This window comes from Phacochoerus africanus, chromosome 3, assembly GCF_016906955.1.
Source record: "Phacochoerus africanus isolate WHEZ1 chromosome 3, ROS_Pafr_v1, whole genome shotgun sequence".
NCBI lineage: Eukaryota > Metazoa > Chordata > Mammalia > Artiodactyla > Suidae > Phacochoerus > Phacochoerus africanus.
In genome coordinates this window covers 128011550-128083638 of record NC_062546.1, presented here as the reverse complement: position 1 = coordinate 128083638, position 72089 = coordinate 128011550, and positions in this window count along the sequence as shown.

Below are 72089 nucleotides of genomic sequence, written 5' to 3'. Positions count from 1 at the left end.
TGAGCTATTCATAGATTTGCCTAATTTATTTCCAAACTCACTGCAGTTTAAAGAAATCTCCAAGACATAGTTTTCTTATCATCCAAACTAAGTACAGGGCTTATATTTTACTCTCATAACATCACATATATTTCTTCATCATGATAATGCTTCTGCTTATATCTTTATTCGCATGACTTTGACCGTCTACCCCCTCCTCCACACTGGGTAATTGGACTACACCTGTGTGACCTTGAGGTAGTTTCATTTACCCTTAGACTAATGTGAACAATTAACAAAATCAAAAACTTTAAAAATTTTCAGAATACACACACGCACACACAGTAAAATGTCCTAAAATTTGCCAGTTCCTCTCAACATAATTTCTTCTCTTGGTCTGGGTCAGTCTTAAAACATCATATTGGAGTTATCACTCTTTTTATAATTACCATACATCTACTTTTCTCTCTGTTTATCTCCCTCCTCTCTTCACAAATAGTAAAGCACTTTTGTCATATTCACTTCCAAGTACTACCCTAACTTGAAGTCAGTGTACAAGTCAGGGTAGTACTGACCTGTACTACCACAAATGTACAGCCACCAAGCAAATTGCAGGAAAGATACTTCCTCAAAGAGGAATGTTTCTGCCACTACTGTAAATTCCTCAATGGCAGGAGTCATATTTATTTTCCTCCTTTACCTAACACAGTGCCACACAATAAACATCTCTTGCCCTTTAATGAATGAAAGGGTAAAAAGAAATCAACTGATATTGAAGAGGCCCAGTTTTGTTGGAAGAATGTCACCATTTGCTTTTTGCTTCATTTTTTTTCTTTTGCGATTGAATATTAAAAAACTAAAAATTAAAGGACTGAAGGGGAAAGAAAGCAGTTATGAAGTCTCCTTTTGAGATTTAACCTCTCCTCTGGAGAGATACAGAGCCAGGATCATTTTAAATAATAGTAATTATTAATCCTGGACCTAAAGCCTTTACATTTCCTACAAAAAGTGCTTGAAACACCTTGAAAGAATAATAAACTGTGACAGAATTAGTGTACTGCCTCTCAGCTCTAAATTCATGTTTTAATACCTGCTCTGTAGTCATGAAAGAATTCTGTAAAGCATTTCTTGTTTTGAGTGAGCGTGACGCTAAACCTTCTCAGGTCTTCTCTTGGTATGTTGTGCAGTTTCATTTATTTTCACTTACTGACTACTGTCCTTTCATTTCAGCTTAAAAAATTCCTTGCAGCATTCCTTGTCAGGCAGATCTAGGGCTGATAAACTCCCTCAGCTTTTGTTTTTTAGAAAAACTCTTTATCTATCTCTCTTTTCTGAAAGATAGCTTTGTTGGATAGAGTAATTTTGGGTTGGCAGGTTTTTTCTTTAGCAGTTTGAATATATTATCCCACTCTATCCTGACCTGTAGCATATCTGCTAAGAAATTCACTGATAACCTTATGGAGGTTCCCCTGTAGGTCGCACACTTTTTTTTTTTCCCCTCTATTCCTGCTTTTAAGGTTCTCTCTTTGCTTTTCATTTTCACAGCTTTATTGTATTGGCATACCACATTTTACTGCATTTTATTGCACTTCACATATAAGTTTTTTTTACAGTTTGAAAGTTTGTGGCAACCCTGTGTTGTTTGCATTTTTAGCAAAAAAATATTTCTTAATTAAGGTATGCACATCACCATCTTTAGACATAAAGCTACTGCATACTTAATAGGTCTTATATGCACTTGGAAGCTAAAAGTTTGTGTGAATCACTTTATTTTGGTATTTATCACTTTATTATGGTAGTCTGGAACTGAACCCTCAATATTTCCAGGGTGTGCCAGTAATGCGTTTGGAGAAAAATCTCTTTACATTGAATTTGTTGGAGACTTATGAGCTTTACAAACTTGGGTGTCAAAAATCTTTCCTCATATGTAAGAACTTCTCAGCCATTATTTCTTTATATAAATATTCTGCCCCCTCTCCTCCCTCTCTTTTCCTTCTAGGACTGTAATTTGCAGATTGAGCTAGATCACCTCTGTTCTCTTCACTATTTTTCATTCTCTCTTCTTTGTTCTACTCCGAATGGATAATTTCAAAGTTCTTGTCTTCTAATTCAGATTTTTTATTCTGCTTGATATACTCTTCTGTAGATCTCTAGAGATCATTTTTAAAATTTCAGTCATTTTATTTTTCCGCTCTAGAATTTCCTTTTGATTTTGTATAATTTTTTTAATCTTTGTTAAACTTCTCATTTTGTTCATGTATTGTTTTCCTGATTTCACTGAATTGTCTTTCTGTACTTTTTTTTTTTGATAGCTCAATGAGTTTCCTAATTACAGACAGTTTGAGTTCTTTATCAGATAAATGACAGCTGTCCATATCTTTGGGGTTGGTTATTGGAAGATTTCTGTGATCTTTCTGTGAGGCCATATTTCCTTTATTTTCCATTTTCCTCTTCAAGTTTTTACTAACTGTGAGAAATACCTCTTTGGGGGAAATATCTCCTAGGGAAAGAAATACCTTCCTTCAGCCCTATTAATTATTCTAAGGCTTTCTCAGACTCTTCTCCACACTTACTCCTCTTTCTCTGTGATAGAATTCTTAAGCTTGTTAGCTTTGGTTCGATCCTGCACAGACAGGCCATGTGCTGACAACCTCTCTTTTACCTTCTCAATAGCATTCTCTCCCAGGCCTACAGATTCAGGCGAGCTTCTGCATATGCCCAATAGCGATCTGCAAATACTGCTCATGCCACGTCGAGAGTATGCACAGGGAATCAGTCAGGGAGTGGGGAGTAGGAGTGGGTGAGGTTCGTGGAACACTGGGGATGTCCCAGGCCAGCTAGGGAAATCAAGTGGCTATTGGGTGGGCCTCCTGCTGGGTACTCACATGCTCTCACTTTCATCCCTGCAGGAGAAATCACATGTTGGGAAAGGCTCTTTCAGCACTGAAATGTTGTTTAAGGAGAGGGTAATACAGGTAAAGTCAAACTGCTCCTCTTAGCTTCTCCACTGCATCCAAGTTGGCAGTTTTTTCCCCAATGGTATGTTAAAATTTCTTGTTGAACTCCTTGATTTCCACAAAGGTGCTCTCATCTATGAGTGATTGTCTAATTTAGTTTTATCCAGCAGCTTCCAGACAGTGGCTGAGAGAGACTGAAGTCTGTTCATGGGCACGTAATGGTCCTGCATCATGTCTAAGGCAGGTATGCCTATTACATGGCACATTGGTGGGTTCTTTTGTGTATGCTGCTTATGACAGAACCAAAGCTTAAAGGGCTTGCAGAGTCCTCAGGGTTATGGAGTTGTTCCTGGATTGATTTTGGAGATCTTAGTGAGTGAATTAGCTATCTGGGTGCAGGTCTGTCTTCTCAAACTGGCTGTCCTCATTTTTAGATGGCCCTAAGGATTCACAGTCTCCTTCCTGGATCCCACAGGTCCCACAGATTACTTTTGTTTGTGTATGGATGACAAACTGTTGTTTTAGAGGGGGAGGGGAATACAAACAAGAACATCTTATCTACCCATCTTGTTGATGTCACACTGGTTGTTCTATTTTAAAAGGTGTTAACATTCATGCACCTTTACGTGTCAAAGTGCTTCAGAGTGCATTTTTTTCCTTTTTATCTGGCTTGCCTTTGATGTCTATTGGAGATGGGTATTCTCTGCAGTGCTAAGCAGACTGAATTTGCATTTAGCCCCCATGTGGGGGAGTCTGCAACTGTTAGGATTTTCCTTCCTTCCACAGCCTCATTAACAGTGCAGTATCTTTGAAGAAAGTTTGAATGAGTTGTCCCTATTAGAATGGGATGCTCCAGATCTTTAGAACTTTGATCATTCTGTTTTACATGGTGTTTTCCCATCAGACATAGGGTACTGCCAGAGTTGCAATGACTTAATCTTTCAATAAATGCAGTCAGTGTAGCTTAATTTGAAGTAAAAATAGTTGATGTTAATAAGCTTAACTTTCCAGCAACCTAGCTTACTTAATGCAATCCCTCTGGGAATGTACATTAGACTGCTTGCAAACTGCAAATTTAGCAAGTCATAACTTTATAAAAAAGTTATGAATATGTTGCTTAGTATTGTGAGTTTATTATGAATACAGTAGCTTAAATTCTTATCAAATAAATGAATATTATTTATGAATAAAACTGTGAATTACCAGATGGACAAATTAAGGATCAATATTAGTATCCTTTACTCATTTTTTTTTTTTTTTGCATTTTAGGGCTGCACCCACAGCATATGGAAGTTCCAGGCCAGCATCTGAATCAGGGCTACAGCTGCCAGCCTAGCCACAGCCACAGCAATGTAGGATCTGGGCCGCATCTGCAACCAACACCACAACTCAAGGCAATGCCAGATCCCCGACCTACTGAACAAGGCCAGGGATTGAACCAACATCCTCATGGATACTAGTCAGATTTGTTTCTGCTGCACCACAAGGGGAACTCCCTTTACACATTTTTATTAAATCTGAACAATTATTGAATCTGTCTCTAAAAATTAAAATACAGATTATATAAGCAGAAAAGAAAAATTTCCAATTTACTTAAATTTATATCAGTTATTTGTGGTAAGCTTCTGATATATAGATAAACACAGTCATGGGTATGTATTGCAGACTAGGAAACTATGTACCACAAATGTAAGTATTAAATCAATTTTGTCAATTTTTTTAATAGTTTGGTTAAATGTACAAGCTATGTCCTTGAAATATGCCAAAGTCCACATTTTGCATACAATTTTATATACTCATCATCCAACTAGAGTCTCTAAATGGACTTTTTAAGTCCTATGATCTTCAAGTTAAAATATTGCATACCTACGCAAATTATCTTATACTGTCTTATGAAAATCTATAGAATTCCAGTGATACCTTAAATCATCTTGCATATACTCTTAGTACAAATAAAGCTGTTAATCAGAAGAACTTATTCTTGCAGTCTTTATATTCTTTGTTTATTGACTAATATATTTGGGGGAAAACATGACTAATGTTTGAGAAAAAAACATATCCCTTGTCATAAAAAAATTGAAGCTACAGTGTAAGTATTGCCAATCAGACAAACATTACAACAGCTATTTCATAGCAACAAATCCTACTTCAAATGAAGAGAACCAAATAACTATTATGCTTTTGCACTTTTATAAACTCAGGGCTAGAAATACAACACATTGTCACATTTTAATAGGAGGTTTCAAAAAAAAAAATTCCTGAGCCTCAAATCACTTTCATTTGAAGTATCTTTATTAAAACATGAAGTAGGCCACTATTTATTGCTTCTCATTTCACTCTTTTTTATTTTTTGAGAGTGAAATTGAAAACATGGCATATTCCCCCTTGATTATTAAGTACCAGCTGTGTTATAGAACTAACCTATCACAAATGATTAAGGTCAAATAATATGTTTTTTTTTCTTTTTATGGATGCACCTGCAGCATAATAGAAGTCCCAGGCCAGGAGTTGAACTGGAGCTGCAGCTGCTGGCCTATGCCGCACCACAGCAACATGGGATCTGAGCCACATTTGTGATCTATGCTGCAGCTTGCAATAACATAGCATCCTTAGCAGACTGAGTGAGGCCAGGGATAGAACCTGCATCCTCACAGACTCTTATGTCAGATTCCTAACATGCTGAGTCACAACAGAAACTCCATATATGATTTCTAATCCACTAATGAAAGACTTAATCAGCTAAGCACATTTATTAAAATATTGAGATATTAAAACTAAAAATTAATAATAAAAATAATAATAAAGTAATTTTAACCTCCTCTATACTGCACATTATGTTAAGCTCACTAAATGTATTTGTCCTCATGTCTAAAAATAACTCTTCAAAGGAACATAGATTCTAAAGGTGAGGAAATTGAGAAATAGTCATAACAGATGACTTTTCCAGGTGTCAAAAAATAACTCCTAACAAATTATATCTGGTTTCAAGATTTCTCTTTCTAATAGGCAATGTGGCATCTCTTAAAGATAAATAAAACTTGATCAATTTGCATTGCCTGGAGTTTATCTTCTTTGGGTTAATGTGTGTAATTTTGAGCTTAAATTTCATTTTTTCTCATTCAATTTTGAAAATAAATGTTAAGATTATAAAATAATAAATTATTTTAAAGCCTTTTCTCAACTTTAAATTTAGATAGAATTCGCATATCATAAAATTCAAACTTCAAAGTGTAAAATTCAGAGATTTGTAGTATATTTACAAAGTTGTACAACAATCATTTTATATAATTACAGATTATTTTTGTTAATCCAAAAGTAAATTTTGTACCTAATTAATAGACAGTACAAATCCCACCTTCCCCTACACTTTGGCCACTATTAATCTGCTTACTGGCTCTATTGATTTGCCTATTCTGGCTACTTTGTAAATAGAATTTATATTATATATAGTCTTTTATGTCTGGCTTCCTTTAGTAAGCATAAAGCTTCCAAAGTTCATCCACCCTCTGGCATGTATTGGAGTTCATTCCTTTCATGGCTAAAAATATTTCATTGCATAGATACACCACATGTTTTTCCATTCATCAGTTGAATTTGAATTGTTCCCACTTTGGCTTTTGTGAATAATGATGCTATAAACATTAAAACATGCATTTTTTCCTGAGTGGATTTATGTTCTCACTTCTTTTAGGTATACACCTAGGAATGGATTCGTCTGAATCATGTGGCAAATCTGTTTATCATGGAACAACAAAACTATATATTTTTCTTCTTTTTCTTTTGGTGCTACCTTTAAGAAACTATTGGCTAATCCAATGTCTCCAAGTTTTACACTTGTGTTTTTTCTAGGTGTTCTATGGTTTTACATTTAGTTCTTGGATCTATTTGGGGTTATTTTTTGTATGTGGTATGAGATAGTAGTCAATCTTCATTTTTTTTTTTTGCATGTAGATTGTGGATATATAGTTTCTCAGTTTCATTTATTTAAGAGATTATTATATCAACATTCAATTGTCATGGAACCTTTTCCAAAATCAGTTGACTACAAATGTTTCTGTTTACTTAGGAACTCTCAATTCTACTATTTTTTTTTTCATTATTGCTTTCTATTATCTGTTTCACTAATTTCCACTCTAATCTTATTTCCTTACTTCTATCTGGTAAGTTTAGTTTGATCTTCTAATTCTAATATCTTAAAGTGGAAAGTTATGCTATTGATTTACAAACTTCCCTTATTATTATTAATTTTCTTTTTTGGCCATGTCACACCATATGGAATTCTTGGGCCAAGGATCAGATCTGAGCTGCAGTTGCAACATAATTCATTGTCCTGGCTGGGGATCAAAACCGCATCCTAGTGTTCCCATGATGCTGCCGATCCCATTGTGCCATAGCAGGAACTCCCAAACTTGCCTTTTTAAAAATATAAATATTCATAATTTTAGATTTCCTAACAAGCACTACTTTAGATGCATCCCATATGTTTTAATACGCCATGTCTTTATTCCATTCATCTCACAGTATGTTCTAATTTCCTTAGTGATATCTTCATTGACCTATTGATTAATTAGGAGCATGTTGTTTAATATCCACATATTCATGAATTTTCCAATTTTCCTTCTGTTATTGATTTCTATTTTCATTCTACTGTGATTGAAGAAGATACTTTGTATGATTTCCATCTTTTTAAAATCTAAGATTCTTTTTTGTCCTAATATATGGTACATCCTTGATAAAATTTCATGTGCACTTCAGAAGAATATATATTGTGCTGTGTTGAATGGTGTGCTCTTTAAATATGTTAGTTCTTGTCTTATAGTATTGTTAAAAATCTTCTCTTCTCTGTTTATCTTTTGCCTAGTTTTTTAATTCATTATTGAAGATGTGTTATGGAAGTGTACAACTATTATTGTTGAAATGTCTATTTCTCTCTTCAAGTCTGTCCATATGTGCTGCATATTTTTGGGTTCTATTGTTAGATGAATAAAGTTTATAATTATAGCTTCACCATAGATTGACCCTTTTATTATCATAAATTGTTATAAACTGTTTCTGACTTTATTTTATTTTATTTTATTTTGTCTTTTGTTGTTGTTGTTGTTGTTGTTGCTATTTCTTGGGCCGCTCCCGCGGCATATGGAGGTTCCCAGGCTAGGGGTCTAATCGGAGCTGTAGCCACCGGCCTACGCCAGAGCCACAGCAACGCGGGATCCGAGCTGCGTCTGCAACCTTCACCACAGCTCACGGCAACGCCGGATCATTAACCCACTGAGCAAGGGCAGGGACTGAACCCACAACCTCATGGTTCCTAGTCGGATTCGTTAACCACTGCGCCACGACGGGAACTCCTGTTTCTGACTTTAGTATCAGTCTTTGCATTTAGGTGCATTTTGTCTAATATTAGCATATCTACCAATGCCCTTTTTTAGTTATTTTAGTTTTTGTTGACATGGTATGTATTTAGCAAATCTCTGCCTTTTGATCAAAATGCTTCCTCTTGTTACAGTTAATACTTACTGATAAAATAAGATTTTGTTTTTCATTTTACCGCTTGTGTTTTAAGTCTTCTTTTCTGTTTGCTTACTGATTATTCCCTACTATCTTCCTTTGTATTAAGTAGATATTCTCTAGTACACCATTTTAATTTCATTGTAATTTCTTTTACTACAAAATTTAATTATTTTCTTACTGGTTGTCCCAAGTTTTATGAATTAAATCATAATTGTAACAATCCATTTCAGATAATACAAACTTAATTGAAATAGTTTACAGAAACTTTACTCCATTATAGCTTTATTTTCCCTTCCTTTTTTCATACTTATTATTCTCAATCTTTATACTTTGTATAGTCTTCAAGACAGATTTATAGTTATTGCTTTATACAGTCATTACAGTATAAAGTACTATATTTTTGAATCAGATATGTGGAAAAAAGTGTTACAGGCAGGAACTATATTTATTCATACTATTTTTTGTATTTACCTATGCTACTATTTTTACTGGTGTTCTTTATTTCTTCATCTTAATTCCAATGGCCCTTCATTACAGGTTGAAGTACTTATTTAATACTTATTTTAGGGTAGGTTTTCTGCCATTGGATTTTCTCAGTTTTTGTTTATCTCGCAACAGCTTAGTACTCTTCATTTTTTGAAAGATGGTTTTGCTGGATATAGAATCCTTAGTTGAGACAGCATGTTCCACCAGTACATGGAGAATATAATCCTCATATCTTCAGTATTCCATTGTTACTGATGAAAATTTAATGTCAACCTTTTCAAGGATTTCATACATAATGAGTCATTTCTCTCTTGTGGCTTTCAAGATTTTCTCTTAACTTCAGCTTTTAATTGTTTGACTCTAATGTGTCTGGATATAGATTTCTATGAGTGTATCTAAGTTGGCTAAGTTTCTTGGATGTGTAGATTAATATTTTCATGAATTTTTGGATTCTTTTAGTATTACTATCCTCAAATACTTTTTCTGTCCCTTTCTCACACTCCTCTCCTTCTGAGAATCCCATTATATAAATACTGATTTCATTATGTCATCCCACAATCTCTGAAGTTCTGTTTCTTTTCCTTCATTTTTTTTCCTTTTTGTTCCATAGATTGGATTGTCTCAATTGACCCAATTCAAGTTTACTAATTTTTTATTATGACAGATAAAATACATTCTTGAACCCATTTAGTGAATTTTTCATTTCAGTTCTGTGTCTTATTACCTACAGAATTGCCACTTGTTCTTTTTTTATTGTTCTTTTTATTGATATTCTCTATGTGGTAAAATGTTATCACATCTTCCTTTAGGACTTTAGACATAGTTTCCTTTAGTTCTTTGAAGATTTTTAAAATGCCAGATTTAAAGTCTTTGTCTAACATGCACATACACTAAAGGACAGTTTTAGTTGACTGTTGTTTTTTTTAATGGGCCTTAGATTTTTTTTTTCTAACTTCTTAGCTTTTTGACTGAAAACTGGACATCTTTAATAGTATAAAGTAACAATTTTAGGAACCAGATTTCTCCCTCCCTACAGTTTCCTTGTTGCTGTTGCCATTTGTTATTTTTGTTGTTGCTGCTGCTATTTGTTTAGTGACTTTCATGAACAACTTTTGTGGATTGAATATTCTGCAGTGACTGAAATCTCTGATCTGTCAGCTTAGTGGTCATCTAATGATTGGACAAGATTTTCTTAAAATTCTAGAATCAGTAAGTATTCTAATCTTTGTGAGAGACTATGTACACATGGGGACACGCTTTCAATGCATAGGGAGGCTGCTTACACCTATGTTTGAGCTTTCATTTTTCATTTATGGAAGTTAGCCAGAAGTAAAGCTTAGAGCTTCCTCCAGTCTTAAGAGCATCTGCACAGCCATGTTTATATCCAGCTCTATGCATGTGGGTGTCCTTCTAGATTTCCAAAAATAAGTCAGAATTTTTTAAAGTTTTGTATGATCATCTTATTCTACATATTTTCCTTTTAAGTGTTTTCGTCACATTGTTATTTGCCCCAATTCTTATTGCAACCTACTGGGGTTGTGACATTAAACTATTACTGCTGATTGTTTTCAGCGAACATTCTCAGGGTAGAGGCTGTTTGCTCTGGGCACGCTCTGAGTCAGATCAAATAAAGACAAGCCACAAGTGCAATTTTTTAGGGAACTATCAGACAGGTCAGATAAGGACAGCTATCTGTGAATGGTGCTATGGTGGAGTTCCAGTCTTGTTCTGCCACCTCAACTGACAGATAAATTGTTAGTTTTCATTGTGATTATGGAATAGTTAGTTTTCTAGGCTACTATGGAGGTGGGAGGGAGGTGATGGGAATAGGGCAAGTTAAAACACCATAAATCTCTCTGTTCTTACTGAGATTTACCTGCTCCCCAGATTGCTGCAAGCTTTTGGTTTGTTCCAAAAGTTCTGAAAGAGAAAGTGATTTTTGAAAAAAAAATTGGCAATGTACTCTTTGCTTTTTCAAAAGAGAATTTTCAAAGCTTCTTCTCCACCATTCCTTCTGACATCATTCTTTATCAGATTATTAAGCTATAAAATGGAATGGCTATGGACCATGAGTTTAATTAACAAATATGTTAAATGTTTTTAAATGTGTTTATATTCAAAAGTTTTATGTTTAATTAGTTAACTTATGAACACCTATGTGTTTTATGAAAAATCAAATGGAAAACACAAAATCAAAATGAGCGCATATTTTAAGTGTATATTTAAATTGAATTTGGAAATGAATTTACTACATAGGAATTTAAATCCAATATTTAATTTTAAAGAGATAAGTAGAACTAAATATAAAAATGGTTTCTAGAATTATAAGTAATTTGGTTGTTATGTGATAGTTTCTAAATTGAGATATGTTTCCATTTTAGAAGTAACTGAATAAAGTTGGAAATATCCTAAATCAAGCCAAATGCTAAATCAAGCTTAAGACCTGATTGTTATGCTATCCTTGCCCAAATGCTTATTAACTATACTATGATTTCAGCTTCTTGGCAATATTGGCTGGATAAATTGTAGTTGTTATATCTTAGGTGTTTAGAGTAAATGTTCTGAGTTCTAGCTGCACCAGCTTTGCTTAACGTGTTATAACTAAATACACAAACAAAGGGATTTTAATTGTTCGTTGTTTCTACAAAATAAAGTGCACATAATAATTGTATATGGACCAGGAGTTTTAGAGAAGATGATTACTCTGTGATTTCTCATTTATACTCTTTGAATGAATAGGCCTTTCTTTCAAACATAAAAATGGCAGATTGCAGCTCCCCAGCATCTCTATTTGGAATCCTAGCTATTCTAAAAATGAACACTGCTGATCGGCTTCTATGTAAATTTCTAACATTCGCTATTCTATTTTAATAACTGAATACATTGGAGGACTAGGAAATCACATCATCAGTGTAGGTAAGGAATTTATTGGGCAAAGAAAGAAGCTGAAGATTATCCTCTTTATATAACAAGTGCACAAAGGGAGTTGCAGTGTGTAACTAGCCAGATAAAACCACTTATTGATATAAGCATCTGAATTACATTTGATTATGGCCTTTTTATTTTAATTCCAAACAAATTGTGCATCACAATCTCACTCTTAAGACCAAAGCAGAACTATTATAAGGCTTCTGACTTGAATGAAATACCCAGGGTTGCCAGGATACCATCGTAGGTGGCTGCCAGGGCAGTCTACAGTAGTCTGTTGAGCTCCTGGCTGGCTCCAGTGGTAATCCTGCTCACCCAAAGAGCTGAAAAATCAGCCTTTAAATTCAGTAATAGTGAGATAATGTTTTCTTGCTCAGCACTGAATTATGTTTATTTTCGGTTTTTCCCTAAAAGTCAAACCCTTGTTATTGCTGAAAAAACCTGGTGCTAAAGAGCTAACTGAGTTGCAAAAAGGCTTTTCTTCCTTTTTGTTTCATAAAAGAATTTACACTTTAAACTGCAACAACCATGTTACCTTTATCTCAACTGCATTGCAGCAGGAGGCATTGGATATTAAGATAGAAGTTCGTCTCCTTTTTTGTGAAATGGTTTATTTGATGCACTAGAGTACGGTTATTATCCTTATATTAACATTTATGACCTTGCCTGCATTGTTTGTATATTTATGAGAACTAAAAGATGTTCAATCAACTATGTTTGAAATAAATCCATAGGCATATATTTAATTAACCAAGAGTAGTATAGTATTTTTCAGATATGTGAGTGTAAATGCTTGTGGTGTTGGTGGTGTATATGTATGTGTGCACATTTTTTGTGTATAAATCAGATTCTCTGCATTTATATATTTCATTTCCTGGTATAGTTTATTTATTTTAGAAATGATTAATTATCTACCTTGAGCACATACTTTTCTATACATAATTATATAATGGTAAAAAAGATTTAAGTCTCTAATTTCTGCAAGATTACATTCTGGTGGAGAAGGTAGAAACTAGCTGTATTAATTTCCCATGGCTTCTATAACAAGTTATCACAAATTTAGTGGCTTAAAACAACAGAAATTTATTCTCATATAGTGTAGAAGTCAGAAGTCTAAAATCAAGGTAGAACTGTGTTATTTCAGAATTCTCAGGAAAGAATTTCTTTCCTTGCCTTTTTCAGCTTCCTTAGCCTGCTTACTTTGCTTAGTGCATGACCTCTTCCTCACATTTCTCCAACCTCTTGCTTTCATTATCATAACTTCTATTCTGATCCTCCTGCTTCCATTTTACTTCATTATTATTATTTCTTTGTCTGTACCCTGTGGAAGTTCCCCAGCCAGGCACTGAACTTGAGCCACAACAGTGATAACACCAGATCCTTAATTGCTAGGCCACTAGGGAACTCCCCTCCTGCCTCAACTTTATAGGACCCTTGTGATTCCTTTATCCCACTTGGATAATCTTGTTGATGCTAGAAAGATGTTACTGGAATCCAGGTTCTTGTTCATGCAGCAAAGAATGAACTTAATTTAGTCATTTTTGCCAAATTCCTTTTATGATGTAAAGTAATAGGTTCAGAGATTGGGACAGAGACAACTTCAAGAGGTGGGAGGGTGCCATTATTGAGTCTAACACAGGAAGCAAGTAAAAGTTTTGAAGTACAAAGTAATATAAGATATTAATTAATGCTATGAATGAAAATGAGCCAACTAAGAGGATATTGAGTAATAGCAGCCAGTATAGATAGTATGATCAGAGACATGAGGAGGAGATATTATTGTGTAGACAATTGAATGAAGCAGGGAGAGAAGCTATAGAGGATTTGGCAGAAGCACTTTCAGTAGATGGAATAGTCTATAGAGGGATCCTAAGTGAGGCACAAAATTGACATATGCAGGAATCAGCACAGAGAGCAAACTAAAGCAAAGGCAGAGCTCACTGAGGTAGGTAGGAATCAAAAAAGGAGAGCTTTGTAGGCCAAGGAAAGGACAATTATTCAAGAGTAACTCTGTAACCATGATGTGTGGTAATCTATCATTCTGCTGTGGTGCAGTTCTGAACTCTCTTTCTTTTATATGAGATTTATCTGCTGGAATGAACCACTGGGTTTGTAAGAGTAACTAACAGCACAGCATGGTACCTATTATATTCTGTAGAAAAAGTCTTCCTTGAAGTGAAAAATTCTACTTTTTGTTAGATTAGACACCGTCTACTTATGTGGACAGAAATTGAGAAAGACTGTAATTATGGAACATGAGATGGTTGTTAGGCAGAAAACAGAAATTTTACTTAAACTAATGTTCAGAAGGCTGAATTCAGTAGTGACCCAAATTTATGACTTGTACAAAGTCTTAAATACTCCATATTTTATGAAACTAGTTTCAGCTAAATTTTCCAGACAATGTAAAAATTATTCAGCAAGTGAGAGCTGAAATGTTAGAGAAAGCCGAACATGGGTTAATTCTTAATTCAGAATATGGAAAATGAATGATTTCAGACTTTAGGACTTCCCATGCTATATCAATCAACTTCTACATAGTCTTTTTTGCTAAGTATTTTTGAATTCAAGATTTTTTTTTCTCTAATACCACCACTTGAGTCTGACACTATCATGCCTCCATTGCTTCTACTATACTTCTAATAGCCCAATTTATTTTCCACAGTGTGGATAGAGTGATTTTTTTATTTAAAAAAATACATCATATAATTCCCCACCTTAAAACTTTTTAATGTGTCTTAATGAAGTTAACTTTTATAGGAAGCTGCAGGATCAAACTCTTCTCAACACCTTCTGATTACAATTTCAAGCAAGCCTTGTGTTTTCTTTCTGCCTGCACATGCTGTTATAAAAGTGTTTTTTTCTTCTTCAAGGCTGACTATCTCCCAGTTCCAATTAACAATTGTTAGTCATTCTTCAGATCTCAATTCACATGTTATCTTCTTAAAGAAGACCATTCTAGAAGAGATGTTACTGTAAGGTGTTTGTGTGTCTTTCTCCTTCTTCAATGCTTTATTTCACAACCACTAATTACACAATTTTTAATGACTTGTTTACATCTCTGTCAACCTCAACACTCTATGAAACTTGAATATAATAAAGATTAAGTTTGCCATATTCGCCAGTGTCTCCAAGGCTTTAAATGCCATAGAGCCAGGAAAGACTGTTTATTTTGCTAATAGTGCATTTCCAGCTCCTAACACAGTTTTTTTCCCATGGTGGGTACCTAGAAAATGTTTGTTGAATTGATAAATAATGAATGAAAAGTGAAATAAGGCAGCTTCACCAACCTGTAATATGGTGGGTCATTAAGTCCATTATGTGCCAATTGAAAATGAAGTAAAGGGCTGTTGGCTGTCTTCTAAACATCCTTCCTTATCCCCAGTTTTCAAATGAGGACTGCTTCCAGTTATCACAGCTTCTAGAATGTGAAGATCTGTATGCAAATGATTTCTTGAGATTTTCATTTGTATAGAGATAAGCCTTGTTCTTTGAGAGAGATCATTTATAAAATATATGTTGTAAGGTTGCTAAAAATTAAGTATATATTGAAAACTCATAATAGATATTATCTCACAATTATACCACACAATTTTAAGTTAAAACATGTAAGTAATTTAAAGACTTAAAAAATAAAGAGCTACGTAAGAAGCTTATAAGTACACAAGAGAAATTATGGTTGCTTAATTTGGGTTACCCCTTCAGCTAAAAAAAAAAAATTCTTCCAAGTTAGAATGATATAAACTGAAATATCTGTATCTAATATCAAATTGATCAATAAAAAGAAAATAACACCCCTAAAAACAAATATTCAGATTTTATTAAAATTCTTGGAACATGAATTTTATTTTTTGTATTATTATTTTTTAAAGCAGTGGATATATTTTTATGCACCAAGGACATTCATGAAAATATGTTAGAGAGTATAAAATAACCTTTTATCTTTTATTCTTTGGGCAATTACCTTATAGTTTTAAATGAACAGCTTTTGGTAGGATATTAATGTTTCGTTAAAGCTTTTTGTGGATTTCATGTGACCAAATAATGCATTTTTCTTCATGAATAGAGGTGACTACCTCTATTTTTTGAAATCACCTGAATGTAAATTGGGGGAAATAAGAAGTTATTCTTAAAATGGGATGGTTTAGCTAGACGGTCCATTTATTAGGAATAAATGAGCAAAGTATATCTTTACATAAAGAATCAATAAATCAATACTGAGAAGTGGAAATATCTCCTGTAAAAAGTTATAGTCTTTTGATTTTGGTTTATTTCTACTGAGTGGCTACCACATGCTAGGCACTTTGTGGGCACCTTAAATAGAGTGTTCCTTTTGTTTCCAAAAACAACTAATTAATTTGCAAATTAGGCATAAGTATTCCCTTTGTGGATATAAAGAAGCTGAGGCTCAAAAATTGAGGACTCTTCTTATATATACAGAAGGAGCCACAACAAGGTTATTAATCCGGAATGAATTTTTCCTCCAAAGCTTTGTTTTTATGATTTGCTTAAAATATTCCTATGAATCTATGTATTTGAGAAAGTTAGGTATGCCATCAAAAGTACAAATGGGGTGAGGCCCATCCACTGAATAAGTATTTTTTAAATGCTGTGTGGATGGGTAAGTACTGTTTTGAACAATTTATCACAGGCTCTTTGGAGACAGACCTACAAATAGATCAGATGAAGGAAATTGGAAAGGTACACGACAAAGTGTTGTATCATCAGTGAAAACAGAGCAACCAGCTCTGATAAGACATTCAGGAAGAAGTCTTCACAGAACTGATTCTATGTAAGTTGGTGTTGGTGGCTAACTAAAATTTGCAAGTGGAAGAAAGGGTCACTGAAGACAAGAAATACATTGCTGATAGGGTTTGAGGGTAAAAATTTATCACATCAGTCTACTTGTGTGGGCTCTGCATGTTTAAAGAATAAAGTAATCTGACAAATGTAGAATAATATATCAGCTTTATTAAACTTTCCTACCCTAAACTGCAGGCTCCCATCTAGCAGAATAAGACCCAGCAGGCTGTATACATACATAGTATACAAGTAGCCATTACTCCTTCAAGTTTTCTGAATCTAAGGTGAAAAATTTAGCTTTTATTAAAAGAAGGCTAGGAAATGGGTCCAAATAATTCACTCCAAGACTATACTGCACCCTAAGTCAAAACTTTACTCTCTAATTCATTTCTTTTCTTTCTTTTTTTTTTTTTTGTCTTTTTAGGGCTGCACCCACAGCATATGGAGATTCCCAGGCTATAGGTTGAATTGGAGCTAAATGCCACTGGCCTACACCACAGCCACAGCAATGTAAGATCAGGGCTGTGTCTACAACGTACACCACAGCTCACAGCAATGCTGGATCCCTAACCCCTGAGCAAGGCCAGGGATCGAACCTGCATCCTCATGGATACTAGTCAGATTTGTTTCCACTGAGCCACGATGGGAACTCCTCTAATCCATTTCTCATTCAAAATACACAAGTCACATCCAATACAATTCACTAGAAACCATGCGGTGAGCTCAAAGGACAGCTTAAATATACATCACAAATAAATCAGCCTTGTAACATGTTCCATATAGAAACAATATTTACCCCTTCTGACAATCCAAATCTAAAGAGTAATCAAGGTTGATATAATTGTGTTTTCTTTGAATTTTATAACAAAAAAGGGAAGTTCAAATTCATTAACGTGTAGTTCAAAGGAATCATAAACCAAATATTTTTCTTGCTAATTTGTTATTCTTTTTCATCTCCCACAAATGAAGTTTTACTCAGATGCCTAGGGAGAGTCTGGGTTCCTTCAGCAACTGCAACATCAGCTGCCTTCCACTGAAATAGGTGTTAATTTATTCACGTCCTTTGAGGTTGATCAAATCATCTCTACATTTCCCAAGTGTCCCACTCATAACATTAACACAACACAAAACGCATAAAGTTGAGAAAATACAAACCTATCCCAGCACCTAAAACAGATCTTAAAAGCAAAAGTGTGTTCCCAGAACTTAGGGCTGACTTTTGTAAAATCCAGACATGTTGTTATTTTCCAAGAACAAAGCAGAGACTGAGAGGCAGCTTGAAACAGAAAATGGAGAAAGATAGGAGAAAAAGAGAAATCTTAGATTCAGTTCTTTTGGAAATCTGGCATATTAGAGTTAAGGAGGCAATTGAAATTTCCATATCTGGAAGGAAAAAAAAAATCCGTCTATGCATACAGCATTCCTGCTCAGCCAAGGGAATTAACCACTCTTTACATGGAAGTTTTAAAATTGTGTATAGCATCTGGCAACATTAACACGCATCACTTGCAGCCGACTTTCATCTTCATGTCACACAATGAATGCACTTTGGTTTTTTTTTTGTTTTTTTTTTAATTATTTATTATTATTTTTTTCCCACTGCACAGCAAGGGGGTCAGGTTATCCTTATATGTATACATTACAATTACATTTTTCCCCCACCCTTTGTTCTGTTGCAACATGAGTATCTAGACAAAGTTCTCAATGCTATTCAGCAGGATCTCCTTGTAAATCTATTCTAAGTTGTGTCTGATAAGCCCAAGCTCCCGATCCCTCCCACTCCCTCCCCCTCCCATCAGGCAGCCACAAGTCTCTTCTCCAAGTCCATGATTTTCTTTTCTGAGGAGATGTTCATTTGTGCTGGATATTAGATTCCAGTTATGAGTGATATCATATGGTATTTGTCTTTGTCTTTCTGGCTCATTTCACTCAGTATGAGGTTCTCTAGCTCCATCCATGTTGCTGCAAATGGCATTATGTCATTCTTTTTTATGGCTGAGTAGTATTCCATTGTGTATAAATACCACTTCTTCCGAATCCAATCATCTGTCGATGGACATTTGGGTTGTTTCCATATCCTGGCTATTGTGAATGGTGCTGCAATGAACATGCGGGTGCATGTGTCTATTTTAAGTAGAGTTTTGCCCAGATAGATGCCCAAGAGTGGGATTGCGGGGTCATATGGTAGTTCTATGTATAGATTTCTAAGGTATCTCCAAACTGTTCTCCATAGTGGCTGTACCAGTTTCCATTCCCACCAACAGTGCAGGAGGGTTCCCTTTTCTCCACAGCCCCTCCAGCACTTGTTATGTGTGGATTTATGAATGATGGCCATTCTGACTGGTGTGAGGTGATATCTCATGGTAGTTTTGATTTGCATTTCTCTTATAATCAGTGATGTTGAGCATTTTTTCATGTGTTTGTTGGCCATCTGTATATCTTCCTGGAGAAATGTCTATTCAGGTCTTTTGCCCATTTTTCCATTGATTGATTGGCTTTTTTGCTGTTGGGTTGTATAAGTTGTTTATATATTCTAGAGATTAAGCCCTTGTCGGTTGCATCATTTGAAACTGTTTTCTCCCATTCTGTAAGTTGTCTTTTTGTTTTCTTTTTGGTTTCCTTTGCTGTGCAAAAGCTTTTCAGTTTGATTAGGTCCCATGGGTTTATTTTTGCTCTAATTTCTATTGCTTTGGGAGACTGACCTGAGAAAATATTCATGAGGTTGATGTCAGAGAGTGTTTTGCCTATGTTTTCTTCTAGGAGTTTGATGGTGTCCTGTCGTATATTTAAGTCTTTCAGCCATTTGGAGTTTATTTTTGTGCATGGTGTGAGGGTGTGTTCTAGTTTCATTGCTTTGCATGCAGCTGTCCAGGTTTCCCAGCAATGCTTGCTGAATAGACTTTCTTTTTCCCATTTGATGTTCTTGCCTCCCTTGTCAAAGATGAATTGACCATAGGTGTCAGGGTTTATTTCCGGGTTCTCTATTCTGTTCCATTGGTCTGTCTGTCTGTTTTGATACCAGTCCCACACTGTTTTGATGACTGTGGCTTTGTAGTATTTCTTGAAGTCTGGGAGAGTTATGCCTCCTGCTTGGTTTTTGTTTCTCAGGATTGCTTTGGCGATTCTGGGTCTTTTGTGGTTCCATATAAATGTTTGGATTGTTTGTTCTAGTTCTGTGAAAAATATCGTGGGTAATTGGATAGGGATTGCATTGAATCTGTAGATTGCTTTGGGTAGTATGGCCATTTTTACAATATTGATTTTCCCAATCCAGGAACATGGAATATCTTTCCATTTCTTTACATCTTCTTTGATTTCTTTGATTAAAGTTTTATAGTTCTCGGCATATATGTCCTTTACCTCCTGGGTCAGGTGTATTCTGAGGTATTCGATTTTGTGAGGTGCAATTTTAAAAGGTATTATATTTTTGTATTCCTTTTCTAATATTTCATTGCTGGTGTACAGAAATGCAACTGACTTCTGAATGTTAATCTTCTATCCTGCTACTTTGCTGAATTTATGAATCAGTTCAAGTAGTTTTGGGGTTGAGTCCTTAGAGTTTTCTATGTATAGTATTGTGTCATCTGCCTACAGTGACAGTTTTATCTCTTCTCTTCCTATATGGATGCCTTTTATTTCTTTGGTTTGTCTAATTGCTGTGGCTAGGACTTCCAAAAGTATGTTGAAGAGCAGTGGTGAGAGTGGGCATCCCTGTCTTGTTCCAGATTTGAGTGAGATGCACTTTGTGTTTAAGATCTGTGTTCTGAACTTCCTAGGCTTCATGGAGTGTGAACTATGTCTCTGTTTTCCTACTATGATCCTTCATTTGTTTCAGCCAGATAAGCACTCTGAACAAATACTCTAATGATGCTGCTCTTGATGCATCTGAAGCATGCATACCTGGACACTGGTGAGGAAAACACTTTTGTAGTACCATCTTCAGGAAACTCTGTGCCTTGCCTAAATTTTGAATTTCTAGGCCTCAAGTAAGTTATGCTTCTTCAGTGGTAGTAGAAATATTTTCTTGTGCAACATCACTCTTGGTACCTTGGAAGTGCCTCTGGCATTTTATCTGTCTCTTGTTTCTCCCGTACCTTCAGCCAGGCTCAGCTTATTGTTTTCACATTTTTTTAACTTGATTCTTGAGTTTTCCTCTTTTCTTTGCTACTCTATTCGGCACACCTACTCTTTGCTGGCTCTTCCCCTTTCCTTCTGTTCTGTATGTATCATCTCTCCTTTATCTTCTCTCACTTTTCACCACATTCTGGATTAGGAGGTGAAATTCCATAATCGTAGGTGATATCACATGTTTCATTTCCATTTCTGTCTTCCTTTTGTTCTACATTATGAAGCTGGGGCTTTTGGGGACATTCCTTTTCCTCCCATTGTTTTCCTCATGTCCTTAAATCCTGTCATTTTAAGGACAATATCAAATAAGTGACTTTGAGTTCTGGGCCACTTTCAGAGATGAGGAGGCTATGTATTGCCTCTGATTTGCTTTCTTCCTGTGTGTATTCATTTTATAGTGTAGTACAGATGTCTTTCACTTTTTGTGCTTTTAAGTTATGGTTTATTTTCTTATTTCCATGGACATGGAAATTTCCTTACCTTTTTTTAATTAAAAAAAAATTTTTTTTTTGGTCTTTTTGGCTTTTCTAGGGCTACTCCTGTGGCATATGGAGGTTCTCAGGCTGGGGGTCTAATCGGAGCTGTAGCCTCCGGCCTACGCCAGAGCCACAGCAACGCCAGATCCTTAACCCGCTGAGCAAGGCCAGGGATCGAACCCGCAACCTCATGGTTCCTAGTCGGATTCGTTAACCACTGACCCATGACGGGAACTCCTACCTTTTTTTAAAAGAAAGGATGGGGTTTGACAGAAGAAAGAATAGGAGTAATTCTTTTATATTGACTCCAACCTTATTTTGTTTCTTTAAATGTTACCCTGTGCATGAGCATTTATATAAGTTCTCCTTATGAAGTAAGAGGATATTGTGAATTGCTACTAACACTTAAAATTGTAATCTGTAATCCTAGTCTGTGTACTTAATACACTAGACCTTTGATAAGTGACTTAGTCTCTTTGAGTTGTCACTTCTGCAGCTATAAAATGAAAACTTTAAAAGCAAAACAAAAGCATTTGCTCCATCGTTCTCATAACATGAACCATCTTTAAAACTGGAAAATGCTATGCCTATAAAATTTCGCTTGCTAGGCTATGTTTTATATATTGAATTTCTTTAAATTAGTGAACAGATGTCTGATTTTATCTTATTTATACTTAAACATTTTTATTTTTATATAACACATAGACATTGACAAAGAAGTTTCACAAAGTTGTCTTTAAACTTTGCAATAATTTTGATAGGTAGATATTGTTAGCTCTGAAAACTTAAGTTTATACAGGTAAATCACTTCCAAAACAGATCCATACTTCCAAACACAAAAACAAAATTTGGTCTGGATGCAGTTTTAATGAATATTAAAAAAATGTTCTTTTTCTCTTATGGGTAAATTAGAATATGTGGATGTTTAATAATTTCCAATTTTTAATTAACTAGCATGCTAACCAGGAAATCATACAGCCAATAATTAAGCCTCATCAAGCATTCTCTATGTTCAAAGGTGAAAAAGCACTAGAAGTAATATCTAAATTCTCTTTTAAACACAAGAAGTCAATGAAAAGGAGAAAAACTCTCTGAAGCAGTCTTTAAAGATACAAAAAAAAAGAAAGAAAGAAAGAGAGACTTGGTCAAGAAGAATTGTGTCTTAGAGACTCTGAAGTAGCATGGCTAATCTAGATGTAAATTATGGAATTTCTGAAAGTCTTATTTGATTTTCTGTACAATAATTAATTTGCATGAATTAAACTGACAGTGATTTTTATGAATCACCTTCATTTCTAAGATTTTAAAGATAACAGCTACTATTTACGCCGCTGGAGAAAATGCTGCTTTAGAAGTAATATGGACATGCTTTCCATTACATATAATAGGGTAGGACAAAAATTCAAGTAACCATTATACTTAAACGATTGCAAACGAATTTGTAATTCTTGAACACTAACTTCCTTTTTAAAGGATTTTGGGATGTTTCTATTTAAAATTTGGGAATATAGTTGTATATATTTAAATATATATGAACATGTATACTTTCATATGTATAGATATGAAAATATGTTTAAAAGCTTTAATGAGTATAGTATAACTATCTTATATTATCCGAAAATAGTGAGACTGGTGGCTCAAGGAATAAATGTCTATATTTTTCTTTATCAAGGTTGAATATCATAATTATTGGGAAGAGTAATTTATTATAAAAACAACACTTGTAAAATGACAATGTGTTGATTTGAATTCTTTTTAGCAATGTTTGCTTTTACATTAAATTTGGTATACTTTTTGTAGTTGCATAAAAGCTATTTTCAGTAAGAGATTATATTTAGTTCTGTGATTATTGAGATTTATTTTGAGCATTAATTTGATTCACAGAACTCAAAATCATTTATTTGATAATTAACATCTTTTTTTTTTTGCTTTTTTAGGGCTGCACCCTAAAAAATATGGACGTTCCCAAGCTAGGAGTTGAATCAGAGATGTAGATTCCAGCCTAGCCACAGCCACAGCCACGTGGGATCCGAGCCTCATGTGAGACCTATGCCACAGCTCAAGGCAATGCCAGATCCTTAACCCGCTGAGTGAGGCCAGGGATCAAACTCTCATCCTCATGGATTTTAGTCAGATTTGTAGCCTGTTGAACCACAACCGGAACTCCTAACATCTTTTTTCTTACTTAAAACATGTAATTATATTTCTTTGTCTATTACCATTTAATCGTATGTTAGAAGACACTGGATATTGTTCTTTTATAAGTACCAAGTGTTTTCTTACATCCTTTATAAATAACTTTCCCCTACTAACATTGAGTTAATAGATTTCCTTCTAGGTGATAGAGAAATTTCTACTATAAAAATCTGAAAATGTAATTTAAAAACAAAATAAATCACTGGATCCTAATTATTTACATAATGCAACACATTATCATCATCATTTAAAATACACCAAATAAATGCATCATATTTTGAAAACTTTCTTAGGACATTTATGAACCATCTAAGGCTATTTTAAGCTAATAATAACTACTGCCATAATATGCCAGGGTAATTACCAAATTATTTAACTCCCTGTTCACATATTTATCAAATTCCTGACAACTAATTTATATTTATCAATTTCCTGGAAAATTTCATTGATCAAAGTGCCTGATTAATATCAGGCAATATGATAGACCCAGCCTCTGATAATTTTTTCATGACTATTAAATTTTTCTTCAAGTATCAGTATCATTGAAATTAAATACCAAATGGAGATCAGACGTGAAAATTCCCTGAGCAGACAAAACTATTTAAGCCATGTAAGCAGAACTCAATCTAGCTTTTTTCATGAGCATAGGTGAAACTTAACTTAGGTTATTTCTTATCAATGCCTGTGATAATCATTAAAAAACCTTACGTTCTCCTTCTAAAAAGGCATGAGGTAATCCCTTTCAACAAATCCCCTGCCATCTGGAAACTCCTGTTGCAATAACCAATCATTGTAAAGGTTAAACAACTTCATTTTCATCTGATGAGCCATCTTGTAATGTCAGGTCCATGAGCTAATATCAGTTTTGAATTCGAAAGTTCCAATTTCACAGACTATTCCTATATGCACAATAAATTCCTAATAAATGCTATTTTATTGATCTGTGGTATTATTTTTTATATTTCTGAATTTTTGACATCATTATATGATGGAAATACCATATGAAAAAAGAGACACCACACAACTACTTAAACACCATGGCAGATCTGGGTTTAAGCCATGAGCCAGAAAAGTTTTGATTTTTTTGTACAAATAGCAATGGATAGTGTAAGTTTCTACTCTCAGTCTTAAGCAAGGAAACCATTTTAAGATAGGAAATTAAATCAATGGAATGGAAACAAATTGCTTTTAAGTCTCCATAGCATAAACCCTTGATTCAAATGCCAGTTTACACTACTATATTTAAAGTTAAATTGTTAAGCTGGGTATTTAGTGATTTGATGCTATAAGTTACACAAGGTTTTTTCTTTTCTTTGTAAGAATGTGAAATTTACATATGCAAATTTGAAACAATCTGGAAAGATATAAACCATCTGTTGTGATTGTTATTTTTGTTATGCTTGATGTTTATAATATATTTATTATTACTCATCACTAATTATATTTCAGAAGTTCTGAAAATGTTGAGGGAGAAGGTATTATAAAAACTTAGAATTTTTATAAGTTGAATAAAATAAACATTTTGCAAAATTTTATTTCTGAATACTCCTCAGAAGCTTCTTGAAATAATGGCAATGTTAAGAACACCCACCACCAATAGGTGAATATTTAACACTGTCAAGACCTGTGTGTAAATGATCAACATAAAGATATAAACAAATGTTTGCATTTATCTATGAACAAATTTTATAACAAATGAAATGCATTAGCAAACTTCACATAATTTTATCTATCATTAGAAGTCTATTTTTATGATACAACCTTGAGAGAAGAGCATATTTGGAGAAAGAGAGAATTTCAAGGTAGACTATATGGTGAGATAAAAAGGTGGTTGGATTAGATTAAAAAGTTAATGAGTTTACTTTTCTGTATTAGAGAATATTCTGTTTTCATTCTTTTACATGGAGCTGTCCAGCTTTCCCAGCACCACTTATTGAAGAGACTGTCTTTTCTCTATTGTGTATTATTGCCTTCTTTTTTGTAGAGTAATTGACCAATAGGTGCATTGGTTTATTTCTGGGGTTTCTAGCCTATATTCCTATTTCTGTGCCAGTACCATACTGCTTTGAATACTGTAGCTTTGTGGTATAGTCAGAAATCAGGGAGCCTGATTCCTCCAGTTCTGTTTTTCTTCCTCGGATTGATTTGGCTACCATGGTCTTTTGTGTTTCCATATAAATTTAAAAATTTTTTTTGCTCTAGTTGTGTGAAAAATATCATTAATAATTTGATAGGGGTTGCATTGCCTCTGCAGACTTCCATAGGTAGTACAGTCATTTTTACAACATTGATTATTCCAATCCAAGAACATCGTATACCTTTCCATCTGTTTGTGTCATCTTCAATTTCTTTCATCAGTGTCTTATAGTTTTCAGAATACAGATCTTTTGCTGCCTTAGGTAGATTTATTCCTAAGTGTTTTATTCTTTTTCATGCAATGGTGAATGGAATTATTTCTTTAAATTCTCTTTCTAATCTTTCATTTTTAGTGTATAGAAATGCAACAGATTTCTGTGTATAAATTTGTGGCCCACAACTTCATCAAATTCATTGATGAGCTCTAGCAGTTTTCCAGTAGCATCTTTAGGATTGTGAATGTATAGAATCATGTCACCTGCAAACGGTGACAATTTCAATTCTTTTCCAATCTGTATTTCTTTTAGTTCTTTTTCTTCTATGATTGCTGTGACTAGGGTTTCCAAAACTATGTTGAATAAAAGTGGCAAGAGTGGACATCCTCATCTTGTTCCTGATCTTAGAGAAGAGGTGGTTCATATATACAATAGAATATTATTCAACCATAAAAAAGAATGAAATAATGCCATTTGCAGCAACATGGATGGACCTAGAGAATATCATACTAAGTGAAGTACATCAGAGAAAGAAAAATATATTATATAATTTATATGTGGACTCAAAAAAAATGATGCAAATGAAATAAATTTCAAAATAGAAATGTACTCACAGACTTTAAAGCCAAACTAATGACTGCCAAGGGGACAATTGAGGGGAGGGATAAATTAGAAGTTTGAGATTAGCATATACACACTACTACATATAAAATAGATGATCAACAAGAACTTACTGTATAGCACAGGGAAATCTACTCAATATTCTATAATAACCTATATGGGAAAATAATCTGACAAAGAATGGATATATGTATATGCATAACTGAATCACTTTTGCTGTACACTTGGAACTAACATAATATTGTAAATTAACTATACTCTAATAAAAAATAAAAATTAAAAAAGAAAAATGCACTTTTAAACAAATAATTTATTTTTATAAAATTTCAGAGCAAATTGCTTGGATGATGCATTGTGATATGTATCAAAAATGTGTGCATATTTTAAAATGTCAGAATATTTATATTGCTATTTAGAAGTATGTGACTCTTCTAAAAAGTTAGCATTAACTTTCCTAAGTAAATAATTTTTTGCAAAACAATAAAACAAAATGCCTAAAGAAGTATAGGGGTAGGGCGGAAGGTAATGAAGATTATTTTCTTTAAATTTTGATGTTGGTAGCATAAAAAGCTCCAAAAAGATAATTTGATTTTTGGTGAATCCCAAGAATATTTATCATTTGGCTTAATACACAATGATATGTATAAATTGAAAGTTCATACTTGAGGTCCAATTTTTTTTCTAATTATAACATTAAAATGTGTCATTATTCTGCATTTAGTATACTTTATCACTGGTTGCTATTTTGTATCATAAAATATAATTAATTTCACTATATATTATGCAACAATAAAATTATCAGTGTTCCCTTATTAAAATGGAATATTTCCAGTGAATAGAGAATTTCTTTTAATGTTAGTGAATGACTTATAAATACAGAGAAGAGGTCAGGCATTAAAATTATTGTTGTGATGTATAACAGCAACTAATGGGCCTGCTGTAATAATGTTACAAAAATGATTAACTGGGGGTATAAATGATCATTTTCAAAGCAGAACTGCATTCCTTAGAGCTCAGAATTTCCTCAGGCATGCTTTGTATATTACAAGTATCTGGGCCTCTACCCCTTGAAACCTTCCCAAACTAAAGCAATTCTACTTTTATCTGTCTGCTTTATTGGTCTTATTAAAATTTTCTTGCTAGAAAGGTTTTCAAGGTCAAAAATGTTTGAAAACATTTTACTGCTGTTGAATATTAAAGAGAATTTCTTTCTACTAATTTGTTTAATGTGCATTGCACATGATTATTGAACAGGCTTATTTATTTAAAAATCCTCTTATTTATGGATCAATAATTTTTCTATTATTGGTATATGACATTAAAGAATTTATTATGTGTTTACTATATGTGTTATGATCACATATTTCTTCAAACTCTTAAAAGTAACAATGCAATTGCCATTAAAACCCACTTTATCAAAATAAAACAGACATTATTCTGTTAAAATAAAAGTGTCAAATAAATGAATCCTCTTAATATTTTAAAATTAACAAATATATTTCAGTACTATACATAGTTTTCTATTTGTGTCAGTGCTCTAAAAGAACCAGTTTAAGCCAATAAATTAAAAAGTAAATAGTGTTATTAAATGAGGTTTTAAAAACTAAACTTCCTTCTTTATCTATAAAAGAAAACTAACATTACTTAGCTTTATCTGTTTTTATATGACTCACTCATAACTTCTAATATTCTAATAGTCAATCCATTTAAGATTTATTTTATAAGATTTATTTTTATCTATGATTTGAGAAAGAAATCTATATTTAAAGTTATTGCTAATCATTCTATATTTTGAGTAATCTATTTTTGATACATTTAAACTGCCATTTTTATTACATACAAACTTTAATAACAAGTGCTACCAAATGTTGAAAAGAATTGTATTTCATAAACTTGGATGTTGACACTGATAGCCAATTTCCATTCTGAAATGGATGCCAGATGGAGCCATAAAGATTTAAATAATCAGAAAACCTGAGCTAGATGAAGCCAACCATATTATGTAAAGATGAAGAAGAGCTATTGTGGGAACCAAGGAACAGGGATATTTAAGAGATTAATTAGAAAGTAGGTAAAAGCAATGTAGGAGAAAATCCAAGGTAGTTGCTCTCTGTAAGCTAAAAACTGTGCACCCTGAAGGGTAGAAGTAGCCACCAGGCAATAGGCTTTCAAAAGTTCTATTATGAGAGAAAAAAAAATAATGGGCCTTTGTCTTTAGTAACAAAGGTGTTGAAAGTAACTCTGGCAAAGTAGTGTCATAGAAATGATGGACCAAAACTCTGAAACTTGAAATGCTGTTTCTGAAATTTTGCAAACATTGGGATCTAGAAACTGGGGATCTGATTTTTTTTTTTCCCCACCAAATTCATGTACAAAATTAGTGTTAGGATGGCACTGAAGTCAATTGCCCACGAATCAATGAAACAGAATGAAGTAAAACCACAAAAGCAGTGAAACAGTTATTTGTTTTTATTGTAGATACTTTTATGTGGTTGACAAGGGAAAATTGTGCATATTTCATGTTCAACACAATTCCTAGTATTGTAGCTATTCATGTGAAAAACACAGTGTATTTACTTCAAATGGTTACACTTTGTTTCTCTAAAGGTAAAATTATTGTCTTCTGGATTTGGGTAGCAAGATTTCTAACCTCAGAATTTGTTTAACTAGGGGAATCTAATTCTGTTTAAAAAGAAGTCCTAAAGAAATTACTTCGAAATAACTGTCTTTGTCCCCCGTGGTGATTCTCAAAGGGCCTATAATCTAGAGAGATTGAGATATACAGCTATAGAAAATTCATTACAATGATTGTAATAATAAAACTCCATTTTTATGGCATTCTTGCATTGAGAATTATATATATTTATGCCATATGATTAAGCCCATACTCAATAGTATTTATTATTATTAAGCTTGACCTTCAAAATTAAAAGAATTTTCATATTGGATACAATGATGGAGGTAAGATGTAATGGTAGAGGTGATAAAATAATCCCAGATCAGAATAAAACTTCAAGAAGCTTGAAAATGCAAGGTGTGTCTAGAAAATATCTTAGGTCTATCTACCTGCTTATAATGATACACCATCCATTCCAGTGAGGGCACATCAAGTTATGTATTTAAAATGTAATTGAATCAAATTATTTAAAATGTTAACTATATTAGTTAACCCTCCTGGATACAAAATCAAGACATATCTAATGCTCTCAAGGAGACTGCAGTTAGTAAGATTTAGGGAAATAGCCATAGCATGAAACTTAAAGTTTATTTTTGATGAGTCTTGAGGGAATGAGGATTTTTCAGGAAAAAAGTGGCAGGAGGGCACTGTGGAGATAGCACAGCACATCCAATGATTAGATCAGCAAAGAAGGTCACAAATTCTGGTAAGTAGTCCACAGAGCAGAAGGTTCCAGTTTTTCCCTAGGCTGTCATCTCTTGCAGCTCCAAATAATCATTTCGAACCGTAGTAAAAAACAACATTTTTCGGAGTTCCTGGCGTGGCGCAGTGGTTAACGAATCCGACTAGAAACCGTGAGGTTGTGGGTTCAGTCCCTGCCCTTGCTCAGTGGGTTAACGATCTGGCGTTGCCATGAGCTGCATGCGGTGTAGGTTGCAGACGCGGCTCGGATCCCGCGTTGCTGTGGCTCTGGCGTAGGCCGGTGGCCACAGCTCCGATTGGACCCCTAGACTGGGAACCTCCATATGGCACGGGAGCGGCCCAAGAAATAGCAAAAAGACGAATAAACAAAACAAACAAACAAACAACATTCTTCAGCCTTTAAATGTAATTGTTCATTTCATTATTCTTGTTTGTTTTAATACAAGAAAAGTGATGAACTTAAAAAGTCTATTAGTCTTTCCCACATTTTAACTGTTTCTGTTTCTCCCCTTTTTTGATTTTTTTCTGAACATATTGGTTTCGCTGAAAGCCTTTCCGCTAAAATCTGGAACAAGACAAGGATGCCCACTCTCACCATTGTTATTCAACATAGTACTGGAAGTCCTAGCCACAGCCATCAGACAAACAAAAGAAATAAAAGGCATCCAAATAGGAAGAGAAGAGGCAAAACTGTCCCTGTATGCAGATGACATGATACTATATATTGAAACCTTTAAATCAGACACACCTCTAAAGAAAGTGAAGAACTTCTGAATCACATTCTAAAGTCAAGCCCTTTTGTATTATTAACCAAAATATCAGAAACAGAAATCTGATTGAAATAGAGGTGTTTATTTGGGATTTGTCAGGAATGCAGCAAGGGAGACATAGATTCAAGAAGCTCTTGAATTGTGGTCCACCTGATTACAAAATGAGGGAGGCATATCAAAGTAAAAAGTTGCCAGGCCACAATTAGTGCATGAGTTGTTGATCAAGAATTATAAGGGTGCTTATTAAGCGGGGATTGGTTCGGGTCTGAAATGGTTGCGAAGTTTCAAGGCAAAACAACCTTAGGACACAAGGTTGTATTTGGCAGGGTTTTTTTTTTTGTTTTTTTTTAATTGAAGTATAGTTCATGTAAAATATTATGTTAAGTTAGAGGTATATAACATAGTGATTCACAATGTTTTTTAAAAGTTATACTCTATAGTTATAAAAGATTGGCTATATTCCCTGGGTTGTACAATCTATCCATGCAGTTTATTTTATACATAATAATTTGTAGGTCAGACAGTTCTACTATGGCCCAGTGGGTCAAGAGTCTGTCACTACCACTGCAGCGGCTTGGGTCACTACTGGGGCACAGTTTCGATCCTTGGCCTGGGAATTATTGTATGCTGTGGGCACAGCCCAAACACAAACATACAACAAAATAGTTTGTACCTCAGATATCCTACTCCTGTCTTTCCCTTCCCCCTTCCCTCTCCCTACTGGTAACCAAACTAGTTTGTTCTCTATATCTTTGAGTCTGTTTCTTTTTTGTTACATTCACTAGTCTATTTTTTTTAGAATTCACATATACGTGGTATCATATAATATTTGTCTTTGCCCGACTTATTTCACTTAGTATAATGCCCTCCAAGTCCATCTATATTGCTGCAAATGGCAAGATTTCATTCCTTTTTATGACTGAGTAGTACTCCATTGTGTATATATACTATATCTTCTTTATCCATTCATCTGTTGATGGAAACCTAGGTTGCTTCTGCATCTTGCCAATTGTAAATAATGCTGCCATTAACATTGGGGTGCATGTATCTTTTCAAATTAGTGTTTTCATTTTTTTCTTTTAGAATATATGCCCAGGAATGGAAATGCTGGGTCATATGGTAGTTCTATTTTTAGATATTTGAAAAATTTCCACACTCTTTTCCATAGCCCACTAACAAGGTTAAGAATGTTCCCTTTTCACCAACATTTTTTATTTATGTTGTTTTTGATGACAGTCATTCTGACATGTGTGAGGCAATACCTCATTGTGATTTTAATTTGCATTTCTCTCATGATTAATAATGTTGAGCACTTTTTATGTGCCTGTTGACCACATGTATGTCTTCTTTGGAAAAATGTCTACTCAGGTATTCTGTCTATTTTTAATTGGATTGCTTGGTTTTTGATGTTGAGTTGTATGAGCTGTTTATATATTTCAGATATTAACCCCTTATTGCTCATATCATTTGCAAATATTTTCTCCCATTCAGTAGGATGTCTTTTTGCTTTGTCAATGGTGTCCTTTCCTATAACAAAAGCTTTTAAGTTTAATTAGGTCACATTTGTTTATTTTTGCTTTTATTTGTCTTGCTTTAGGAAACAGATCCAGAAAAATTTGCCACAATTTGTCAAAGAGTGTTCTGCCATGTTTTCCTCTGGGGTTTTTATGGTTACCAATCTTATATTTAGGTCTTTAATCCATTTTGAGTTTATTTCTGTATATGGTGTTAGAAAATATTCTAATTTCATTCCGTTACATGTAGCTGTCCAATTTTCCCAGCACCATTTTATCAAAGAGACTGCAGGTGTTATTTTAAAAAATAAATAAATAAATGAAAAACAGCTGGTGTCCTGAGTTTGATATAGTTCACAGAAAGTTCAAGTTCTCAGTGTTGCAGTAACATGTCTAAAAGCAGGTCCTCAGTGGTTGTCCAACTCCATTTTGGCATGCCTGAACTATGGTTACTTCACTGTAATTCCACTTGGACATCAACAATGATGAGGAGTCAAAAATACTTGATAACCAAAGTATACCACAGCAGCAGTTCTCACCCAACTTCCAAGAGTTTGTTATATTTATTTCTATGTATGTGTGTATGCTACTCACTCCTTGTTTCTGCTATAACAATACTTTGAGAGAGTAAAAGCCCAAACTTTTCCAGCATTCCCAGTCACTCTGTGAAATCTAATGCAGACAAGTTTTCTTCTTACGTTATGCAGAGTTGAAAAGGCAAGTCCCCATGATATTCTGTTCCAGTCACCAGAACATCTGTGCCTGCTTTCATTTTCTCTCTTTTCTTCATGTCTTCAGGTTTAGTCATGATATGTCTATTTTAGGAATGCCAATTTCCCTTGAGTTTTACTTTTTTTTGTATTTTGTCTTTGATCTTAGGTCTAAGATATTCCTCATAACATATCATGCCTATACTCTGAATGTTTAATGCCTTTTGGGATTTCTCTTTTTTTTCAGATTTCAGATTGGAGCTAACTCATTCAATAAAGAAAATGCTTCATCATGTCATTCAGCTGTCTGGCTCGTCTAAATTTGACACAAGGCAATTCTTTTATTATCAGTGTCTCCATTTGTAAGGAAGTTTTTTTCTATTTGAAATAGAGGATGATGATTTGAGGCTAAGCTAATTTAATTATTCAGTAATTGCTTTTAATCATGTCTTATATAAATATTCCATGTATTTTTTCCAGTTGTTTCAACAACAGAAAAATCTATTGGCTAACATATATTTGCTGTATTTTTAAACATTATATATGCTAAACATTCATGTCCTTATTAAAAAGCAAAACAAATAGATTGATTTTAGAGAATATGATCTCTAGTTTTTTAAGTATTAAATAACTATTTATATATTTTATTTTTAACTACTAAATAAATATTTTAACTATTAAATTAACTGTTTTAAATTATGCCCCCCCCCTTTTTTGGCCTTAACTTTCCCAGCTTTATTCTGAGTTGGGTGTTAATTTCTCGCCCATACCCAAAGGTATGTCATTATTTTTCTGTAAATGTTTTATAAATGAATAAACATAGAATCATGTTTTCTTATGTTTAATTCCAGAAATCATGGGGTTTTTTATTTGTTTTATAATAGTTGATAAAATTATGCCAAAATACCTTCAAGTGAAATTTCAGCTATATTAGGATCTAATGCTTCCTGGGATAAAAGATAGTAAGTTTAAAAATATTAATTGAATTTAATATTATTTATTCTCTAGTACTTGTAAAATACTTTAGCTTTATTTTAAACTTTATGTTTGGTGTTTATTTTCTTAAAATACAAATTTTTAAGTGTTATTCTGTGATTTATCTTTGAAGGTCCATTCAGATAAGTCAAAACACACTGTATTTCATCTGGTTCCTAAAGGAATAAATATTCTCAAAGTATTACCAAGTTTTTGTTGTGTGTTATCAAAAAAATGAAGAACATCAAGTATCATAAATTCTTTGATAGGTGGATCTGAGATAGTTTATTACCATTGTAAAGGGTCTAATTTCTTTCCCTCACCACGTTTCCTTCACAGATCAGATCATGGTATTCCCTTCCTATATTGTGTTAAATAAATGATTCCTAGTCTAGTAACATTTGAATCATACTGACACCAAAAAGTTCTTCAGGCTTAACCAAGGTTGCTGTGATAACATAAAGGTGAACTGCTAGCCCTGAAGACATTGTTAATTTTTAAAAAATAAATTCTATTTTTTTGCCCATAGCCTGCACAACTTATTGGTATAATTCTATTTATTTGGTATATAATTACTGATTATCTATTGTATGTCAGGAATATGTGATATATTGAAGATTAATATGCATATAAGATCCATTTTTGCATGAGAAAATCTTCCAGTCTGCTAAAGAACTGCCCAATGTACAGTTACCATACTGTGAGAAGTTCTATAGTAGACTGTTGCCTAGGAAATTATAAGAGCAAAAAAAATGGAGGGAAGGAGCACACTTACTCTGCCTTACATGAAGGGATCTTTCGAGAAACGATACTAGGACTCAAAGTATGTGAGGTGGTTGGAATTGGAAAGAGTATTCCAGAGCTATGTAACTTCATCTGTCAATCTGTGGAGTCATGAGAAGGACCAGGCACTGACCAGATCTTGTTTCATTGATGCAGGAGATGAAGAAGAGAAAAACTGGGGTGGAACTATGGAGAGTCATCCACACCACTCTAAGTTTAATAAGGTCTTTTTAACTCAGGCTTTCAAAGATTCACTAGCATTCATAACAATTTTATTTATAATGTGAAATAATTTAAGTAAGATGTCTGGTTGTCTTAATTTTTGTCAAGGTGGTAATAAGGGATATCTGAAGCTATTTAAAATATTTTAGCTAATTTTTTGGGAAAGAAAGCTATATACCATATAACAATATATATTGTAATGACATATACTATTAATAATATATTATTATATAGCTTTATTTCCAAGATAAAGAAAATTAGTTCTTTATTTTATTTATATATTATATTATATATACACTTTGGCATGCAGGCACACATTATTTAATATATATGTATATATATACTATCATATATATGTATACTATTATATACATGTGTGTATGTATATCATATACCTCTCATGCCCTCTTCTTCAAGAATCTGACTTTATCTCTGACACTGATATAAGTATTCCTCTTAGTTTCCAGATGCCCCAAAAATCAAGTATGTGATCCATATGGAGCATCTGGAACTCTAAGATTTTTTTTTTCCTTCTACTTCGACCTATTATTAGAGATTTCAAATCCCCTCACAAAATTTAAATTAGGACAATAGGAACAAATATTATTCTCAGAAATATACTTAATGAATCCTATATGTAGAGTTGACATGACATCCACTTTCAATAGCAACAGAGATATAAACGAAACCTTCCTTACTAAGAATGCTGAGTAGCTAGTAATTTGTATAAACATAGGAGATTTTGTGATGCCTGTTGAGGAGTTAATCATGGCCTAATAATCCCTACTCTTAATACTATGTGAAAGATTGACATCAAGGAACTTACATAACATGAATGGAATAGGAACATGTATGGATAAAAGAGGAAGTTTTAAGCATATTTCAAATGTAGCATAGAGGGACTTTGATAAGAACTACAGACAATTGCACCTGGCAAGCAGCAATTGGAAAGAAGTTACTTTGTTTTGAGAAAAGATTTCTGGCCAGTTCTCAAGAGTCAAAAATACCCATGTCTATACATTGTTACAGCAGCCAAATATTAGAGGATAATTTTTAGTTATTCATGGCTTTGTGATGAGAGTGGGAGGTAAACCTGCATGGCCAGTGATAACCTATACTCTACAGAGGCTTTTAGAAGGATTTTCTTTGTTATAGTTTAATGATTTCAAATGTACCAATTGTAATTACAGAGGAGACTCTACCATTTTAAGGCATGGTGATCTTTATATGACAGGGGAAAAGCCAAAATTAAAATTAAATTATACCTGCTTAAAGAAAAAAGATGGAACTATGTTCTTTTTACATTCTACATCTATAATTTAGAATGTGAATTCAGAGACGCCTGGCAATGGATTTCTTATTCTCAGTTACATCGTGGGTGTAATAGCATGGTTAAAACCTACTCAGAACTTACAACTGTAATGTCTGTCTTGCAATACTTTGACTTTAATTCTCCTGAAATAATAAGTAATCATTATGGTTGAAATTCCTAATTGAGAAATGTGGGATGGTTCCCTAAAATCAGGAAAAACAGGAGAAAAATCCGGGGCTTTTCCAGAAGAAACATTAATTCCAGTGATCAGTGAGGAATCTCTCTCTCTCTTTTTTTTTTTTTTTTAGTGTAATGGAGTACATCGAGAAGGAAATAATCTTTGAAACTGGTAAGTACAGTCTCATCTCATACACTTATCCAAGTTTGCATGGTAGAAATAGTCCAACAGAGGTTTAACCACTAATTCTCTGAGCATTTCCAAAGATGAATGGACTTAACTTATTCGATAAGAATATATCCTGAATCAATTAGTTTTAGGTTAATGTCTGTAAGGTCACATATTATAAGTCCTAAACATGAATTAAGTGAGTTAACAAAAACAAAACCCATTTTCATTGTTGTCCTCAATCAGTGAGAATAAAATAAAACATACATAATTTTTCTTTGTGTGTGTGTGTGTGTGTGTGTGTATGTCTTTTAAAGCCACACCCGCAGCATATAGAAGTTCCTAGGCTAGGGGTTGAATTGGAGCTACAGCTGCCAGCCTACACCATATCTCACAGTAATGCCAGATCCTTAACCCGCTGAGTGAGGCCAGGGATCAAACCCATGTCTTCATGGATACTAGTCGGGTTCATTACTGCTGAGCCACAATGGGAACTCCCAACATACATAATTTTTATATTCACACTGCTAGAATATGAGCTTTAAAGCTTATTCCCCAGGTATTAATAGCCTATAAAAAGAACCATTTTTCAAGTTATTTCTGGGGCTCTCTCAAGGTATAGATCTCTGAATAAATTCCTTTATTCCGGCCTCTGTTGCTTTGTGGGCCAATGCTGACCTTCATCCCACAACCATGTCCTGGGCAGATCTGTCTTAAACTGATCTGCACTACCTGTATTCTCACTTTTGCCTCAGGACTCCAAGTTAATATCTGAGCTATTGCTGTCATGGTCACTGCCACTCTATGAAAAGTAAAGGCTGATTAATGCTTCTGATTATGCCTAGTCTAGCTCTACATCAGTATAATAAAAATAGCTTCCCGTTTCTTCTACCAGCCCTGCCCTAGGTATATTCAAGGCTCTTCATGACTCAGATCCTAGGTTAGTACTTAAAAAACCCCAGAGGCAAGTAGCAATTCCTCCCTCTATCATATCACTCTCATTGCTCTCCCTAGAATTAACTGAGTCACCAAATGTCTGACTATGGAATCATATTTTATTTTACTTTGTTTTTTGGTCTTTTTTTTTTTTTGTCTTTTAGAGCTGTACCTGTGACACATGGAGGCCCCAAGGCTAGGGGTCCAAACAGAGCTGCAGCTGCTGGCCTACACCACAGTCACAGCAACATGGGATCCAAGTGGTGTCTGCAACCTACACCACAGCTCAGGGCAATGCTGGATCCTTAATGCACTGAGTGAGGCCAGGTATTGAACCTGTATCCTCATGGATGCTAGGTGGGTTCACTAACCACTGAGCCACCATGGGAACTCCTCTGACTATGGAATCACTGAACCCCCTTAATAAGAAAAAAAGTTGATCTGTCTCATCCATTTATACTCAATCTCATCCTCTAGCCCAAATGAAATTCTTAAAATATAAATAAAGTAGTGGCTATGAATATTTGCATGGAGATTTTTTTCTTTCTCTTTTTTATTGACATATGTTTTCATTTCTCATGAGTAAATACTAGGTAGGCAACACAATAATTTTATTCCTAGCTTTTTTTACTCAGCATAATACTGGAGAGATTCACCCATGTCATTGCAATATCAAAAGACTGTTCATTTATATTTTTGAGTTGATTTCTACTGTATGAATACACTACTTTTTTTGAAATGCATTCTCTTGTTGAGGGATATTTGTGTTGTTTCTAGTTTTTTGGGTTTTTTTTCAGTTTTTGTTACTATGATGAACAAAATTTTCATGAACATTCACATAGAAATCTGTCTGCAAGCATATGTTTTCATTTTCTTTGAGGAGTTCCGTGGTGGCTTAGCAGGTTAAGGATCTGGTATTGTCACTGCTGTGGCTCTGGTTACTGCTGTGGCTCTGGTTGCAGCTATGGCTCGGGTTCAATCCCTGGCCTGGGGATTTCCAAATGTCATGAGTGTGGCAAAAAATTTTTTTCTTTGTGATAGCCAATAGAAAAAAGAGTAAAATACTCTGCCTTCTTTGCCCTTTTATAATGATAATCTAGTTTTGACTCATGTTAACTCATAATTTTGATGTTTGACTTGAGTTAGAAGGTGATATATCCTTGATTTATGCAAATAGCTTCTAACCTCTATATCACATAACTGTGTGACATTCCTTAATTATATCCCTTCATTTTCTTACCATCTGGTCATTTCTCCACAGAGTAAATTTTCTAAAGCTATTCCAAAAATACATTTTTCATGTTTTTAAATGCTTCACAAATCATCTTTATTCTTTTCACTTGGTATTTTTAACCTTATCTCAATGTTGCCACCATTGAATTGCAAAAGGTTTTCCATTAGGAATGATACTAACTTTGAAAGTATGTCCCTAAAATAACATTGTATAAGTATTATTTATTTTCTCTTTTGGCAAAGAAAATATACTGCAACAACTTTATAAACTTGTTCAGCAAAGTCAGCCAAGAGCCATTTACAACATATGCTGTATACACAAGGGCAGTGCTTTGGTTTGAATTCTTAACTAATTGTGTGTTATAGCAAATAAAACTTTAAAAGTGTTTTCAAAAGTAAGTATGCCATAAAACTTGCATTCACCTCATAAGATCCATCATAACAAATTTACCAATGCCACTTTAATTATCACAGCTCCCACCATAGGTTTAACTATGTTTAACACTATGTCTCTTTAACAAATGCACTGAAATTAGAACCATTGAGCAAAATGAGATTATTTCAGCTAATTTCTTAGAAAATATAAGCAAATATGTACAATCACGCATGATCTTTTCTATTTTAATTTAGGCAAAGTTTTTTGGTTTACATAGCTTGTATATCTAAAATATTGCAGCAAATAAACTTTTTCCCGAGGGGTAGTTTATGAATGATATTTTCCTTATTCTTTGCACATTCCCAATAATCACAGTATTGACAAAGTTTTAAGCAAAATTGTCATATTTCTAAAAATCTTAGATTTTTTCAACATTTATAACATCTATCATATCAGCAATATACTGAAACTCAAAAATGTGTGTGCTCACAGAAAAAACTCACAATGGGGCTACTTAAATTGAAAAACTATGCTTGTGAAGGTAATAAGTAATATTTACTTGTAAGAATTTCACTTTTTTTTTAGAGAATGTCTGTATCTATTACTTAACATATTTTTGCAGTGATCTTAGATGAAAAGTGAGTAGAATAATGGGAAACTACTTCACACATTAAATTTCCCAGTTTGTAATTCTGTAGCATTGGGAAGTGCTAAGAGATGTTTTCTGCAAAAATTTCATTCATGTAAATCTGATGATGGTTCTTCTCAGAACTGGGTAATATAAAATGGTTTGGGAACAGTTTTCAGGAATTAACAGAAAAAAACAAAGGAATCCGACTTTATGCACGCAGCAGTATTTTAACTACATTGTTTCGAATAATGTCAGCTCCTCTTTTTGTCTTAATCCTTCATTTTTTTGACATCTCCTCCTCCCCAAATTTGAGAGATCCTTCCAGCTATGGAAAGGATTGACCCAACCATTTGCTTTTATCCCCCCATCTCACTCCCTCAGCTTTGTATGCTTAATGTTCTCCATCTAGGTAGCACTTCAGAAGAGCTGATTCTGCATAACACCACTATGGAAAACAGTATGGTGGTTCCTCAGAAAACTAAATATAGAAGTACCATATGATCTGGCAATCCCACTCCTGGGCATATATCTGAATAAAACTATAATTCAAAAAGATGCATGTAGCAGTATGTTCATTACAGCACTATTGCCAATATCCAAAACATGGCAACAACCTAAATGTCCACTGACAGGTGAATGAATTATAAAGATGTGGTACATATATACAATGAAATACTACTCAGCCATAAAAAAGAACAAAATAATACCATTTGGAGCAACATGGATGCAACTAGAGATTTTCATACCAAGTGAGGTGAGTCAGAAAGATTAAGACAAATACCTTATGATATCACTTATATGTGGAATCTAAAATATGGCACAGATGAACCTATCTACAGAACAGAAAGACACTCAGACATACAGAACAGATTTGTGGTTGCCAAGATGGGAGGAGGGAGGGAGTGGGAGGAACTGAGAGTTTGGGGTTAGCAGATGCAAACTATTACATTTAGAATGAGTGTGAGTTCCCTTCATGGCTCAGTGGTTAACGAACCTGACTAGGATTCATGAGGATGTGTGTTTTATCACTGGCCTCACTCAGTGGGTTAAGGATCTGGCATTGCCATGAGCTGTAATATAAGTCGCAGATGTGTTTCAGATCCTGTGTTGCTGTGGCTGTGGTGTAGGCCAGTGGCTACAGCTCTCATTCTATTCCTAGTCTGGGAACTTCCAGGTGTGGCCCTTAAAAAAAAAAGAGTGGGTAAGCAATGAGGGCCTACTTATAGCACAGAGAACCATATCAAATCTCTTGGGATAGACTATGATGGAAGATAATGTAGGACAGGGATGTGTATATATACATGTATGACTGGGTAATTTTTCTGTACAGCAGAAATTGGCACAACATTGTAAATCAACTATACTTTAATTTTTTTAATTAAAAATAAAAAGGAGAAGTGATTCTGAACAGAAAGATATTAGAAGACCCACCACTCTCAGAAAGGCATTGAACTGGTATCCAGTTGTCTCCAATGATTTTTGCCTGGGTCCTGACCTCAAATGGCTTGCACTTAGCCTGGATTCTTTCTTTTTTCAGTTCTTTTTAACCATATTTTTTCTCTGAGTACCAGGAATGTGGTCAACCATACCAAGATTTATGCCACTGACTGCTATTTCAGCTGACTTGCCACTCATTTGCCGAGCTGGTAAAATTAGCCTGCAACTCCTCCCCTTTTCTCTCCTTTATGCTGCCCACATGCTTCCCTTATCTTGAGAAACTCTTGTCCCACTTCAACATGGCTGAACTCAGGCTTTGGTCACCCTTTCTGTCCTGATGCCTCCCAAGTCTCAGCTTGACCATAATCTGTAAATTGCTTTAGCAAAGGGTATTTAAGTTATTGGGAGGGTTGGCATGAAAAACAGAGATGTTTGGATCTGCTCAAAGAGAGTAATTCAGTTAAGACTAAATTAAATTAAGTAGGTTTCCTAAATTAAATTCAGCCAAACTTCCTAAGTTTGTTGAATAGTTTTTATTTTGTTACTTTAGTGTAAGTAGTTCTAGATAATGACAATATAATCATCTTGTAGTTACAGTTTTAGAGTACTTGTTCTTCTGGAGTGGATATTTATATTTAACATAATATCATAGAACCACTGAAAATAAATCCACATATCCTAAAGAAATGAGTCCTGAGAAATAGCTGATTTAAAAAAAGAAAAAGATTATTTTACCAAAAGCATTTGGAGTTATGATTCATACTTGATTCTCTTTGGGGGGTGTCTACTATGTACATTATTAAATTAAGATTGTGAAGTTTAAAACATGTATATTTGTTTAAAAAATTATCTCTCAAAGGTATTTGGGAGATTTTTGTAAAATAAGCACACTATTCCCTTTTGTGGGAGTATATAATAGTTATTATACTGGTCTCCATAATAAACTTTGGAACAAGTATCCCTGGATCTATGCTGCTTTCCTATCTATATTATTATTCATTCTAGGAATGGGTAGAAATGGGCTCTAAGTACCATGTTTTAAGAACTTTGACTACTTATTTTATTCATACTGCTTAACACTCAACTTCCAACTCTGTGATACCAATTTTGTTGAGCCCCATAGCTTACTAATAGTACAAACAGCCTGTGTGTTGGATCCAAAAGATAAATTTATTTCTTAATTTCTGTATTATTTTGTAAACTTAGACAAATTCATTAAACTGTATCTCAGACTTCTTATCTGGAAAACAGCATTAATGGAGTTACCTTATTGTCCAGCAGACAATTAAATGAGATAAGATACATCAAGTACACAGCCCGGTTCCTAGTATATAGCATTCAATAAATGCTAGCAGTTGCTGAGAGCTGTTTCTGTATATATTTTCTGAAAGTCATTGCTCTGCATAGTATTCATTTAAAATTCTTTTTGGGCACATCACAAAACTTAAAATCATGGATTCAGATTTGTTCCATATGTGAGGAAATAAACACATGGTTTATATCCTTTTGTGATATAAAGAGATACCTAAAGGCTTAGTTAAAATTTCAGTTAAATTTAATACTCAAAAAGAGAATGCCTATTTTGGATAATGTTATTTAATATAATTCTTGTTGAGGAAGTTACATGAACATTCCTTTTCATCTACTTTTGAGTCAAAAGATCAATGAACACTTGGGAGAAAGCTTACATAAACTTTCAGAATATTTATTTTATGGTTTTGTTATTTCATGCTATATTTGAGGTATTATTAAGTTTTAAAATTGGAATTATTCTAAGATTAATTTTGAATAGATTGATCTTGCACTTTATACAGTACTGTTTTCCTTCAGATTTATCTAGCCTCATATTTGATTAAATTATAGAAATGTATTTGAAAAGAGAACATTGTTCACATGTTTAGAGAGAAAGTAATGAATACTGAAACAAAGAAAGCTGTGAAAGAAGTTTGAGGTTTAAAAAAATGTAAAACTTCACTCAGAGTATAAGATAAACCAATAGATATGTGTAGGTAGTATATTGACTTCAACCATGTCTTTTAGAGACTCATATATATTGATCCAAGTCTGAGCTGAGGCCTCACCTGGCAGTTCACAGCCCAGTCCCTCCCCAGGAATTTCCTACAACCAATGGAAACTGCCTCAACCAGGGTGACAAGCTATCTCCAGGACAACCAGCATCCTAAGGTAGCTCTTAAGAGGGTTTCAAAAGGCCAAGGCTCCCTGATGTCAAAAACGGTAAATATTTTAGCTGCAGAACTACCTGAATGAGTGATTAAGGGCTTTGTTTCTACTGTCCTGTTCTGTTCCCCTATCCTGACATGGGTTTTTCCCCCAAAACACCCTCTATTAAACATCTCGCTTGCAAACCTGATTTTCAATCTGTTTTCCTAGGGAAACCAATCAACGCAAATTGTGAAAGAAGTTGTGACAGATGATTCAGTTATAACTCAAAGCACTTGAATCTCTTGCAATCACATTGTATCCACAAACCTCTTTTTATCTATTTCTTTTTGCAAGTGAATAGTGAGGTAGAAAAAGATATACCAATAAAAAATGGAGAATTCTTGGATTCATGATGGAAATAATTGAAGGTAATCATGTAAATAATGCATTTCTAATAGAAAACATGTGTCTCAAAGCTCTACAATCCCAACAATTTTAAATATTAATAAATACAGACAATTAAGTTCTTTCATATTTATTCAGGTAAAACTGATATATGAAGGCCTCCCATTCCCTGTTACCCCATCATCATTTCTGGAAATCACTCACAAAGTGACTCTTTGCAATATGCTCTTGAGCATAGTGAACATAATAGTCCAAAAGTTTTCATTAGTTTATTGTCAGGAGGTGATCTGGATTAATACTCAGTCTCAATAACAATACCAGTGACTTGTAAGTACTGAATACATTGAAAGCAGTATAATAGATAATAAAAAGTAAGTATATACTTTAGTAGTAGAGAAAGACTTTCATTTGGTTCCTGGACAGCCAACTAGAGGAGGAAAAGGATGACAAGAGAAAAGAATGACAAGGGCAATAAAGGGGAAACGTCACTGCTTATCAGCTAGATATATTCTATTCCTAAAAGAGGTTTAAGCCAGCATAGTTACCTGGAGAAAAAAATAAAACCCATAATTTAAACAAAGAGAAATGCAACCCTTATGGACTATGAATTTCATGCCAAGTGTTTAACATGAAACAAAGCTGTAGGAGTAAAGATTCAGACTCAGTTCTTAACTCATGGGTAACCTAATGAAATCTAACATACATTTTTTTCCCCAAGGCTTTGATGTATTTATTTGCAGCCTCTCAGACCCAGAGTCCCCTAAGATTTGAGAGAAACTTCAAACTCTATATTTAAATACCTGTATTACTTCTGTCTAAAAATTGGTAAGAATTCTAAAAAGGGGAAGATAAAGATTGTAGTAAAAATAAATTATTATATTCTAAGAAGAATAAAGAATGTCCTTGTTCTTAAGAAAAACTTAGCTGAGTTGGTAAAGCCTGTGTTCCCAGGACAAATAGAGCTGTATTAAATCCTAGCTGTTGCATCTATTTACTTATGAGTCCCTTGGCATATCAGAAATTCAATTTTCTAAATGAGGATAATAAAGCAGCAAGTTTCACAGTATATTTGCAAGAATTGAATAAGATTTTGTGTGCAAAGTGTTTAGGACAGAGTTTTCATTGTAGGTTAACAGTCCACCAACTGTTTACTATTTATTTGAGGTTTTTTCAATAATTAAAATGTATTATTAGTCTTACCTTAACACTTAATTCTAACACATTTACAATAATCCAAATTTATTTTAATCAAAGTCAATTATTGGAAAATTAGTATTATATTTTAAATATATTTACATAATATGTAAATTATATTTTCAACAAATAATTAAACATATGTAAATATTTTTTTAAATCCTTATTTTCCTCCATAGGGCTAAGTAAATATTATTGAGATGATAAATTACATAATTTTGTAATTCTTCCTTATCTAATCTAAATATTGTATTGCACTAGTTAGAATTTAATTATTCTGATATATTCTAGAACTGATTTTTAACTGGCATATTATTACTTTGGCCTCTCAAAATCTTTTTGGAGCCTCTTACATGAAAATCTAAATGTACTGGGAGTTCCTGTTGTGTCTCAGTGGGTTAAGAACCTGATTACTATCTATGAGGATGTGGGTTTGATCCCTGGCCTCACTCAGTGGGTTAAGGATCTAGTATTGCCACAAACTGCCATGTAGATCACAGAAATGGCTCAGATCTGGCATTGCTGTGGCTGTGGTGTAGGCCAGGGCATTTGACCCCTAGCCTGGGGACTTCCATATGCGCGAGAGTGGCCTAAAAAGGAAAAACAAAATAAAATACAAATACAAATACAAATGTGTTGTGATTGCGTGCCAGGTGTGTAAAGTCTCATCTACAAAAAAAAAAAAAAAATTCCCTTTTATTCCAAAGCATAAGAAGTTGAAAGCATTATCCCAATTTGAAGAGGAAAAATTATAGAATTAAATTAATATAAAAGAAAGAAGGCTTAAAAATATTGATTTATTAGAATATCTATTTCAAGAAGTTAGAAATAAAGGGAAAAATTAAAGATAATGAATATGGAAATTAGAAACTATTAAGAAAGAAGAGTATGAAAACAAAGTAGAAAACATATAAAAAAGAGAAATGTACAAATTATAAACTTGAGTATAAAGTTTAACAAAGTCAATGAATATCTTATAAGAATAAAGAGAGAAAACAAATCCAAGAGAACAGAAATATCAGCAACAAATTGAAAATAAAAATTTTTAAATGATACTAATTACAAAAACATAAAGACATCAAATGCCTGGAAATAAAACTAAAGTTGTGTAAGAACTCTAAAGACAAAATAAAGCAAAAATATAAAAAGAAACATGTTTAAGAGAAATGAAAGACTAATTAGGATCATACTTTACTCATGGATTTGAATATAAAGTTGTAAAGATGTTAATTTTTGGCAAACAGATCTAAAAATTTAATGTAATTCACAGAAAATGCTGAGTAGGTAGTTTTATAAAAATTGCATACTGATTCTATAAACATGAAAGCACACATGACCTATAAAAACCAAGACAATTATGGTACTGGAGGACGTACAACACCAGAAACTTAACTTTCATTAAATTCTGGTGTGAGTAAAGAGTGAAGTATTGGCACGTATAAAAACTGATCAGTGGAACAGGCTATAGAGGCACAGCCATATATATACAGTCAGCTGATTGTGACACAAAAATTATCCCGAACAAGGAAAAGCTGAAAAAATGGATTGATTTAAAATTAAGAAATTCTGTTTCTCTCAAGAGACACTGTTAAGCGTTTGGAAAGCCAAGCCATGGGGAGAAAAGTATATGTGTATGAGTGTGTGTGTACACATGTGTATGTGTGAATGACAGATATTGAGAATACAAAAAAAAAAAAAAGTATTTCAGACTAATAGCATCAATGTAGACAACCCAACAAAAACAGGCTAAAGACTTGAGCAGGTACTTCAAACAAATGCCATCTGATTGATTTACAACATGAAAAGACGCTCAACCTCATTCAACATCAGAAAAATGTAACACCACTCTATACCCAATAGAATTACTAAATATAACAAAACAGTGATGTTTCTAAGTGCAGATGACGATACGGAACTCATATATTGAAGGTGAGAGTGTCACTTGGTACATTCCCTTTAGAAAATTGTTCAGCAATACTAGAGAAGCTAAACATACATATATTTTGTAAAGCACCAATTCTATGTATATGTCTGTCAAGACGCTTATACATCTTCATCAAAGTACATGTAAAAAGGCCTTAGATCAGCATTATTTATAACTAAAAGGTCTATTAAAATTAACCAAATATAGAATAACATGAATGTTATGGAAATATTTATAACAGTGAAAGTGAATGAACTACAATTATATGTAACTTTGATGTCTCACTAACATAATAAGTAAAAAGTTAGATTAAAATGTGTACATACTGTATGATTCCATTTATATACATTTCAGATGTAGGCCGAAGTAACATATGTGTAGAAGGTCATCTTCCATGGGAAAAATGATGACTCTGAGAGAATAATCACATTAAGTTATTAATGAGTAATCAGATGTACAACTGTCAGGAATGGAACAGATGACCTTTCTTTTCTTTAGTTGCTAATTTATTTTTATTTTTTATTTTTTAAATGATTTTTATTTTTTCCATTATATCTGGTTTACAGTGTTCTGTCAATTTTCTACTGTACAGCAAGGTGACCCAGTCACACATACATATATGCATTCTTTTTTCTCACATTCTCATGCTTCATCATAAGTGACTACACATAGTTACCAGGGCTACACAGCAGGATCTCATTACTAATCCATTCCAAAGGCATCTATCAACCCCAAATTCCCAATCCATCCCACTCCCTCCCTCTCCCCCTTGGCAACCACAAGTCTGTTCTCCAAGTCCATGATTTTCTTTTCTGTGCAAAGTTTCATTTGTGCCATTAGACTCCAGATATAAGTGATATCATATGGTATTTGGCTTTCTCTCTTTTTTTTTTTTGTCTTTTTGCCATTTCTTGGGCCGCTCCCTTGGCATATGGAGGTTCCCCAGCTAGGGGTCTAATCGGAGCTGTAGCCGCCAGCCTTTGCCAGAGCCACAGCAATACCAGATCTGAGCCATGTCTGCAACCTACACCACAGCTCACGGCAATGCCAGATCGTTAACCCACTGAGCAAGGGCAGGGATCAAACCTGAAACTTCATGGTTCCTAGTCGGATTCGTTAACCACTGCACCACAACGGGAACTCCATATTTGGCTTTCTCTTTCTGACTTACTTCACTCAGGATGAGAGTCTCTAGATCCATCCATTGCTGCAAATGGCATTATTTTGTTCTTTTTTTATGGCTGAGTAGTATTCCATTGTGTATATATACCACTTCTTCCTAATCCAATCATCTGTCCATGGTCATTGAGGTTGTTTCCATGTCTTGGCTATTGTGAATAGTGCTGCAATGAACATGAGGGTGCATGCGTATTTTTCAAGGAAAGTTTTGTCTGGATATATGCCCAAGAGTGGGATTGCTGGGTCATATGGTAGTTCTATGTATAGTTTTCTAAGGTACCTCCATACTGTTTTCATAGTGGTTGTACCAATTTACATTCCCACCAAGAGTGCAGGAGGGTTCCCTTTTCTCCACACTCCCTCCAGCATTTGTTATTTGTGGACTTATTAATGATGGCCATTCTGACTGGTGTGAGGTGGTACCTCATAGCAGTTTTGATTTGCATTTCTCTAATAATCAGGGAAGTTGAGTATTTTTTTCATGTGCTTGTTGGCCATCTGTTTATCTTTGGAGAAATGTCTATTCAGGTCTTTTGCCCATTTTTCCATTGGATTGTTGGCTTTTTTGCTGTTGACTTGTATAAATTACCTATATATTCTAGAGATTAAGCCCTTGTCAACTGCATCATTTGAAACGATTTTCTCCCATTCTGTAAGTTGTCTTTCTGTGTTCTTTTTGGTTCCTTTGCTGTGCAAAAGCTTGTCAGTTTGATTAGGTCCCATTGGTTTATTTTTGCTCTTATTTCTACTGCTTTAGGAGACTGACCTGAGAAAATATTCATGATGTTGATGTCAGAGAGTGTTTTGCTTATGTTCTCTTCTAGGAGTTTGATGGTGTCTTGTCTTACATTTAAGCCTTTAAGCCACTTTGGGTTTATTTTGGTGCATGGTGTGAGGGTGTGTTCTAGTTTCACTGATTTACATGCAGCTGTCCAGGTTTCCCAGCACAGCTTGCTGAAGTGACTGTCTTTTTCCCATTTTATATTCTTGCTTCCTTTGTCAAAGATTAATTGACCATAGGTGTCTGGGTTTATTTCTGGGTTCTCTATTCTATTCCATTGATTGGTATGTCTGTTTTGGTACCAGTACCACACTGTCTCGATGACTGTGGCTTTGTAATATTGCTTGAAGTCTGTGGGAGTAATGCCTCCTGCTTGGTTTTTATTCCTCAGAATTGCTTTGGCAATTCTGGGTCTTTTGTGATTCCATATAAATTTTTGGATTATTTGTTCTAGTTCTGTGAAAAATGTCATGAGTAATTTGATAAGGATTGCATTGAATCTAATTTATTTTTAAAATCAGGTTCCTGAACTACAGGATTATCTTTGCTTTTAGTACTAAATTTTGAAGAACACTTAACCAGTGGATTCTAAAAAATATAACCTAATATGCTAGCCCCATTGATCCAAAGCTGTCAGATTCATTACATCCCATTAATCTGAATCTAAGAATAACATGTGTTCAGAGTAATGCAAATCGGAATTACTTAAACTCTTTTTATTTTATTACCCTATAAACCAGATATCAATACCTTGGAAGGGTGATGCTGGTGTCCAAATTAAATGATGACCTATGGTTTGTCAACTTGTGGCCTGTTTATAATCTTTCCTGGTCTCAATTAGCAGAATACAGAAGGAAAGATATTTTTAATTAGCTTATTGATTCATTCATCACCTGGATAATATTGAAACATATAGTGATTTGGTTTTCCAAATCCGATCTCAGGAACCACGGCCAAAATTGTCAAGCTCCCAGCTGTGCTCACATTCTCTACCACAATCTAAATTGTACACTTATGCATGTTACCTTCCCCCACCTTTCTTTTATTATGTGTTTCATAGTGTATAATTTCGCTAAAACAAGCCCTTTAATTATACATTGCCAAAAGTGTCACCTACTGTTAAATGATTCCTGGGCTGCAGACAGAGAAACGGTGGGTCCCCCAGTGTTCTGAAGTTTCCATTACGTGTACAGATCCCAAGAGCAGCTGTTAACAAATCTCTTGGTGGTTTTGTGCAAAAAGGAGCCAGCCTGTGCTCCTGCTGTAGTTTTGGTCAGAGAAAGTAATTTGCATTTTGACAGGCTTAGTGGGCAAGAAAAGAGACAGCATGAGTACAATAATAGCTCAACATGAAACATTTGGACCAACATATTACTAATATTGAATGTTTGATTAACTAGTAGCAGTGGTCAGAGAGAAATGTATTTTGGAAGGACAGTAATAAAGCTATTGTTGATCAATTGATGATAATAAATGCATTATTCTTAAGCATTTTTAAAAATAAATGCATGGTTTAATGGTCTATTAGTCTGTTTAACACAAATCTAATTTGATCAAAATAAAGTAGAATAAGACAAATTGAGTAGTAATGTGTATCAATTTTGTCTTTAAGAAAATGCAGAATATTTGAATTCTTTGTTCTCATTATATTATAAAATATTTATCTATTTTGGACCACACTATCCCACATAATTTCAAATTATAATAAATTATATATGTAAGGGCTATATAATATTTCCTGGTGACCAAAATATCTTGCATTTTAGTTTCCATTCCATTTCATTTTATTTTCAGACCTTAAATACAATGATTTAGAGTAGAGCATGAGCCTTGCTGAATTCAAATGTTAAGTCTAAGTAAACTGGCAATATTATTGTAATTAAATTATTTTACTTTTTTTCCCTGTGTCATATTAAGTAATAAATTTAATACTGCATACCCTTCATAAAATAATTTGTATTTATGAAATATTAATAATCAAAATATTTTAAACTGATAAAATGTTGATTTTCTTTAGCAATATCTGGTTCTTCTCTGCTTACTGGACATACCTAAATATATTGCCCAGACTCTTTTCTTGTGAGTAGAACCATGAGACAAAATTTTGGCTGATAGAGTATATGTGGCAGACCTGATTACTTCTCACAGAGCTGATGAAAAACAATCTTCAACTCTCAACTCTCTCTCTCTCAGTCTCCCTCTTCCTCCCTCCTCAGCTCTGAAAAAGGCAGACACAATACAAAGTGGAATATACCTGAGTCAGAGCTTAGAAAAGAGTTGTCCATAAGAGCTGTCTAACAAGGACCAAATGCATTAGACTTCACAAAAGTTAGATACAAAATTTTATTGTGTTAGTCTGAGAGATTAACACAGTTTTTTCTTTTCAGTTACCCTCCCTTGACTAATAGTAGTATTATGTGGATATTTAGCAGGCTACACATACATTTATAAAAAAATAACTGATCTATATTAACTTTCTTAATCTAGCAAGTTTCTTTTTATTGCAGTTATTGCTGGTTTTGGTAATGAAGCTGGATAATTTAAAGACTAACGTAGTAGAGGCCCTAGATGAGAAATTTCAAACACAGGGACTAAAATATAGTACATTAAAAACCAAGACAGAAGTGCATAAACTCTTTTAAGACTTTTAAATCTTATCCTAACTATACATTACATAACATACAATAAGCAGATAATTATATTCTATTTGCAATTTTGTAGATCTCCAAAGCTAGGCTTTAATTGACAGCTACATAGAAACAATTTTTTCCTTTTAAAAAGTAATGGGTTATGAGTGAATATACTAAGGACAGGAATTTACTTATCAATATGTAGTATCGTAACTCTATTATTCCTAGTTATATAGTTTTTTCTGACTAAAAATTCAATTTCATTGCTTGCACTTGTCATATTATTATATACTAATCAATTTTAATAAATTATAATGGAATAATATAAGTCAGCATATTTATCTAATAAAAGAGGCTGGGAAAAATAACATACATATAATGTTATATACATAATCATCATATAATATAAGGAGTCCTTGAAAATGATTACAAATCAGCATGCAAAGTTAGAAATAATAGCTTTCTGAGACAAACTTTTAAAGTAATATTTCAGGAGTTCCCATTGTGGTGAAGTGGAAATGAATCCAACTAGGAACAATGAGGTTGTGGGTTGGATCCCTGGCCTTGCTCAGTGGGTTAAGGATCTGGCCTTGCCCTGAGCTGTGGTGTAGGTCACAGATGCGGCTCGGATCCTGCCTTGCTGCGGCTGTGGCATAAGCTGGTAGCTGTAGCTCTGACTAGACCCCCAGCCTGGGAACCTCCATAAGCCGTGGGGGTGGCCCTAAAAAAAAGCAAAAAAAAAAAAGTAATGCTTCTTAGATAGGTATGCTATAATATTTTCTTCTAACATAGATCTATACAGAGAATACAACATGAAGACAAAAAAAGAAAGATAATGACTCTGTGAGTAACACATCTCTCACTTACACATTTGCCCTTGAAGCTTCCAGAACAGCAACAGCATATTAAGGACCCTGAAATGTCCAAAGTATACACCTGCATTGTTACTTTTTACATCTCCCTATATCTCCCACCTAACTGTTCTGTTTTTCTTCCTCCTCTGTTAGTCCCTTTCACAACAAATTTCTAATACCCCACTGCCCAATCCATTATTTGTGCCTCCAATTTGATGCTTTTACCTGTCAATTACTATTTCATTCAAGATGTTTGAATGACTTAATCCTACAGAGAATGTGATTGAATGGAAATAATAATAATATTCCCAGAGTTCCTGTGGTGGACTTGAATTTTAGCATGCCTTATCAATGGGGCAGCTTTGAGCAATATAAAAGGATCTAAACAAACTTTGCCCCTGGATGAGACTGAGTTATGGTGTTGATTGGGAAGTTCCCAATCAGTTTACAGATACTAGAACAGATGTTGAAAATATAATCAGTTAAGCCAGCAGTGTGAGGCAGCCCAAATATCAAGATACAACAAATGGATCTAGAGATGGTTAGTTCAGACAGTTGAAAATACGGTAGGGATAAACCCTTCTGAAGTGGACATATACCTGAAGAGACTTTTGCCTTCCTCCACCTAGCAAATTTTGGATCATCCAGGTAGACTGAATAACAAAGAGGAAAAACCCAAATAGCCAAGAAATTTAAGCTCTCCTGATATACACCAACATAAAAATATTTCTAAAAGCTTTGATCAATATCATACCTCTTGAAAGTTTTATAAAATAACATCCCTTTATATTCTAAAATTCCATTTACTACTTCCTCAGCTCTTTACATCTTATTCCTTTCTCCACTACTCCATTAAGATTTCTGCCTTAAGATTCTTGGATAGACTCCTAATTGCGACATCCATAAACAGTTTCTATGTCATCGCCTTTGGCATTATTTATTCACACTTTTATTAATGAATCACTCTTCCTTCTTAGACTCAGTGACATCATTTTTTTTTCTGGTTTTGCTTCCTGTCATACATTCATGGCTCTGTTAGTTTTTAAATTACTTCTTAATTAACTGAACTAGGTAATATTTCAATGTACTTGTATAACTCTTCATGGTCTAACTGCTATGGACTCATCTCTCAAAATACTTGCTCTCACATTATATGCTTCAGACTTATGATTGTCTTTTACTTTATGCATCACATTTGTATAAGCCATCCTCTCTAAGGGGTCCTTAGTACTTTCCTTCTAAATTATACTCAGCAAGATGATCTTAGAGTTTCCCTCAGCTGGACTAAACCTTAAACAGGCTCCTTCCTGCCTCTAAGCCCCTGATCAGCCTCCCACACAGTCCTTTACAGAATCCAGATGGCCTAACCACAGAGGTCCATTACCTCGTTTTTTTCTTAGAGCACTTACTTTAGAAAATTGGTAGTTGAAAATTCCTTCCCTGCTCCTTTGAGGTGTAAGTCTTTTAAAAAGCCTCTTACTAGGTTTATGTCCCAGGACTGTTTTCTCAAGGACCTTGGAGCCATCTCTTGGAAATATCATCATCAAGAAAGATAATATCCTTATTTTCCAGTCTCGGTGGGTGGTGGGAGACTTCAGTGGGAGTCTTGTTCCAAGTTGCAATATTACCTTCTGTTATAAAGATACAAGAAAGTTGACTTTCCTCTGGGTCAGCAAATATAGATTGCCTATGGTCTCCCACCCCAAACCTATGGAAATGACCCCTGAAAGAGACTTAGTCTTTATTAAGGGAAACATCTTTAGATCATAGTAACCTTGATAGAAGAAGAATAGAGTGGGGCAGAGGTTAGCAGAATAACCATTCTGATCATGTTTGTCTGTATCCTTCTATTTGCCTGCCAATACCCAGCTAAAGTCAGAGGCTAAGAGAGCCTAACCATGAGGTCATATGCATCACCCAGTAAAGTAAGCTGGCTGACTCATTAATCTAACAACTCTTTCCCTTCAATAAGCATTTTTATGTGACAGAAATTACGCTGGACAAAAAGATGCAATACAACATTATATTAAAAACCACATTGTGGAGTTCCTGTCATGGCTCAGCAGTAATGAATCTGACTAGTACCCATGAGGACGCGGGTCAGATCCTTGGCCTCACTCAGTGGGTTAAGATCTGGCATTGCTGTGAGCTCTGGTGTAGGCTGCAGATGTGGCTCAGATCCCACATTGCTGTGGTTGTGGTGTAGGCTGGCAGCGCCAGCTCCAATTCGACCCCTAGCCTGGAAATTTCCATATGCTATGGGTGCAGCCTAAAAAGACAAAAACAAAAACCAACCAACCAACAAACAAGAAAACACACTGTAATTGCTATTACAGAAACATTTCCAGATGCTGTGCAATTCCAGTAACTAAAGTTAGGGAAGTAGTGAAATAAAGTAGTAACTTTATTTGAGTTGGGTCTTAGAGATATACAGATTGCCAGACAAAAAGTGGAAGCAAGGCTTACTAGACATAAATGGCTCCCAATATCTGGACTATAGTAATCAATGAAAGAGATAAGAATGTTCAGTGATATTGGTAAAATGATGATAGATAAAAAATAGAACAGCATCATCATGGAAACCAAGAAAGGAGAGTATTCATAGTAGTGCCCCTCAGTGTTGTCCTAAATGTGGAGCACAAAGAGAATCAAAACTGAAAATTGACATTTGAGTTTTGACTGTGAGAAGAGTTTTATTGATCTTAACAAGATTTGCAAGTGGAAAACTAGAAAAGGCCAAGTTTTTATTTAAAGCTAAAGAAATCTAAACAGTATCACATGAATATTTTTAAAAATGATTTGTGATTAAAATGAAGCATTAGCTTGAGTTGAAGTACACTGTTTTTCTCATTTTTTCCTTTTCTTTTTTTGCTGGAAGATTTTTAACAATGGATTCTATTCTTATTGACTTCCAAACCCTGCCTTTCTCATCAGAGAAAAGGAAAAGGTTAAATCATTATTATATAAACAGCACATGAGATGTTCTAACTTGATAGTATCAGGCCTACATAAATGTGGAGCTATGGCTGTATAATCCTAAATGTGAATGCATTTCCCAAGAACCCAGAAGTAAATTCAGAATTTTTAATCTATCAGATCATTCAACAAAGTATTTTTCTCTCTTTTATTTTCTGATTTTAAGTTACAAGACTACAATGAAATTATCAACTACACTTATTAATTACAAATTTCTGCTTTTTTATTGAAAATCATTTGAGTGATATTTCTATAGAGTGTTTAAAGCTATTAATTATGGGTTTGTTTACAATTACTATGAGAAGACATGTTATATCTTAGTATTTTAAAATTTTATTCTGGAAAAATGGTATATGATCCTATTCATAAGAATTGCCAAAAAAGAATAAATCTAGAGTAAATACAGAGGAAACAATATCAGTCTGTAACAGAAGAATAAGGCAGTGTCATAAATCTAGGTGGAAAGACAGTTTCAATCAAATGAACAATTGATTTATCAAAATCCAGACAGTTTATACTGAGAATATACATTTTAGTGACAAGGATAATGATAATATATGTCACTCTAACAGATTATGTTAACATACTCTTAGTTCCCCTTTTGAGGGGATTTCATTGTGCATCAAGTAGTTTTACAACTGATAGGTATTAATTGAGTTCTTATCATGTGTCAGTAATATGCATAGAGCTTAATATGTTTAAAGTCATTCACTAGTAAGTGGATAACAATATTTTTTCCTAGGCAGTCCATAGATACTACCATGACACGTTTCATATTTTAAATATATTTTAAGATATATGCATATAGCTTTTTTCCACTCTAAACTCTGAGCTCCTTAAGGCACAATTTCATGTTTTTCACATATGCAAATTTTTTTACCAGCCAGTGACTAACAATAGATGAATAAATTTGAATCTGTGTATACTGATTACAACACCATAAACAAGGCACCATGATATATGATAGCAGTTTATATTAAATTATATTGGAAATGCCTAGAAGCCAATCAGTGGCTTCATGAAAATCCTGACTTGCTGCAACTAAGAACTGGCCAACTGTATTCATGAGCCAGAGATTATCTTAAATTGAGATTGATGGATCAGGTTTCAAGCTGCTCAAGGTAAATATATAGCAGAAACTGAAAACAGATATTTATGAAAATGCTAGATATAGATAGCTGATAGATATAGATAAAGATGAGATAAGAGTGGTACCGGTAGGCAAAAGCAAACTCTGGGAACACAGGGTCAGCTGACAGAAGATAAAAACAGGCAAGCTGGGGTCACAAATTTGTAAGGTTGTGTAGGACATTATATACTGCCAATAAGCACAGGTTCTAGGAAAATCTAGGTAGAAATTTTTGCCTGTGTAATCTCTTCTACAGTTAGGGCCACATGTGGGTGGTCTTTTCTGTGAGTAGAAGGCGAATCTAACAGAGACAGAATCAGGAGTAAGAGTTTTTATTTTCTCTTTCTGGGGAGTAGATAGATCTAGGATTATAAGCAGACATCTCTTATATGGAGATCAATAGCAAAATAGTTTTATTGCTAACTTACAAGCTCATATACTTATGAAATTATATATATATATAATTTTTGCCATAAAGAATAACAATCAAAGATACAATAACTGATTGCCCTTATTTAAATGAATATCTATGCAGATGTGTTCTTGTGGAATCAGACTTTGAGTGGATGTAGATATACACTAGCCCATGACTGAGTGAAACTCACCTGCCCAATTTCCTTCAGAATTTTGACATTCTCGGAAGATAATGACAAGGACAGATAAGTTTCCAATATGCAGGTCTGATCTAAGTTTATAAATCTTGCAAAATTATTTGAAATCATTAGTGTTTTTTCAATTGGCCTTTCATTGATTGATTGATAAAACATACCCAGAGTTTTAGAGTTTTGGATGGTTTTTTTAAAAAAAATCTTTTGACGTTGAAGAAATAAGCATTGATAACAAGTTTTGGAGTGAAACATGCCATATGAACAAATCAGCAACCAAACTGAAATTCCCAGGCAATCACTCTATAGTCCCTCCTGAATTTATCACACATGTAGGCTTATGGAAAAGTTTTGTGTTGGATGATATTTTACAAGTAAAATCGTGTATGGACTTGGGCACCCAGTCATATCAGAAATGCTCTGTGGAGGAGGTGATATTTTGTTTGGGGGGAGTGTGTTTGAAGGAAGGCAACTTCTTCCTCAGAAGCAAAAGAACATAATGTGATCCGAGGAAGAAATGAAAAAATAGAAATGAAGGGGGTGGGGTCTGGCCGTTTCTGAGTAAATGTGTATGTAGAGACATGTTATAAAACAAAACAACTTGTGAATCAGATGCATGGTTTAATTTCATATTTTCTTTCTAGAATTTTTTCTTCCTCATACAAATTGCAATTAATCTTTATTTGAACTACTAAATAAAAATGCTTGAAGGAATGTCAGAACAACTATCTTAAATAGAAGACATAATTTTTAAGTCATGCCTGAAAATCCAATTAGATACCACAGATCCATGCAATTAAGCAGAAAATGTCACAATGCTATTTCTAAAAAAATGCATTTGACCATATTTCCAAACTGAAAGATGATTAATTAACCAAGATAGTTCTAATTATAACCTCTAAGTATGCCCTGTGTTATGAATTTCCTTAGAAGTATATAAACTATTCTGTTGGTTTTCTTTGAAGATAACATTGACTGTATGTTAATAATCTGATAAAATGAGTATTTATTATCTGAAATTCTTTATCATGGAGGACACTAAGAACATTCCATTTTTAGTGATTTCATCATTATTCTGTAAGAACCAAAAGACTTTTAAATTTTGAAACTCTAGTTGCGGGGAGCCGAGAAAATGCAGGGACTCAAAAAAAGGACCTTGCCTGATGGCAGAAAAACCTGAAGGCAGGTTCCTAACCAAGGAAGGGAGCTCACCTGAATGGTACAAGCCGAAGGTGGGCTCCTGGTCAGGATAAAAGGCCCACCTGAACTGTGCATGCCGAAGGTGGGCTTCTGGTCAGGCTGAGGCCTGCCTCTAAGTTACAAGCCGAGGGCAGGCCTCAGGTTACACAGCTCTCATTTTGATGTTGATGGGGAAAGAACTGGGGCTTTCCTGGGAAAACAATTTCCATGTTTGCAACGGAGAACATGGATTGTTTCTCAGGTGACCTAGTCTTTCCTGTTGTTTTATTTGTTATTCAGTTTTCCTCAGTCTTTCCTGATTATTTACTTATTATTCTTATTTTCCATTCTTAATTTCCTGTGGTGATTTGTGATTTAACAAAGTTACAACAATAATATAATAAGAATTTCATCCTGAAGGACTTTCCCCTATTTAAGTACAACTTAATTAAAACATAGTGTTTATCTACTAACTAGTTATACAGTAAACTTTAGAGTTAGGATTTTAATGAGGTTCATAGAAATTAGACATATATTATTCTTGATCAAAAGACACCTAGCTATGAGTTATAAAAGCTTTTAAGTGATAGCTAGTTAAGTTGGTTTATATTTTCTTACACTGTCTCCTTGCCATAACGCTTTAAAGATAAGCACCAGTCTAAAAACAAGATTTGTGAATGCCAAGTTCTTGTGTCTGTGACCTCTTCACTTGTGGAGACTTGCTGGCCATGGGATGATTTGTAGAGTCTCCTCCTTTCCACATGATGTATTGTACCTAATTGCCCTTAAATTGTACTCACTAAATTTAGTTAAGATAGAGATCTTAGAACATGATGTATAGCTACTGTACCATGTAAAAGTTAACCAATGTACTTTTAACACTATGATGTAATCTGTAGTTAGAAACTGTCTATATAATCAACCACTTATACCAATAAAATTTGAGCAGTCTAGCACCTTGAAAGAAAGGACAAAGAGGCTATCTCCATCATAAACGCCAACGCCCATCCCTCTCCTTTGGGAAAGTGTACACTCCCTGGCAGCTGGAGCTGGCCTCCGGCACCTATTTTGTACTACATAGTAATAAGGTGTTTTGATACATATAAAAATTACTCATAAAATAGGAAACCAAGCTCTAGAAGCTATGTTTTACTTTTAGGGCAAAATCATTCTATTCAAGTATAACCTAAAATAACAATACATAAGTCAAGGGGAATAATTGTCAGCTACAATGTGTGTGTGTATACACCCATTATGTACACCCTGTATACATTCACACAGAAGCACATGTATACACGCACACACATATTTTTGTTCTCTGATATTAATCAAGAACCAGATTTACTTGATCATGTCCTATAAACTAGTGACAAAGTTCATCCTGGGAAAGAAATGGATGTAGGAGATTTTTAAACATATAGTCATCCCTAGGTATACCTAGGGGATTAGTTCCAGGTCCCCCTCAGATTCCCAAGTCTGGGGATGCTCAAGTCCTTTACATTAAATGTCACAGAGTTTGCATATTATCTACACACATCCTCCTATAAATTTTAAATCATTTCTAGATTATTTATAACATCTAATGCAATATAAATGCTATATAAATAGTTGCCAGTGCACAGCAAATTCAAATTTCTCTTTTTGGAACTTTCTGGAATTTTTTTCCAAATATTTTCCATTCATAGTTGGTTGAATCTGAGGAGGCAGAACCTGAAAATACCAAAGGATGACTGTAATATAAACATGCCATCTCTTGGATTAGTTAAATAGGCAGACAATGATCTATTTGCATATAAAAGAGGTATTGCAGTCTCTTCTGAAAAATCAATCCGAGCTAAGGTGATTAAGACTTGGACCCTACAGACTTAGCCCTTTAACAATAACACCATCAAAATTACAGGTAGAAACACTAATTCTGAGGAAATCTTGGTGTCTATTAGTCATATTTTTCTTTGTACACAGCCCAGTGGTGTGAGGAACTACAAGGAAAATGTGGACTATATAAAACATTAAAGCAATACATTATTGATTTAAGACATTAAAGACATTGCTCCAAGAGAGAGTGTAAGGTTCATCCTCCCTAATTCTCACAAATACCACCCAGCTTTTGGAACAGGCATCAGTGTTGGTATTGAGCAGAGCAGCAGAAATAAAATGAAACTGGGTACTAGGTTATCTAGAGGGAGCCTGAGAATGAGAAGCCACAAAGCACCATCAATGCTGGTGCTGCAACACTGCTCAAGTCCTTCAGAGCAGAAAATCTTTCTCCCCAGATGCCTTTGGTTTAATCCTTTTCTCTATTTGATTTGTTTTGTACATCTGAAAAGTCCATTACATCTATACTGGATATATCAAAATTCTTATGTCATTTATATTTTATTTCCTAATTTAAGACTTTCCTCCCCCTTCTGCTCCTAGTTCGGAAATAATTTATTCAAGAGTCTTCCTAAATAATTGGACATGCTTTCTTGACATACTCGCTGTGGTGTGTGTTACCTCTATATTCTACAACCCTGTCTTCTATTTCTCTCTTATGATCATCATGTTTTAGATAATTTCTCTTATAAGATGAAGGTCTGCTTTTATATAATTCATGCAAAATAATCCTGAACCTGTTTCCTAGAGAGATTCTCTTATATTGATGTCCATTTGCTCTAAGTGTGTATGTAGAATGGTATCCCTATTTTAAGTCACCCTCGACCCTCCTAACCCTTGGCTCCCCAGACTTATTAGAGATTTAGTCTAATCAGTACTTATAGTTGTTTAGGCCTCTTTCAGTGATTGTGTAGGTCACTTCTTTCAAATCTAGACTACAGAAACATGGAACATTTGGACTTTTCTCCCTTCAGTAGCATCATAGTGTCACAATTTATACCAAGGAAATTTCAAAGCCATAGCCACAAAAATATGCCTAGGGACTTGAGAAATGTTTATCCTGAAATGCTGAAATCAATTGGAAAAATTGGGGTTTTGTTGTTGCTGTTTTTACCCTTCAGCAGCTGGCCTGGATGAGTCCATTCTGCATTGGACTTCCCCACACACCTGTTTTTTTTTTTGTAAGGAGTAAATGCTTTCTGTGGGCTCATGACTGATTTGGAAGTTTGGGACATAATCCATTCTTTTCCTGTGTCTGGCCACCACCCTTAGTACTTTTCTCCCAGGCTATTGTCTATTACTCTCTCAGGCTGCACTCCAATTCAATAGTCATTGCATAGCTGGGGTATAGACAGGTATAGGCCTATCTTATTCCCTGGCCAGTGAAAATATCCAATTTATCTATACATAGACTGCTCTGGATGCTCAGAGCCAGTATTCCATTTCATTCTCACCTCCTCCTTTTGAGAAGAGAGTGAGTGGAAAGTTTTTGTAATTCTCATTAGTAACAAAAAATTTTTGCCTATTTCAGTTAGGGAAATGAAAACAGATGCGTGTCAAATGTGCGGGCCTCTTAGACCATTCATTGGTTCTGAAAGTCATGATAGATGACAGATAGATAGATAGATAGATAGATAGATAGATAGATAGATAGACAGACAGACAGACAGACAGATAGATAGAAAATGGCTTTATCAAGGATCAGGTTGTGGGAAAGGTAGACATTAAGTGCTGTTTCCTGTTTTAACAGTTAATAATTACATTGAGAATTTTTGCTCACACTTCCATTGTGTTCTAATTATTTATAATTCAGGTCCCCAGCTTTGCCATACCACTTTCTGCCTCTGGTCTCTAGGGACAGCTAAAAGCAGCTGCTAGAGGACAGTGACTTTAGATCAGCGATTGAATTGGATCTAAAGTCTTCATGCTTCAGAATATGTTCTATTGATTTCTCCTTCCTTTAGTGACAATGAAACTTCTCTTGTTATATTGATCATTTATTTCCTAACTATTCTAAAGAGTGATAATCAATAGATAAATTGAAGGGGAAAAAAGCAATGGCTAAAAGAGGTATTACATTCATCTAAGAAGACCTGTTCATGATGCTCGACAAGATATATTAAATGCAGTTGTAAGTGTTGCTTAGGAGAAATATTCCCAAAAAGTTGAATTTTTGAAAGCTAGAATTTTGATCAAAACATAGAATCTTGCTCAGAGGATTTATTGTCAACTTTCTTGTTTGAAAAATTCACGTTACATTAATGTATAGAGATGCACATATTTTTCACATAGATTAAAAAATTGAGAAAAATCTTTAAAATATTTAAATGAATTAAGAGGCATTAAAGAAAAAATAAAATAATGGCCAGCATTGAAAAAATAGCTCACTTGCTAAAAACCCATATTGAGTAACATACTGAGTTACTTCTCAAAGAGTGGCAAAACTATGCTTTCTACCAACTTGACTGAATCTGACCCATTGTGGAACAAAGGATATTTTTATATATGTGTAGAAAATGGAGGAAAATGAAGGTTTCATTAAGTGTTAGATGTTGTTTCTAGATATGCTTCTTTAAAATTAGGCATTAACTATAATTTAAATGGAATTTCAGAATTTCATTCTAGAAAGGATAATAGTGTGTTTAAATTTTTAAGCTATGAATTTTATTAAAATTCATTCTTCTAGCTTAGCCTGAAATTTTTGCCAGCATGAATCTCCTAAATGAACAAAAGATATTAGCCGCAAAAAATTGTTCCAAGTTCTTCCCACCTTAAAGAGTATTTAAATAAAAAGGTCTATAGCTTGACTCATAGTGAATTAAAAATAAATCCAAATTCTGTTATGATTATGGATGCATGTGTGTAAATATTCATTTATATATATACAGAAACTAAATTAACAAATTAATCACAGTTTTAGCCTTTTTATATATCACTTTTAAACAGCCCAATATTTTAAAGATGGATAATACAGGCTTCTTGATACTGTAGCAGGGTAGCCCAAATAGTGAAATTATGTTAAAAGTTAAATTAAAAAAAAATGGATAACTCACAAAGGTACCATATAGAAATGCATTAAATAATTCTGAAGTCTACATGTGTTTATATACAGCTGCCTTCAGTAGTAAATCTCTATTGAAAATTAAACAGAGAAAATTTTAGTTAATTATAAAACTAAAGTAACTGAAATAATTCAAGAATACTTCACATAAAGAATTACATGTAGAAATAAGTAGAGAAAATCAGCTATACTTTGAAAAGACATTCTTCAATCAGACAGCAAATTGCTCATAGTGCTGTTCTAAATTTGCAGTAAATTAGAAGAGATGTAAAAGCATAAGCAAATGGAATTGCGTTATCTTTTCCAATATGAAATATTTTAAAATGCCTGACAACATGAAAATACACTAATTTATAATAAAAATAGTTGAGGACAACTGATCAAATAATTATACAAAGTTCTAAATGTAATGAGTAGTCAATCTATTTATTTTGAATATCAAACAGCAATGTAAGTGTGCACAGTTAATTTTTTTAATTTAATATTTATCTTTCATCACTAGATAAATTGTTAAATCCACACTCTTCACAACAACATTGCCTGGCATGTGAAGAAAAAAAAAGAATGTTCTATAAATATAATCAGATACTAACAAATTATTGAAGATGCAGTACCATTTGAAAATCTTATAATCACAAATATGGTCATGCTGTTAGCTATTTTAGCCTTAGAACTGAAATATAGGAGACAGGATTAAGATGGTGGAATAGAAGGTCTGGAGCTCAACTTCTCCCATAAAAACAACAAAATTACAACCAAATGCTGAGCAACCTTCAACCAAATGGATTGGAAACTTTAAAAAAATGTCCTATTCCAGAAGACAAAGAGGAATCCACACCAAGAGGTAGGAGGGACGATTACATGATATAAGCAACCCCATACCTACTGAGTGGGAAGCCACACAGACTGGAAAGTAGCTGTATCAGAGAGACTCACCTACAGGAGTAAGAGTTCTGGGCCCATGTCAAATCCCCATGCCTAGGGATCTGGCACTGGGAGAAAGAACCCCTGGAGCATCTGGCATTGAAGGCCAGTGGGGCTGGTGTACAGGAGTTCCACAGGACTGGGAGAAACAGAGACCCCATTCTTGAAAGCTGCACACAGACTTTTATGTGCACTGTGTGCCAGGGCAAAGCAAAGGTTCCATAGGAATCTGGGTTGGAGCTGACTGCAGTGCTTGGTGGATCTCCTGGGAAAACAAGCTGTGAGTGTGGTTTGTTGTAGGGGAAGGGCATTGGAAACCTGCTCTTGGGAATATTCATCAGTGTGTGTTTTCTGGAGGTGGACATTTTGGGAAAATCTGGGCCCACCAATAAGTGCTGAGAAGCCCCAGGCCAAACAAAAATCCAGGTGGGATCACAGACCCACCCATCAGTAAACAGACTGCCTAAAAACCCCCCAGGCACACAGCCACCCCTAATCTCACCCAGAGACAAAGCTCCACCCACCAGAGGGATAGAAATCAGCCCCACCTACCAGTGGGCAGGCACCAGTCCCTCCCATGAGGAAGCTTACAGCAAGCCCCCATACCAACTTCAGCCACAAGGGGGGCAGACACCAGAAGTAAGAGAGGCTATAACTGTATTGTCTGTAAAAAAAAAAAAAACACCAAAAACCTATAAAAATGAAAAGACAGAGAGCTATAATTCAGGTAAGGGAGAAAGAAAAACACCCAGAAAAACAGCTAAGTGATCAGGAGGTTCTCACCCTCCAAGAAAAAGACTTTAGACTATTGATGCTGAAGATGATGCAAGATGTTGGAAATAAACTGTAGACAAAGATGGATAATTTACAGGAAACACTGAGCAAAGAAATACAAGATGTAAAAATTGAGCAAGAATAGATGCAAAATACAATAACTGAAATAAAAAAATTCATTAGAAGCAGCCAACAGGAGAATACAGGAGGCAGAAGAATTAATAAGCAAGGTGGAGGACAGACTAGTGGAAATCACTGATGCAGAAGAGAAACAAGAAAAAAGATTGAAAAGAAATGAAGAGAGTCTCAGAGAACTCTGGGACAATGTTAAATGCACCAACATCCCTATTATAAGGGTGGCAGAAGGAGAAGAGAGAGAAAAAGGGACAGAAAAAAATATTCAAAGAGATAATAGATGAAAACTTCCCTAACATGGGAAAGGAACCCCTCACTCAAATCCAGGAAGCACAATGAGTACCATATAAAATAAACTCAAAGAGGAATACCCAGAGACACATATTAATCAAACTGACCAAAATTAAAGACAAAGAGAAAATATTGAAAGCAGCTAGGGAAAAGAAACAAAGAATATACATGGGAACCCCGATAAGGTTATCAGCAGATTTTTCAGCAGAAACTCTGCCGGCCAGAAGGGAGAGGCATGATATATTTAACATGATGAAAGGAAAAAAACTCCAACAAGATTATTCTACCCAGCAAGGCTCTCATTCAGATTTGAAGGAGAAATCAAAAGCTTTACAGATAAGCAAAAGCTAAGAGAATTCAGTAACACTAAACCAGCCTTACAACAAATACTAAAGAACTTCTCTAGGCAGAAAAGAAAAGGCTGCAACCAGAAACTAAAATACCACAAATGACAAGGCTCACCAGTAAAGGTATATATTCAGTAAAGATATGAAATCATCCATGCATAATTATGCCACCAAAATCAGAAATCATGAGAAGAGGAGGGTACAAATGTGGGACACTGGAGATGCACCTGCAATTAAGAGACCAACAACTTAAAATAATCTCATGTATATATATAGCCTTAGAGCTGAAATATAAAATAAAATTTATCTGATTCAATAGCCTTCCATTAAAGGATGGAGGGATGAAAATTCAGGGTTATTCAGATCATGTGGAAATTTAATGGCAAGAACCTGGAAAGAAAACTTTCAGAGTTAATATCCATTTTTACTTTGATTAAACATTAAATCTCTCCATTTCATTTTGGCCTGTGTTCATTTTTATACATTATTCTAGATTCCATTCATAAATGATGTTTGGTGGGATCACAGAGCCATAATTTTAATACCAAATAAAATGTTTTGAAATTTTGAATAGCCAATATTGTTATTTTAAAGTGTGTGTATGTGTGAGAGAGAAATTTTCAAACATTAAATTAACATTGCTCACTTAAGGGAATTGTCTATAGGTCAGGGTGGAGCAAGATGGCGGAGGAGTAAGAGGTCACGCTCACCTTCTCCCACAGACACATCACAAAAACACATCTACATGTAAAATGGCTCACAGAACATCAACTGAATGCTGGCAGAAGAATTTAAACCTCCATAAAGGGCAAGACACTCTTGACATAAGTGGGTAGAACAAAAGAAAAATAAAAGAGAGAGAGAGAAAAAAGGAATCAGGACAGGTCTAGCATTTCTGAGAGGGAGCTGTGAAGGAGAAAAGGAACCATATCCTGGGAAGCCACCTAACTGATTGGAAAAGATCAGCCAAGTGGAGGGACCACGAAGTTGCCAAGAAAAATGCAGCAGCTGGATTGAGAACAGCAAAGCAGTGTAAGAGCTGCACAGATCATCTGAACCACCAGCCTGGACACCAAAACCTGAGCCACTCAGGCAGGGGCTGGGTGCTGAGACTTAGGCTCCAGAGGTCAGTCCTGGGGAGACGACTGGGGCTGGCTGTGTGGGGACAGCCTGAGGGGCTAAGGAGAAGTGTGCAATGGGTGGGGGAGTGGTATACCACAGCCTGAGGAAGGGAACACCACAGCAGAGGGAACCCAGGAGAAGGTCCAGACCCACAGGAGAGGCAGGGCAGCATGGCTGCGGAGGGCGAGAGGAGGAGGAAGAGCAGACCACTATAGGAAACTCCCTGCACTGGAGCATGCACATGCCTGCAGGGTCTCAGAGGGTGGGGCAACTCTGACTCAGGCTACAGTGGTGAGAAGCCTCTTGCTCATTTAGGGGAAATGAAGCACTTCTTATGCAGGCTACCAGTGGTCAGGTACCTCTTGTGTGAGCTAAGGGCATCAGGGGGCTAAATGTAACATGGTGCCTCTTGCACGATCTACAGGTGGCAGGGACAGACCACAGTGGTTGTCTCAGAGGCTAGAGGGAGACATGGCTTTCCACCACTGAGGGCCTGTGAGTGAGCTTCACCTGCGACCCCAGTCACCTCAGGAGTTGGCAAAAAAAAGAGGGCACTGCAACCAAGCACTGTACACTGTTGATTTCATTTCCCTAGGAACACACCTGCCCTGCAGCTGCCACTGCCAAATGCTCTGGGCAGCACCCAGACACTTGGCCACTGTCCTTTCCCAAGACCCCACAACTAGGAGCAACTGGTGCAGCACTTCCTGCATGGGCAAAGTGAGACAGGGTGCTTCTTGCGTGGTCTGTAGGTGGCAGGGACAAACTGCCACAGTTATCCCTGATTCAAGAGGTGGCCATGGCCCACCACCACTGGGGATACCTGAACAAAAATCACTTGCAGTTCCAACTACCTCAGAGGGCACCACAGAGAAGGACATTGCGATGGAACACCACCTGCTGTTGCTCTTGCTTCCCTGGGAGCACACCTGCCCTTCTGCTGCCACTGCCAAACACTCTGGGCAGTGCCCAGATGCTTGATCACAGTCCCTTCCCAGGAACCTGCACCTAGGAGCAGCTTGTGCAGCTCCTCATGTGGGGACTAAGCAGGGTAAAGTGCTTCTGGCATGGTCTACAGGAGGTGGGGGCAAACACCACAGTTATCTCTAGATCCAGAGGTGGGAATGGCTCACCACCACTAGGGTCTGTGAACAGACACTACTTGAAGCCCTATTTACCTCAAAGGCACTACAGAGGAGGGCACTGTGACTGAACACCACCTGTTGGTGCTCTTGCACTCCTGGGAACACACTCGCCCTGTTGCTGCCACTGCCAAACACTCCAGGCACTACCCACATGCCTTATCTCTGTCACTTCCCAGGATCCTGTGACTAGGAGCAGACTGTGCAGCACCTTCTATGTGGGCTAAGTGAGACAGGTCACTTCATGCATGGTCTACAGGTGGTGGGAGCAAACCACCATAGTTATCACTGACTCTAGAGACAATTATGGCCCGGTCCCACTAGGCATCCCTATAGAGGCACCACCTGCAGTTCCAATCATCTCAGAGGAGGGTGTTGCAATCAAAAACAAGCTGTTGTTGCTCTCACTCCTCTGGGAACTCACACACCCTTCTGCTGCTACTGCCAAATGCTCTGGTCACCTTGTAGACCTGCCCAAACCTTATTACCACTTCCCAGGGCCCTGCAACTAGGAGTAGCCTGTGCCACTTTCCTGAAGGTCCTTGCTGTTGCTGTTGAGAGCCCAACAACCAGGCACTGACTGCTGGACCTACCCATTGCCTTCTTCTCCCTGAAAACACGCTGAGATTCCTGGGGATAATAGCCTGCTCACACTGAAGAAAGAGACAGTAAATATTCAAACTCCCACACCAAAATTAAATAGTAACCCCCCCAAAAAAATACAAAGGAGTACCCTTACATAGAAGTAGCCTTATAAGACTACAGTTTAGCTTCCCCAAACTCACCAAAAAAGTAAAACACAAGCAAGATGAAGAAGCTCAGAACAATCCCCAGTTAAAGCAACAAGAAAATTCACCTAAGGCAGTCAACAATGAAACAGACCTCTGCAGTCTGACAGACTTTAAGTTCAAAAGGGAGATAGTGAAAATACTGAAAGAATTAAGAGAGGATATGAACAGTAATGCAGATTCATTTAGAAAGGAACTAGAAAATATAAGGAGGAGTCAAGAAAAACTAGGAAATTCATTTGCAGATATACAAACTGAGCTAAAGGCAATAAAGACCAGAATGAATAATGCAGAGGAACGAATTAGTGACATAGAAGATAGAATAATGGAAATCACCCAGTCAGGACAGCAGACAGAAAACTAAATGAAAAAACATGAAAGTAATATAAGATACCTATGGGATAATATAAAGTGGGCCAAAATATGCATAATAGGAATTCCAGAAGGAGGAGAAAAGAAAAGGGGATTGAAAACATATTTGAAGAAATTATGGCTGAAAACTCTCCAAATCTAAAGGATATTGATATCAAGATAGAGGAAGCCCAGAGGGCCCCAAACAAGTTGAACCCAAACAGGCCCACACCAAGACGTATTATAATCAAAATGGCAAAAGTTAAAGATAAAGAGAGGATTCTAAAGTCAGCAAGAGAAAAGCAAAGCATTAATTATAAGGGAACCCCCATAAGGCTATCAGCTGATTTCTCTACAGAAACACTACAGGCCAGAAGGGCATGGAAAGATATACTTAAAGTGCTGAGAGGAAAAAATTTGCAACCTAGAATACTCTATCCAGCAAGAATATCATTTAAAATAGAGGGTAAAATAAAGAATTTCTCCAACAAACAAAAGCTAAAAGAGTACAGCAATACTAAACCCATTCTAAAAGAAATAATGAAAGGTCTTCTCTAAATTAAAAAAAAAAAAAGAAAAGAATTAGGATGGAGGAAACCACAATTGGAAAGCAGTCACTTAAATAAGCCAGCATACAGATCTAAACATGAAGATGTTAAAAAAAAAAAAAAAGACATCAAAATCATACAATATGGGGAAGGAAAGTAAGAAAGTACATTCTTGGAGTTCCTGTCATGGCGCAGTGGTTAACAAATCTGACTAGGAACCATGAGGTTGCAGGTTCAATCCCAGCCCTTGCTCAGTGGGTTAACAATCCGGCGTTGCTGTGAGCTGTGGTGTAGGTCGCAGATTCGGCTTGGATCTCACATTGCTGTAGCTGTGGCATAGGCTGGAGGCTACAGCTCTGATTAGACCCCTAGCCTGGGAAACTCCATATGCCATGGGAGTGGCCCAAGAAAGGTAAAAAGACAAAAAAAAAGAAAAAAAGAAAAGAAAATAGATTCTTTTTTTATTTTAACGATGGGTTTGAGCCTATATTACCATCAGGCTAAAGCAAGCAGATATAGGAAGGGGTTAACATATTTAAAAAACAGGGCAACCACAAATCAAAACCGAACATTACATTCACAAAAACTGAAAAGAAAAGTGCTCAAGCATAAAATAAATGGAAACCATCCAACCAAAGAAAAGAAGAAAAGAGAAACAGAATCAACTGGAAAACAAGGTTTAAGATGGCAATAAATACATATCTATCAGTAATCACCTTAAATGTCAATGAACTGAATGCTCCAATCAAAAGACACAGAGTGGCATATTGGATATAAAAGGAAAAACCTTCAATCTGTTGTCTACAGCAGACTCACCTTAGGACAAAGGACACATATAGATTGAAAGCGAGGGGGATGGGAAAAGATATTTCATGCCAATGGACAAGACAAGAAAGCAGGAGTTGCAATATTCATATCAGACAAAATAGACTTTAAAACAAAGATCATAAGGAAAGAAACAAAGGACACTACTTAATGGTTAAAGGATCCATTTAAGAAGAGGATATTGCAATCATCAATATATATGCTCCTAATATAGGAGCACCCAGATACCTCCAACAAATACTAACAGACATAAAAGGAGAAATTGATGAGAATACAATCATAGTAGGAGACTTTAACACCCACTCACATCAATGGAAAGATCCTCTAGATAGAAAATCAATAAGGCAACAGAGATCTTAAAAGACACAAAAGAAAAGTTAGAGTTAATCAACATTTTCAGGACATTATATCCAAAAAAATCATAATATACATTCTTCTCAAGTAAACATGGAACATTCTTAAGGATTGATCACATCCTGGGACACAAAGCTAGCCTCAACAAATTTAAGAGTATAGAAATTATTTCAAGAATCTTCTCTGACCACAATGGCATGAAATGAAATCAACCACAGGGAAAGAAATGTGAAAAAACTGACTACATGGAGACTGAAAAACATGCTACTAAAAAACCCATGGGTCAATGAGGAATCAAGAAGGAAATTAAAAAATACCTGAAGACAAATGATAATGAAGACACATCCACTCCAAATCTATGGGATGCTGCAAAAGCAATGCTCAGAGGGAAATTCATAGCAATACTGGGCTTCCTCAAAAAAAAAGGAAAAATCTCAAATCGACCACTTAGCCCACCACCTAAATGAATTAGAAAAAGAAGAACAAACAAAACCTAAAGTCAGCAGAAGGAAGGAAATCATAAAGATCAAAGAGGAAATAAATAAAATAGAGACTAAAAAAAATAGAAAAATCAATAAAACCATAAGTGGGTTCTTTGAAAAGGTAAATAAAATTGACAAAGCTCTGGCTAGACTCACCAAGAAGAGGAGAGAAAAAACTTAAATAAACAAAATGAAATGAGAAAGGAGAAGTCACAACAGATATTACAGAAATACAAAAAACCATGACAGAATACTATGAACAATTGTATGCTAACAAATTTGACAACCTAGAAAAAATGGACAACTTTCTAGAGACTTACAGCATGCCAAAACTAAATCAAGAAAAAATAGATCGTCATTCCCATAGTGGCACAGTGGAAATGAATCTGACTAGGAGCCATGAGGTAGCGGGTTCAATCCCTGGCCTTCCTCAGTGGGTTAAGGATCCAGAATTGCCATGAGCTATGGTGTAGGTCACAGACTCAGCTCAGATCTGGCATTGCTGTGGCTGTGGTGTAGGCCAGCAGCTGTAAACTCCGTTTCAACCCCTAGCCTGGAAACCTCCATATTCCACAAGGGCGGCCCTTAAAAAAAAAAAAAAGACGAAAACAAAAAAGAAGAAATAGATCACCTGGACAGATTGATCACTAGAAACAAAATTGAATATGTCATAAAAACACTCCCTACAAATAAAAGTCCAGGACTAGATGGCTTCACAGGTGAATTCTACCAAACATACAAAGAGCAACTTCTACCTATCCTCCTTAAACTTTTTCAAAAGGGTGAAAAAGAAGGAACACTCCCAAAGATATTCTATGACACCACCATCACCCTAACACCAAAACCAGACAAATATACCACCAAAAAAGAAAACTACAGGCCAATATCTTTGATGACTATCGACACAAAAACTCTCAACAAAATTTTAGCCAGCTGAATCCAACAATATATAAAAAAGATCATACACCACAACCAGTTGGGATTCATCCCA